The sequence below is a fragment of the Triticum dicoccoides genome, chromosome 1B (assembly GCF_002162155.2).
Source record: "Triticum dicoccoides isolate Atlit2015 ecotype Zavitan chromosome 1B, WEW_v2.0, whole genome shotgun sequence".
NCBI lineage: Eukaryota > Viridiplantae > Streptophyta > Magnoliopsida > Poales > Poaceae > Triticum > Triticum dicoccoides.
Genome location: NC_041381.1, coordinates 129,187,095 through 129,259,183, shown reverse-complemented (window position 1 = coordinate 129,259,183; position 72,089 = coordinate 129,187,095). Strand labels below are relative to the sequence as shown.

Sequence of the window (72,089 nt, the reverse complement as noted above, 5' to 3'; positions counted from 1 at the left end):
CGGGCCTCTTGGCGTCGATCTTCGGCTGGTTCGTCTCCCACTCCGGTGCCGTCCTCGTCGGTGGCTAGCCGCGCCGGCGACTTCGCTGCGCCCGTCGCTCGCTCCTCCCCCTTCCGGCCCTTCATCGCGGCCTTTGGTTCGTCCTCGCTCCGAGTCCAGATGATGCAGCCCCTCAGCCGGCCCTGGATGGCCCTGTCAAGCGGCTACGTGCCGGCGGCGGCGGCGACTGCTCGTGGAGGGGAAACCCTCTGGGTGGTTACCCCGCTCCGCCCCCTGGGCCTTGCCGCGTTGAGTCGTGGCCTGCTGGGCCGATGCCCGTCCCAATGGTCCCTGGCTCTAGCTGGGCCTCCCCTAGTTGGTTGGGCCGGCCTAGCCTAGTTGGGCTCCCCCCTACCCTAGGCCCACCCTACACGCCCTAGGGATTTGGCTCCCCTGTGGACTCCCGCACGCTTCGATCCCCCATCCAGCCGCCACCAGCTCACAGGCTCCTTCTCCCCCAATCTCCCCGCCCGTCTTGACGTCCCAGCCGCCTGCCTCACCGTCCTGCGTCCCGGTCCATCCCCCTCCTCCCCCGCCTCTCTTAGTGCGTCCGTCCATGCCCCGCGAGTGGGATGATGGTGAAGCTCGACGCAAGAGGCGCTTCGACGACCGGCACAACCTCCCCCGGCCATCCCCGGATGCAATCCGCTGCGAGGAGGAGCTCCAGCGGGAGCTTCGCGAGCTCCGGGATGGCCATCGGGACGACTGCCGCTCCCCTGGTCGATCTGACCGGCGCGGCCGCTCCTGCTCACTCCCGGGTGCTGCGGGTGATTGGTGTGCCCGGCGCCGCTCACCCTCCCCTGCACCATGTCGCGGCCAAAGCCCATCGCCGACTCGTGCACCCCGCTCCCCCGTCCCCTTGTCCCCAAGATCTGCCACCTCCCGCCGTGGCCAGGAAGTATGTGCCTGTGCACGCTGCTGCCGCGCCTACTCCGGCCTCTGGAGGCGCTCCGTCTCGCGACCGCCAAGGATCGAGCAAGAAGAAGAAGCGCCGCGGCCAAGGCCGCGACATCCCGGCTGCTCCCGCCCCGCCCGACCTGGACTCCTCGACTGCCCTGGGGCTGGTGTACGGTCTCCCCCGTCCACCTTGCTTCAATTGCAGTGTGGCGGGCCACTCTCAAGCAAACTGCGTTAATCCCAAGTGTTGCTACATCTGCAAGGATCTGGGACACCCCGCCCTTCTGTGCCCGGATAGACCGGTACCGGTTGAGCTCATGATGTATGGCCATGGCATCGAGGGGTTGGGGTTCTTCCATGTCAAGGTCCCCAACATCCCTCCACCCACCCCCCTCGCTACAGGCGATTGTCTTGGTGGTGGATGGGGTGGCCTCCCTGGAGATGATCAAGGCCGAGCTCAACCACCTCTACCGACGCCAGTGGGACTAGGTGGTCACACCTACCGCCGGCAACATCTTCACCGTGATCTTCCATGCCATCAGCTACAGCTATGCCACTTGCAGTGGTCAGATCACCCTCGTCCTCAACCAGCTCGTCGTCACCATCACTGAGTCGATCCTCGACCCGAAGGCGGTGGCCGTCCTAGACACGGCCTGGATCCTTGTGGCCGGCCTCCCAGACATTGCATGGTCTGAGGTCGTCATCTGCCAGATGTCCCGGATCCTAGGCAAGGTGGTGGTGGTGGTGGACGAGCTCTCCCTCCGCAAAGAGGAGGAGGTCCGGGTCAAGGTCAAGTGCCTGGACTCCTCCAAGCTTCATGCCACCATCCGGGTGTTCTTCAATGACTAGGGCTTTGACTCCCGGATCGCCCTTGGGCCCCCCAACCACGTGGGCCGCCCGGTGGCAACCTCGGGACTGACGGAGACTACCACGGCCGCCACCACCACCGCTCCCACCGCTCTGATGATGATTTGGGCTCCGACGACTCGCGCTCCCGTTCTCCCTCGCCCCCGCCTCCACCGTCTATTGCTGGGGGCCATGGCTGCCAGGCCGCGCTGGCTCCCCACCCCGCATCACCGCTGCCCTGGACGGCTCTACGGGCCCGGGCGGCGAGGCCTTGGAGGGGAGAGACGCGTCGAGTGTTGGCCTGGTGGTCTTCTCGGCATCCTCGCCACGCTCCCCACCATCCTTTCCTCTGACCTGCCGGTCATGGGGGAGGCACTGACCCCTCCCGTGGACGCCCTGGGTCCCCTCGTTGACGACCTCACTCCGGGGGTGCTCGGCCCCGTGCGCAGCACCGTGGACCAGGTGGATGACCCAGTAGCTGTTGGTCCCCTCCTCCTCGGCCTCCTCACCACCACCAAGATGGGCCCAATGGTACCCCTAACGACCCTCCCGCGTCTCCGGGGCCGTCTGCGCCTGCTCCTCTCCGCTAGCCCCTCTCCCGCGACACCACCTCTGACTCCTACTCCGCGCTGGCTCTACGGCCCTCATCCCCGCCGACTACGTCGGAGGCGGTGGAGGGGCTGGTGACCACTCCGCTGGTTCCCCACCCCTTCCTCCGCGCACGACTGCCTACTTGCGGCGGAGCCGGTCGGCCTTGTCTCTGGTCTCGTCCTCCCGAAGCAGCGCTCGGCTGGACGCGGCATGTCCGGATGGTAGCCCGACCCTACACATCTCCGAGCGGGGCGGAGCGCCGGGCAGCTGCCCGAATCCTCGAGACAGCTTTGGCGGCCGCTTAGCCGTGTTGGGGAACGTAGCAGAAATTCAAAATTTTCCTATGAGTCACCAAGATCTATCTATGGAGAGACTAGCAATGAGAGAGAGGGGAGTGCATCTACATACCCTTGTAGATCGCGAGCGGAAGCGTTCAAGAGAACGGGGTTGATGGAGTCGTAGTCGTCGTGATCCTAATCACCGATGATCCTAGCGCCGAACAGACGGCACCTCCGCGTTCAACACATGTACAGTTGGGAAGATGTCTCCTCCTTCTTGATCCAGCAAGGGGAAGGAGAGGTTGATGGAGATCCAGCAGCACGACAGCGTGGTGGTGGAAGCAGCGGCGATCTCTGTAGGGCTTCGCCAAGCTCTGCGAGAGGGAGAGGGAGGCGCCAGGGGCTAGGGTGCGGCTGCCCTCCCTCTCCCCCACTATATATAGGGCCCCTAGGGGGCACCGGCCCTAGGAGATCCCATCTCCAAGGGGGGCGGCGGCCAAGGGGGGAAACTTGCCCCCCAAGCCAAGTGGGGCGCCCCCCACCCCTAGGGTTTCCAACCCTAGGCGCAGGGGGAGGCCCAAGAGGGCGCACCAGCCCACCAGGGGCTGGTTCCCTTCCCTCTCAGCCCATGTGGCCCTCCGGAATAGGTGGCCCTAACCGGTGGGCCCCCGGGACCCTTCCGGTGGTCCCGGTACAATACCGGTGCCCCCGAAACTTTCCCGATGGCCGAAATTGGACTTCCTATATACAAATCTTTACCTCTGGACCATTCCGGAACACCTCGTGACGTCCGGGATCTCATCTGGGACTCCAAATAACTTTCGGGTTACCGCATACTAATATCTCTACAATCCTAGCGTCACCGAACCTTAAGTGTGTAGACCCTACGGGTTCGGGAGACATGCAGACATGACCGAGACGACTCTCTGGTCAATAACCAACAGCGGGATCTGGATACCCATGTTGGCTCCCACATGTTCCACGATTATCTCATCAGATGAACCACGATGTCGAGGATTCAATCAATCACGTATTCAATTCCCTTTGTCTACCGGTATAGTACTTGCCCGAGATTCGATCGTCGGTATCTCGATACCTTGTTCAATCTCGTTACCGGCAAGTCTCTTTACTCGTTCCGTAACACATCATCCCGTGATCAACTCCTTGGTCACATTGTGCACATTATGATGATGTGCTACCGAGTGGGCCCAGAGATACCTCTCCGTCACATAGAGTGACAAATCCCAGTCTCAATTCGTGCCAACCCAACAGACACTTTCGGAGATACCCGTAGTGCACCTTTATAGCCACCCAGTTACGTTGTGACATTTGGCACACCCAAAGCATTCCTACGGTATCTGGGAGTTGCACAATCTCATGGTCTAAGGAAATGATACTTGACATTAGAAAAGCTTTAGCATATGAACTACACGATCTTGTGCTAGGTTTAGGATTGGGTCTTGTCCATCGCATCATTCTCCTAACGATGTGATCCTGTTATCAATGACATCCAATGTCCATGGTCAGGAAACTATGACCATCTGTTGATCAACGAGCTAGTCAACTAGAGGCTCACTAGGGACATGTTGTGATCTATGTATTCACACATGTATTGCGGTTTCCAATCAATACAATTATAGCATGAATAATAGACAATTATCATGAACAAGGAAATATAATAATAACCATTTTATTATTGCCTCTAGGGCATATTTCCAACAGTCACTACTAGGGAAAAGGCTAGCAGCAGCGCGGGTTTTAGGTGTATCAGTAGCGCGGGGAGGGGCGCTACTAATAAGGCGCTACATCTAACATGTAGCATTAGCGCGTGGTCACCGGCGCTACTGCTACACAAGTGTAGCAGCAGCGCGGTTATTGGGAGCTCGCTACTGCTAGTAGCTCTAGCGCCCTTTGCAACGACGCGCTACTGCTATCGCAGTGCTGCTGCTAACTTTTATACACTCGCTACTACTAATTTAACAGGTTTTTTTTGTTTTTTTGGGCATATTTGTTTTGTATTTGAACAAGCTTTATAGAAGAGTCTTTAGCACATAGAAATGTCATCATGATACACATACAAATGCCTGCGAGACCACGAATGTAATCATGGCATATACATACAAATAGTCTCATCATAATCATCATCCAACACAAAGTGGTCTCTCGTCATCATCTCGAAAATAGCAATACAAGTCCTTGATTACTTGCAAATACATCGTCATCCATCTAAACAATGGTATACGCGAGAAGATCTATCACTTTGAGTACATGAGTTCGTATCCCTCTCTCGCATTAGCGTGAACCTAAACTAACTACTGCCTATCGCTCGGAAACCGGAAACCGGCAACACCTGAGCCTGACACTCCGGCCACTCATCGTATATATACTCCTGGCGTAGCACTTCTTCACCATCGATGATCTATGCACCTGCATCGTCACATGAGTCGATGATATGCAACATATATAGTTGAGCAACAGAAATAGACAGACTTGACAAAAATAGAAACAACATATCATAAGCATAAATAACAAAGTTCATCGTACCCAAAATTCCCTAACTAGAGTGATCTTCGCTAGTCGAGGAGGAGGACGGTTTAATTACATCACAAATAAAGTTTCACTGTGCATAACTTAAAGTTTTGTCATACAGAAAGTATGGACTAAACAGACACGTTGTCATATATCGACAATCACTCCAACATGTCGTGCCATCCATCGAGGTCAGGGAGATAGTCCCCGAGCTTAGTGAAAGGCTTCATGTCGAGACGCTGAGAGGCTATCCATGTGTGGACGTCTTCCTGCGACATTTGTCCTTCTCCATAGAACATCGCTGTTTTTCCGACGACCTCTTTCATGATGATTTGGGCAAGTTCGCGCTGGATGTTATAGAACTCAGCTCGAAGTCGATGATCCTCGATATCTCCTATGTCCTTTGCCCATTGCAGAATATGGGCATCGCCAGATCTAGGTGACATGTGAAGGTTCTGGTGATCTCGTCTGTACTCCAGCATGTGGTGTAGGACATAGAATCCATCATTAAGAGAATCGTTCGGTTGCTGGATGCAGCAGAAGTCGGTCTTATGGCTGAAGGCGGCCCTGCCGCCCCTTCTCTTCTTGTCCCTAACCTCTCTGCCCCTTCGTCATGAAGTCTCCTTAGATCACCGAATCTGGCCCATAGCGTTGTTGCAGGTAGGATTGGTTGATCAGAGATATGCCATTTATCCGCATCGGGGATATCTATACGGTCCTGAAGCCGAGGCTGCTGGATCATAGAATCAGCTTTTTTGCCTTTCCTTGCTCTCTTCCTAGACTTCTTTACTACCGGAAGGTCGTCAATAATACGTTGGGACAGTAATTCAGGCACCGACTCATGACGCTCAAACCCTGAGGAGGCGCCAGTATAGACATACTGTTCAGCGCCATCGTCATCCTCATCCTCATCCATGGCGACGTCATCAGCGACTAATGGAGCCTCCTCCTTACCCCGTCCGCTATCACCCAACCCGACACCCGAAGCTAATTAGGTAGGTGGGGTGTTGATGTTCATACCTTGCTGAGGCTGCGTGCTCGTGGGTGTGCTCCCGGCCGCCTCCAGACGAAGCAGACTCTTTGGCCACAATAGGACCCACCCATTGCAACAATCACCAAGCCGCCGTGGGGTCTCGTCGTCATCCCCACTAGTATTAGAGGAGGCAAATTCTCGTGGCCCAGTTTGACACTGGCCATGGAAACCTTGAAGACGTTCGGGGGGATCGGCCGGCTGTGGAACAATGGTTCCTTCGGCTCCATTATCGTCGCCTTCCCCACGTCCACCTTCTGTTCGCCGATGGTGTACAATATGGTGAACGGGGTTTCGTCGGCCTGCAAAGAAAAGTCTGCAATGTGAGACATCCGAAAGGCAATGAAAACAGGAGATTATACATTTATATTGAAGGGGGCCGGTGTGACAGATACCGTGAGGGCATCGAGCTCAGCCAAAGAGGAGGCACCACCGAGCACGTCCGGTGCGGGAGCCGGTGCGGGAGGAGGTGCGGGAGCCGGTGCGGGAGCCAGTGCGGGAGCAGGTACGGGAGCAGGTGCGGGAGCAGGTGCTACCAAGAAGTCAGCAAGGGGAAAGCCCTCTGCATTTTTTCTGGATTTTGCCTTGTCCAAGTGAAAACGCCTGTCACCAAGGAAGTAGACAGATCTGCAATCACCTGTTTTGCAACAGCTACCGCTGTTGCGACTGCCTGAGATGATTTCTTCTCAACCGCAATCACAACCTTCTTGTCGATGTTTTCTTCAGTTAACCTCCGTTTTCCTTTCACTCCTCCGTGGTCTCACGGTAGTACTTCTTCCACGTGGTGCCGTCTCCGACACCGTGCACGCGTCCATGCGATGGTCGAGTATCCACCGGTTGTCGTTTCAATATGTTCAACGCCCGGTCGAATGGAGTGTCCCACTTGGGCCTCGCCAATGCCTCAGACGGCGAGTCGCTTTCGGCCGCAATCCGGTGCTGCTCTCTCTGCAAAAGGCACAAGGATCATTTACAAATATGACTAACGTGTGCAGTCGAATTGATTAGAAACTAAAATTACCAGCAGTCTCATGAACTCCATAATGACCGGTGTTGTCTCGTAAACCTTCTTCACTGGGTCCCAAAGGTGCCGGGCCCTCAGGACGTCACGCTCCCGCGGGACAGTGAAATCCGCCAAGGGGTCTGGGATGCCCAGACCGCGGCTTCCGCGTCCTCCTTGGCCCATTTGGACCTCTTTCCGCCGTAACCACGGCTTCCGAGATGGTGGCTCCCAATGTTCCTCTTTTGAAGCCCCTTCATGTACTTAGACTTTTTTTGGCAGCTTCGGCCTCGCAAGCCTCCTTGAATATTTGAAACTGCTCTTCCGTGATTGTCGGATTATCCTTTACAATCTCGGAGTAGGGTTCCCCGTCGTTGATCTTTGCTTTCACTTGATTTTTCCAGGTGGCCAACGCGTCGCTAAACTTGGTCATGGCGTGTTTGTTTATCTTCTTCATTGCCGGGTCCTCGTCTGGATCTTCATAATCCTTCTCATTCCGGCCCGGGAACAAGAATATCTGGTGAAACTTCTTTAGGAGGGAGCTCCTCATATTTTCAATCTTCTGTAGTTTCTCATCGTTGATGGTGGCGGTTGTCCGTACGATGCAACCTATTTGATTGTCGTAGCACGCGTGCGCTTCCTCGGGCGCCTTTGGCTCAAAATTGCCGTTGTCCACCTCCGTGACCACCAGTCTAGTAGTCCTGAGTTTTTTAGGAACCCCTTGCCTCTTTGCTTTTGGTTTACAACGGCTCCGCTCCCCGAGGCAGCACCGGTCTCAGCGCCGGTCTCGATGCCGGTCTGAATCTCAGCGCCGGTCTCAGTCTCAGCACCGGTCTGCGCGTTGGTCTCAGTCCCCGATGCCACCGGTGGGCCCAGCAACAACATCGGTTGATCGTCGGTAAGGCTAAAATATTCGTCTGCCGCCTGGTACACGTCGTCGCAATCACCAGAACCCTGTCCTTCATCCTTGCTTGCCATGTTTCCTATGATTAAATCTAGTCAATTAATTCTAGACCTAATAAAATGAATAATGACATAAAAAAGGACTATTGTTTTGCAGGAATGTTGACTCCTTCCTGGTGCAGCAAATCCCGGGCACTCGATATGTCCTAGTTTGTAGCACAAGTCATGCCGAAATTCATGGAAAATTTCGGCATGACCTTTGCTAAAAAGTGGACAAATCGAGAACCTGAAATTTGCCGGAATAGAAATGAATAAACATTCCGGCAAAACGTAGGCCACTCAGCATCATTCCCTGGAAACAACAAAGCCACTTGGGCACAATCAAACAACTTCAATGAAAAGATATAACATGAGAAAACACTATTGAGGAATTTGCATATAACATGGCCACTTCAATGAAAAGATATAATCAACAATAATGGAATATGCAGATGAACATCAATGACATATATCTAAATGCCATAGCTACTGTTCTGTTTGACCAAGTTTTTGAAAAGAAAAACAATTCTGTTTTTTGTTTATAGCTAAATGACATAGCTACTGTTTTTTATTTATAGCTAAATACTTTTGTTTTTTGTCTAAAGCTAAAAGTCTAGGAACTACATTTTCTCTAACCCTTTTGACTTCACCAGAATTTCCACAGCAAGACCTTAGTACCTACACCCAATTTCTTCAAAAATATTCAGGTCCATAGTCCAAATAATTCAAATTTCATTTGAATGAAATTTGGAACAAATTCAGGTTCGTAGTCAAAATATTTTTTATAGCTAAGTGTTTTTTGTTTATACCCTCTGTTAATTTAAATCTAAATGCTACTATTATTTATATACCCTCTATTAGTTTAAAGCTAAATGGAAATACTGTTTAGGAATTTTCATAAAAATTGCCGTAGCTAATTTCCTAAAAAAATTGCCAATCATTTTTCCTAAATGCTATAAAATGCCTACTGCCCTACAAAAATCTAGGGTTCATATGAACACCTAGGGTTCATATGAACATCAACACAGTATCAACATATATATAATTGCCCTACCAGAGAGAAATAGGAGGGTAGGGACAGGAGAGGCATAGCCTTACGGTCGGAGGCGAGGGCAGGCTCTGGCTCGGGCAGCGGCGGTGAGGTCGAGGGCGGCGGCGGCGAGCTCGAGGGAGGCGACAGTGAGGTCGACGACGGCCTCGCGCGGCGGCTTTGAGGTCGAGGGGGCGGCCTCGGGCGGCGGCGGTGTGGTCGAAGGCGGCCTCGGGCGGTGGCGGTGTGGTCGAAGGCGGTAGGGCAACGGCGGCGATGGAGCAGTTGGGGGACAGGGGGGAGTAGAGAGGGGGGGAAAGGACTTAGCGAAATTTTGAGCCCGGGCTGCCGGGATTTGAGTCAAACTAGCAGTAGCGCGTTTTGCCGAAACGCGCTATAGCTAAGATAGCTACAACATATTCCAGAGAAACGCGCTACAGCTAACCCTTTCTGTTTTCTTTTTCTTTTTCTTTTGTTTTCTTTACATTTTCTTTTTTTCATTTCTCCTTTTTCTATTTCTTTCATTTTCATTTACTTTTCTACTTATTTTTCTATTTATTTTCTTTTACATAGCAGTAGCGCTCTACAGCAGAAACGCGCTGCTACAATGTTTTTAGCAGTAGCGTGCTTCTGGGAGAACCGCTGCTACTATTCCTAGCCTACCGGCACTAGTGAGGGAATTTTAGTAGTAGCGCTTTTCTGTGAAGACGCGCTACTGCTAAAATAATGGTTGTAGCGTGGTTTTGCAACAAGCGCTACTACTAAGTAGCGCTAGCGCCAAATTTTGACCAACGCTACTGCTATACCTCTGTGTATGGCATTTTTCCTAGTAGTGAGTCTCCCACTTGCACTAGAGTCAATAATCTAGTTCACATCACTATGTGATTGTAATGAATCGACACCCATGGGGTTTGATCATATCTCGCTTGTGAGAAAGGTTATTAGTCAACGGATCTGAACCTTTCAGATCTGTGTGTGCTTTGCAAATCTCTATGTCATCTCCTAGATGCAGCTACCACGCTCTATTTGGAACTATTCCAAATAACTATTCTACTATACGAATCCGGTTTACTACTCAGAATAATCCGGATTAGTGTCAAAGTTCGCATCGGCGTAACCATTTACGACAAACTCTTTTACCACCTCCATAATCGAGAAAATTCCTTAGTCTACTAGTTACTAAGGATAAGTTTGACCGATGTCCTGTGATCCATTTCTGGATCACTCTTGTACCCCTTGACTGACTCATGGCAAGGCACACTTTCAGTGCGGTACACAGCATAGCATACTGTAGAGCCTACGTCTGAAGCATAGGGGACGACCTTCGTCCTTTCTCTCTCTTCTGCCGTGGTCATGTCTTGAGTCTTACTCAATACTCACACCATATAACACAGCCAAGAACTCCTTCTTTGCTAATCTATTTTGAACTCCTTCAAAATCTTGTCATGGTATGTATTCATTTGAAAGTACTATTAAGTGTTTTGATCTATCCTTATAGATCTTGATGCTCAATGTTCAAGTAGCTTAATCCAGGTTTTCCATTGAAAAACACTTTTCAAATAACCCTTTATGCTTTCCAGAAATTCTACATCATTTCCGATCAACAATATATCAACAACATATACTCATCAGAAATGCTATAGTGCTCCCACACATTTCTTCGGAAATACAAGTTTCTCATAAACTTTGTATAAACCCAAAATCTCTGATCATCTCATCAAAGCGTATATTCCAACTCCGAGATGCTTACTCTAGTCCCTAGAAGGATTGCTGGAGCTTTGCACACTTGTTAGCATCTTTCAGGATTGACAAAACCTTCTGGTTGTATCACATCAACCTTTCCTCAAGAATATCATCAAGGAAACAATGTTTTGACATCCTATCTGCAAGATTTCATAAATCATATAGTAATTGCTAATATAATTCCAACAGACCCTTAGCATCGCTACGAATGAGAAAGTCTCATCGCACTCAACTCCTTGAACTTGTCGGAAAACATCTTAACGACAAGTCGAGCTTTCCTAATGGTGATACTTACCATCATTGTCCATCTTTCTTTTAAAATCCATTTGTACCCAATAGCCTTACGACCGTCAAGTAATTCTTCCAAAGTCTATACTTTGTTTTCATACATGGACCCTCTCTCGGATTTTATGGCCTCGAGCCATTCGTCGGAATCCGGGCCCACCATCGCTTCTCCATAGCTCGTACGTTCATTGTTGTCTAGCAACATGACCTCCAAGACAGGATCACCGTACCACTCCGAAGCAGTACGCGTCCTTGTCGACCTACGAGGTTCGGTAGTGACTTGATCAGAAGTTTCATGATCACTATCAGCAGTTTCCACTTCAATTGGTGTAGGTGCCACAGGAACAACTTCCTGTGCCCTGCTACACACTAGTTGAAGTGATGGTTCAATAACCTATCCACCATCCTCCCACTCAATTCTTTCGAGAGAAACTTTTCCTCGAGAAAGGACCAGATTCTAGAAACAATCCCTTTTGCTTCCCGATCCGAGACAGGAAGTATACCCAACTGTTTTTGGGTGTCCTGTGAAGATGTACTTATCCGCTTTGGGTTCGAGCTTATCAGGATGAAACTTTTTCACATAATTGTCGCAGCCCCAAACTTTCAAGAAACGACAGCTTAGGTTTCTCTAAACCATAGTTCATATGGTGTCATCTCAACGGAATTATGTGGTGCCCTATTAAAGTGAATGTGGTTGTCTCTAATGCCTAACCCATGAACGATAGTGGTAATTCGATAAGAGACATCTTGGTATGCCCCATATCCAATAGGGTGCATCTATGATGTTCGGACACACCATCACACTATGGTGTTCCAGGCGGTGTTAGTTGTGAAACAATTTCCACAATGTCTCAATTGTGTACCAAACTCGCAACTCAGATATCCATCTCCATGATCATATCACAGACATTTTATCCTCTTGTCACGAAGATCTTCAACTTCACTCTGAAATTAGTTGAACCTTTCAATAATTCAAACTTTTGTTTCATCAAGTAAATATACTCAACATCTACTCAAATCATCTGCGAAGTAAGAACATAACGATATTCACTGCACGCCTCAGCACTCATTGGAGTGCACACATCAAAATGTGTTACTTCCAACAAGTTGCTATCTTGTTCCATCTTACTGAAAACGAGGCTTTTCAGTCATCTTGCCCATGTGGTATGATTTGCATATCTCAAGTGATTCAAAATCAAGTGAGTCCAAACAATCCATCTGCATGGAGGTTCTTCACGCGTATACACCAATAGACATGGTTCGCATGTCTCAAACTTTTCAAAAACGAGTGAGTCCAAAGATCCATCAACATGGAGCTTCTTCACGCGTTTAATACCAATATGACTTACATGGCAGTGCCACAAGTAAGTGGTACTATCATTACTATCTTATATCTTTTGGCATGAAAATCTGTATCACTATGATCGAGATTCAATAAACCATTCTTTTAGGTGCAAGACCATTGAAGGTATTATTCAAATAAATAGAGTAACCATTATTCTCCTTAAATGAATAACTGTATTGCGATAGACATAATCCAATCATGTCTATGTTCAACGCAAACACCAAATAACAATTATTTAGGTTTAACACCAATCTCGATGGTAGACGGAGCAGGCGATGCTTGATCACATCAACCTTGGAAACACTTCCAACACATATCGTCATCTCACCTTTAGCTAGTCTCTGTTTATTCCGTAGCTCTTTTATTTCGAGTTACTAATACTTAGCAACCGAACCGGTATCTTAATACCCTACTGCTACTAGGAGTACTAGTAAAGTACACATTTAATTCAATGTATATCCAATATACTTCTGTCAACCTTGCCAGCCTTCTCATCTACCAAGTATCTAGGGTAGTTCTGCTTCGGTGACCGTTCCCTCATTACAGAAGCACTTAGTCTCAGGTTTGGGTTCAACCCTGGGTTTCTTCACTGGAGCAGCAACTAATTTGCCGTTTCATCAAGTACCCCTTCTTTCCCTTGCCCTTCTTGAAACTAGTGGTTTCACTAACCATCACCAATTGATGCTCCTTCTTGATTTCTACTTTTGTGGTGTCAAACATCGTGAATATTTCAAGGATCATCATATCTATCCCTGATATGTTATAGTTCATCACGAAGCTCTAGTAGCTTGGTGGCAATGTCTTTGGAGAAACATCACTATTTCATCTGGAAGATTAACTCCCACTCGATTCAAGTGATTGTTGTACTCAGACAATCCGAGCACAAGCTCAACGATTGAGCTTTTCTCCCTTAGTTTGTAGGCTAAGAAACTCGTCAGAGGTCTTATACCTCTTGACGTGGGCACGAGCCTGAAATCCCAATTTCAGCTCTTGGAACATCTCATATGTTCTGCGACATTTCAAAAATGTCTTAGGTGCCTCAGTTCTAAACCATTTAACATTACCGAACTATCACATAGTCATCAAAACGTGTATGTCAGATGTTCACAACATCCACAGATGACGTTCGAGGTTTAGCACACCGAGCGGTGCATTAAGGACATAACCCTTCTACGCAGCAATGAGGACAATCCTCAGTTTACGGACCCAGTCCGCATAATTGCTACTATCAACTTTCAACTAAATTTTCTCTAGGAACATATCTAAAACAGTAGAACTAAAGTGCGAGATACGACATAATTTGCAAAAACCTTTTGACTATGTTCAGGATAATTAAGTTCATCTAATGAACTCCCACTCAGATAGACATCCCTCTACTCATCTTAAGTGATACATGATCCGAGTCAACTAGGCCATGTCCGATCATCATGTGAGACGGACTAGTCATCATCGGTGAACATCTTCATGTTGATCGTATCCACTATACGACTCATGTTCGACCTTTCGATCTCTTGTGTTCCGAGGCCATGTCTGTACATGCTAGGCTCGTCAAGTCAACCTAAGTGTTTCGCGTGTGTACATCTGGCTTACACCCGTTGTATGTGAACGTTACAATCTATCACACCTAATCATCACGTGGTGCTTCGAAACAACGAACTTTCGCAATGGTGCACAGTTAGGGGGAACACTTTCTTGAAATTATTATGAGGGATCATCTTATTTACTACCGTCGTTCTAAGCAAATAAGATGCATAAACATGATAAACATCACATGCAATCAAATAGTGACATGATATGGCCAATATCATTTTGCTCCTTTTGATCTCCATCTTCGGGGCTCCATGATCATCATCGTCACCGGCATGACACCATGATCTCCATCATCATGTCTCCATGAAGTTGTCTCGCCAACTTATTACTTCTACTACTATGGCTAACGGTTTAGCAAAGAAGTAAAGTAATTACATGGCGTTATTCTGTGATGCGCAGGTCATACAATAAATAAAGACAACTCCTATGGCTCCTGCCGGTTTTCATACTCATCGACATGCAAGTCATGATTCCTATTACAAGAACATGATCAATCTCATACATCACATATCATTCATCACATTCTTTTTAGCCATATCACATCACATAGCATACCCTGCAAAAACAAGTTAGACGTCCTCTAATTGTTGTTTGCATGTTTTACGTGGCTGCTATGGGTTTCTAGCAAGAATGTTTCTTACCTACGCAAAAGCCACAACGTGATATGACAATTGATGTTTACCCTTCATAAGGACCCTTTTCATCGAATCCGATCCGACTAAAGTGGGAGAGACTGGCACCCGCTAGCCACCTTATGCAACAAGTGCATGTCATTTGGTGGAACCTGTCTCACGTAAGAGTACGTGTAAGGTCGGTCCGGGCCGCTTCATCCCACAATGTCGCCGAATCAAGATAAGACTAGTAACGGTAAGCAAATTGAACAAATCATCGCCCACAACTACTTTGTGTTCTACTCGTGCATAGAATCTACGCATAGACGTAGCTCATGAGGCCACTGTTGGGGAACGTAGCAGAAATTCAAAATTTTCCTATGAGTCACCAAGATCTATCTATGGAGAGACTAGCAACGAGAGAGAGGGGAGTGCATCTACATACCCTTGTAGATCGCGAGTGGAAGCGTTCAAGAGAACGGGGTTGATGGAGTCGTACTCGTCGTGATCCTAATCACCGATGATCCTATCGCCGAACAGACGGCACCTCCTCATTCAACACACGTATGGTTGGGAAGACGTCTCCTCCTTCTTGGTCCAGCAAGGGGAAGGAGAGGTTGATGGAGATCCAGCAGCACGACGGCATGGTGGTGGAAGCAGCGGCGATCTCGACAGGGCTTTGCCAAGCTCTGCGAGAGGGAGAGGTGTCACGGGAGGGAGAGGGAGGTGCCAGGGGCTAGGGTGCGGCTGCCCTCCCTCTCCCCCACTATATATAGGGCCCCTAGGGGGTGTAAGTGCACCTAATGTCACCCCTAGTTGGTTTTGGAGTATTGACGACAAAGTTGGTTGAGGGACTAATGCGTTTGTGAGAATTGCAGGATAACGCAGGTAGTGTCCCTCATTGATTCGGTTTACCTACCGGAGATGACCCCTAAAAATGTATGAAGACATTGAAGACATTGGTGGTATGTGAAGATATTCACATTGAAGACTATGACATGAGAAGACATTGAGCGAAGACTATGGAGCGCGAAGACTATGTTGTTTCGTTGCTTCCTTTTCTTCTTTGTTGAGTCATAGGAACCACCGTACTGTTAAGTGGGGTCCAGGTGAACAAAGTCAGAGTGACTGAAGTGATGCTCAACCCAAATTCTATGTCTTCGAGCAAAGACAATGAGAGCAAATCTTATCCAGAGCTAGATGAGTCAGCTTTGCTTGTAGCCCAAGTAAAGTTGTCGTGTGTGTTTGAAATCTGACCGTTGGAACACGTGTCAGTTCCTTAGTGACCCAGGGTCATTTCGGACATATTAGGTCGGGTTGCCTTGTGGCTATAAATAGCCCACCCCCTACACCATAAATTGGTGGCTGCTCAGAGTTAGTTTACGGCTTTTGTCGTTTTGAGAGCAACCCACCTCGAAGCCTTTGAGAGAGAAATCCTTGCGAGGACAAAGCCCAAACACCCAGAGCCAAAGAGTGTTAGGCATCATTGAAGTCTTTCTGTCTGTGTGACCTGAAGACTTATTACACTTGAGGACTATGTATCCTCTAGCCGGTTAGGCGTCGCATTCTGAGCATCCAAGAGTCATTGTGGATCGCCGGTGAACAAAGTCTGTGAAGGTTCGGAAGTCTACCTTGAAGACTTACCAGAGTGATTGGGCAAGGACTGTGTGTCCTTAGCTCAAGGGGAATAAGGTGAAGACGCGGTCTTCTGAGTTGAATCTCAGCCTCCCTTACCAGACGAACAGTTGTCACAGCAACTGGAACTGGTCCAACAAATCCTGTGTCTTTAACAAGTGACTGGTTCTATCCCTTCCCTCCCTTTACTTTGAGTTTGTCTTCGTGAAGTCATTGCTTATTTGTCTTATCTGTTTGACTTCATTGCTTGACTACTATCGTTGATTGGCTTCACACTATCTTCCATCCTGATCCTTTCTACCTAGCTGCTATTAGTCTTTGTACGTTCACATTATTGCATACTTGACTATGGCTTGCTTGTTGTAGTTTATCTTCCGCTGCATATCAATTAGGTCATTTCTATTGTTTGTCTTCGAAACTCCCACGTTTTGAAGACTTTGATAAAAATCGCCTATTCACCCCCTGTCGGTGTCAAAACCGGCGGATCTCGGGTAGGGGGTCCCGAACAGTGCATCTAGGCGGATGGTAATAGGAGACAAGGGACACGATGTTTACCCAGGTTCGGGCCCTCTTGTTGGAGGTAAAACCCTACGTCCTTCTTGATTTATATTGATGATGTGTGTTACAAGAGTGGATCTACCACGAGATCAAGGAGGCTAAACCCTAGAAGCTAGCCTATGGTATGATTGTTGTTCGTCCTATGGATTAAAGCTATCCGGTTTATATAGACACCGGAGAGGGCTAGGGTTACACAGAGTCGGTTACAATGGTAGGAAACCTACATATCCGTATCGCCAAGCTTGCCTTCCACGCCAAGGAAAGTCCCATCCGGACACGGGACGAAGTCTTCAATCTTGTATCTTCATAGTCTTGGAGTCCGGCCGACGATGATAGTTCGGCTATCCGGACACCCCCTAATCCGGAACTCCCTCAGTAGCCCCCGAACCGGGCTTCAGCGATGACGAGTCCGGCGCGTATATTGTCTTCGGCGTTGCAAGGCGGGTTCTCCTTCAAACTTCATGTTCCTGTCGAATAGTGTTTGGCTTCCTTATAAATGTTGTGCTCCTTGGCTTCTACGCCCAATAATGGCCTTCTTCCACGTGTCGAATGAATGCGAAAAGCTAGGGTATTTTTACATTTTACCCCCTAGCCGCGCGAACGAGCCGCCTATAAGAGAGGCGAGGATCTAGATCCAGCTCACACCATCCTCCATTTGCAAGTTCTCATCGAAACGCTTCTGACAAAAATCCATTCCATCATGGATATTCGACGCAGCTCCTCCTCTCGCACTCCCAGCCCTAAGCCAGGAGATTGGGGGAGATGCTCAGTTCCACACAGCGAGCTAGTGGCGCTCCAAACCGAGGGATATCTTCCCCCAGCTTTCATGGTTCCGGTTCGAGCTGGACTGGCCACCTTCAAGGGTGGAAAGCAGGCGGAGAGCGTCCCCAACCCTTCCAAAGGAGAGCGGGTATGCTTCATCCCTTATCTAATAAGGGGGCTCGGATTTCCCATACATCCGTTTCTCCGGGGGCTCCTGGAGTTCTACGGACCCCAGCTTCACCACCTCACACCTGCCTCCTTTTTGCACATTGCGGGCTTTGTAGCTCTTTGCGAGCTGTTCCTAGGCGTTGAGCCCCATTTTGCGCTGTGGAAGAGATTGTTTTGCCTTGTACCCCATTCTCATGAGGGGTCGATATATCAAGTGAGCGGAGCCGAAATATGGCGCATCGCCGGGACCGGATATCTATCCGGCACCCTGATGAAGGCGTCCGAAGACTGGCCTTCTGAATGGTTCTACATGGAGGACGCCCCTCTGCCGGATCCAGTTCGGATCGGCCTCTCAGAGTTCAGCAATGCTCCCTTGAAGAAACGCCTGAGTTGGCGCCCGCGGAGCCTTCAACGGGAGGATGATAGGAGCATCCATTATCTGATGGGCCGGATCAGGTTACTAGCCCACTCCGGATTGACCATGATTGGAATCATGGCCACGTGCATTATGCGAGGGGTGCAGCCACTCCAATATAGGGGCCACCCTATGTGGGATTTCAACGGGGAAGACGACGCCACCCGTCACGGCCGCAGAGGGCCGAGCTCGGCAGTCTATCTGGCAAAGATCCTGTCCGGCTTGTACAAGGGGGAGGAGGAGGACTTTCTCTGCACGAATCCATTGAATGGGTTCTCCATGAACAACCCTCGGAGCTGGGTAAGCGGACGTTTATCTACCCGATCCATACTTCCAAAGTCAAGTATTTTACTTCGTGATTTCGGCGCAGGAGCTGCGCCGGGACGTGGAGGGCATACGAAGCCTAACTCCACAGCCCGAGGATCCGGAACGATCCCTTGATCCAACCTCCAAAGAAGATCCGGACATAAAGGTGGAGCTGATTGACGGGGTGTTCCACCAACTTAGCATGGACAATGCCCTAGTCGCCATTACGGCTGACTACCCCGGTTTGATTCCGGCCTCCCAGGTGACTATGACCGAGGTCTTAACACCATCATTTGATCCGTGCTCAATTCTGACCATCCTATACTGATGGTGCATCGCAGGAGGTGCCTTTAAGGCGGGAAACCGAACCTGCGACGGCTGACCAGCAAGGGTCAGCTCGGCCCAGTAGGCGGAAGAGGAGTGCGACGCAAATCGAAACGTCGCCGCAACGGTACGGCACACCATTGTTTTTAAGGGAAGGATCCCTACGAGGTATATTAACGCTCATAACTTTTTCCAGGAGAAAGAGCGCCTGCCGGACAGTGTCCGGAGAGGTTACCAATCAATCCTCCGCCAGCCATGCTCCATCGTGTGGTCCGGAAGTGGAGGCGAACACAGGGAAAGAGCCAGATGCTCCTCCGACGGAGGATGCCGATAGGCTGTCCACCACCCGGTCTGAGGTGGAGAGCGCCATGAATCACAGGCATCGCCGGACAGTTCTTCATGACACGTGCTTCTCCCCGGAGGCGTTGAATGCCTTTGATGCGGGAAACGCGCACCTCCGTGCTGCTCAAGATGGTTTAACCAGAGCCACAGAGCAGTATGTGAAGGACATACGGGTAAGTAATTTTAATAGTTATATATGCTAGTAGCCCCCGAGACTTAAAATAGTTAAAATAACTGATTTAAGGATCATTTATTATGCAGGATCTTACGGAGAAGAATACCCACCTGTCCCAGGAGCTCCAAGAGTGCAAGGCCCAACTTGAGGCCGCACTAGCCACCACAGGGGGAGCAACAGAGACCCCCGCTGGTAATACGTACTTCGAAAAGATAAGTAGTTAACAAAGTGCGGCGTGTGCATAAATCTGACAATAATATTGCAGAGGGCGCCGGACTAGATCCGGACAAGCAACAGCTACTGCGTCAGCTAAAGGCCGGCGAGAGGGTGCTTATGAAGGTGCAGCAGGAGAGAAACAAGCTCCAAGATGCCCACACCCAGCTAGGAGAAGAGCTGAAAGGTGTTCGGGCCCAGCTGTCTGGCTCCGTGAAGGAGAATCAGCGGCTTTGTCGCGGCATTTATAGTAAGTGCTTGAGCAAATTTCTTTGAACAGAAGAATTCGGCGAGGAAGTCGATTGACAGAAATGTGTCTTTAGGTGTGCTCACAGGTCGCCCTGCGGAGGAAATGCCTAGTTCAATGGGTGACCAACTTCCCGAGCTCGTTCAACTGCTCGAACGTGTTCGGCAGGCGATGAGTGGCGTCGTTCAGGCTTTATGGCCTTCCGTATCCCTACCCGAGGGCCTTGGGGAGCTTGCTGAGAAGCTTCAGGGAGCACGGCGACGCCTCCGTCTGTGGAAAATATCGGTCTGCCGTCAAGGCACCAGGGAGGCCTGGGCCATGGTGAAGACGCGGTATCCGAAGGCTGACCCAAACCACATGGCCGAGGTCAGACCTGCGGGGCCTGATGGGAAGGAGATCCCTGTGAGCTTGATGTACGGCCAAGTAGAACTGGCCGCGAAATATTCCCAACAGGACTGTAAATTAGACAGCCTGTTAGATGGGATTGAAGAGGAGTACAATCAGTCAGTTTGACGATGTAATTTGAAATGACATGTAAAATGCCTTCTAGCCGGATTGTAGATCATTTGTCTTTGCGGACCTTTTCTCTTCAACCTTCAGACCCAACAGTCCGGAGTGTGTCCGAATACCCTTACGGTTATAGAAGAACCAGGGCATGCGTGGAGACAAGGCGTCGGGGTCATAATTGCTTTATCAGACAAGTGCCCAACTAGCTATGTTATATTACATGGTTAGCAAGAAACATCTTCCAGGGAGAATAGTTCCGTTAAGGGTTCCTTTCCCTGGGAGGCATGCCCTAAAGTGCATGTCCGGACTGCGAAAATAGCAAAAAAAGCATCTGGGGGCAAACAAATAAGTAAGTAATAAATCATCTTTAAAGTCACCGACCGAATATTCTCTTAAGAACGCTAGCTTTCGGCTTCACCCAGTCTGAGGTACACATCCGGCTGACCCGGCAGTAACAATCGCAGAGGTGCTCCCTTTACCTCCTAGCCGAACAATCGGGAACGTAGGGGTAAGCACAGGAGCCAGGCAACCCAGCTTGGCCAAAACTTAAGTCATATCGATGCATATAATGGTGAATAAAAGGTACATGCGGAAGTATGACACATGTGTTGGGCATGAAGCCCGTATGAATAAGCTTCTGTTAAAGAAGCCCCCAGGTATAACGAGTGCTAGGAGCACATCGAGTGTGTGCGAACAATGCGCAAATCAGCCTATCAAAGGTATTGAAAAAAAAGTGGGAAGAATGAGGGGACAAGAGATAGTGAAAATGTAAAAAGGTGGACGAAGGAGTGAGACGAACTCTGAGTCTGGCGTTAGGCGTAGAATCTTCGGAGACGGGCTGCGTTCCATGGGTTTGGCTCGAGTCGGTTGTCAGATGCGTTACGTAGACGGTATGCTCCGCCGGTCAGGACTTGATCGATGATGAAGGGACCTTCCCACTTGGGCTTAAGTTTGTCCTTTTTCTTGTCCGGCAAGCGTAGAACAAGTTCGCCAACATTGTAAGCTTTGGCCCGTACTTCTCTGCTTTGATATCTTCGAGCCTGCTATTGATAAAATGCGGAACGAGCTTTTGCCACGTCCCGCTCTTCCTCTAAGGCATCCAAACTGTCCCGCCGATCCAGCTCGGCTTCTCTTTCTTCGTACATGCACACGTGAGGTGAGTCATGAATTATATCGCAGGGCAGAACTGCCTCTGTGCCGTACACCATAAAAAATGGTGTGAATCCGGTAGTTCGGTTTGGCGTGGTCCGCAGTCCCCAGAGTACGGAGTCGAGCTCCTCTACCCAGTGCGTGTTAGTTTCCTTGAGGGACCGCAGTAGTCTGGGTTTGATGCCGCTCATGATTAGACCATTTGCTCGCTCGACTTGACCGTTAGTTTGAGGGTGAAAGACTGAAGCGTAGTCGAGCTTGATGCCCATGTTTTTGCACCAAAGTTTAACCTCGTCGGCCGTGAAATTCGTGCCGTTATCAGTGATGATGCTGTGGAGGACGCCAAAACGGTGTACTACCCCGGATATGAAGTCTATCACAGGTCCGGATTCTGCCGTTTTAACCGGCTTGGCTTCAATCCATTTGGTGAATTTGTCCACCATGACCAATAAGTATTTGTGCTTGTGGGTTCCCCCTTTAAGGGGTCCAACCATGTCAAGCCCCCAGACCACGAACGGCCAGGTGATGGGTATAGTTTTGAGGGCGGTGGGTGGCATGTGGCTCTGATTAGCAAAGAGCTAGCAACCGACGCATCGTTGGACTAAGTCCTGAGCATCTGCCCGGGCTGTTGGCCAGTAAAATCCTGTACGGAAGGCCTTGCCTACAAGGGCCCGGGCTGCGGCGTGGTGCCCGCCGAGTCCAGCGTGAATTTCAGCCAGGAGATTTCGCCCCTCCTCTTCGGAGATACACCTTTGAAGGACTCCGGTTGTGCTTTTCTTATAAAGTTCTCCATCATGGACCTTGTAGGCTTTAGATCGCCGAACTATGCAGCGGGCCTCGTTTTGGTCTTTGGGAAGTTCCTGCCTAATTAAGTAGGCTAGGAATGGTTCCATCCATGGGGCAATTACTGCCATTATTTCGTGGGCTGAAGGTGTTACTTCATTGGCTGAGCCGCCGATCGTGTCAGAATTGTCTGAGTTAGGTGATGCAGCTGGCTCCGGATTGTTATTTCCGGACTCCTCTTCCCATAATACGGATGGCTTAAAGAGCCGTTCCAGGAAGATGTTTGGAGAGACGGCGTCACGTTTTGCGCCGATGCGTGCTAACACGTCTGCTGCCTGGTTATTATCCCGGGCTACATGATGGAATTCGAGTCCTTCGAACCGAGCTGACATTTTTAGGACGGCGTTGCATTAAGCTGCCATTTTCGGATCTTTGGCGTCAAAGTCTCCATTTACTTGGGATATTGCGAGGTTTGAATCCCCGCGCACCTCTAGGCGTTGAATGCCCATGGAGATTGCCATCCGGAGGCCGTGTAGAAGGGCCTCATATTCGGCTGCGTTGTTGGAGTCCATGTACATTATTTTAAGTACGTATTGGACTGTGTCTCCAGTTGGGGACGTCAAGACGATGCCAGCCCCCAAGCCAGCCAACATTTTGGATCCGTCGAAATGCATGATCCAATTGGAGTACGCACCGTACTCTTTAGGGAGTTCGGCTTCGGTCCATTCGGCGACGAAGTCAGCCAGGACTTGCGACTTTATAGCTCGCCGTGGTTTGTAGGTTATGTCAAATGGTAAGAGCTCAATGGCCCATTTTGCAATCCTGCCCGTTGCGTCGCGATTGTTTATAATATCGTTGAGAGGTACTTCTGAGGCCACCATTATGGAACACTCTTGAAAGTAGTGTCGCAGCTTCCGGGATGCCATGAACACCGCATACGCTATCTTTTGGTAATGTGGGTACTGGGACTTGCATGGAGTTAAGACAGTGGATACGTAGTACACTGGTTTTTGAAGAGGGAATCTGCGTCCTTCAGTTTCTCGTTCGACGACGAGTACCGCGCTGACAACTTGATGTGTTGCTGCAATATATAATAACATAGGTTCGCCCAGGTTGGGCGCGGCCAGGACCGGATTTGTTGCCAGTATGGCCTTGATTTCTTCAAGTCCGGCCGCGGCGGCATCCGTCCATTCGAAGTGTTCGGTGAGCCGGAGGAGGCGATAGAGGGGCAGAGCCTTTTCTCCCAAACGGGAGATGAAGCGTCTTAGAGCCGCTACACACCCAGTTAGTTTTTGTATTTGCTTGAGGTCTTTTGGGATATCCAATTGTGACAGAGCTCGGATCTTGGCTAGGTTTGCTTCAATTCCTCTACCGGATACAATGAAGCCCAAAAGCTTTCCGGCTGGTACTCCGAAGACACACTTTTCCGGGTTGAGCTTAATGTCATATGCTCGGAGGTTGTCAAATGTCACCCTCAAGTCGTCTACTAGAGTTTCGATGTGTTTGGTCTTGACGACCACATCGTCTACGTATGCCTCTACTGTTTTGCCTATCTGGGTAGCCAGACATGTCTGAATCATGCGCTGATATGTTGCGCCAGCGTTTTTGAGTCCGAAGGGCATTGTGTTGAAGCAGAATGGCCCATATGGAGTAATGAATGCCGTTGCGGCCTGGTCTTTTTCTGCCATCTTGATTTGATGGTATCCGGAGTATGCATCGAGGAAGCACAATGAATCGTGCCCTGCGGTAGCATCGATGATTTGGTCGATGCGAGGGAGAGGGAAAGGGTCCTTTGGACAGGCCTTGTTAAGGTCTTTGAAATCGACTCAGAGGCGCCAGGATTTGTCCTTTTTTGGTACCATTACCAGGTTGGCTAGCCAGTCCGGATGTTTGATATCTCTGATGAATCCGGCTTCTAAGAGTTTGGCTAGCTCCTCTCCCATTGCCTGTCTTTTGGGTTCAGAAAATCGCCGAAGAGCTTGTTTGACTGGCTTGAATCCTTTTAGGATATTTAGGTTGTGCTCTGCCAGCCTGCGTGGGATACCTGGCATGTCTGAAGGGTGCCAGGCAAAAATGTCCTAATTTTCCCGAAGGAAGTCTCGTAGTGCGGCTTCTACATCAGGATTTAATTATGCCCCAATGGATGCCGTCTTTGTGGGGTCCGTTGGATGGACCTGAAATTTGACTATTTCGTCTGCTGGTTTAAAAGAGGTGGACTTGGACCTCTTATTGAGTATCACATCGTCCCTATCCACCGTGGAGCGCAGCGCAGTTAATTCCTCTACCGCTAGGGCTTCGGATAATGCCTCTAGGGCCAGTGCGGCTGTCTTAATTTTAGCGCGGAGTGCTGTATCTGGATCACTGGCGAGAGTGATTATTCCATTGGGTCCGGGCATTTTGAGCTTCATGTACCCATAATGGGGTATAGCTTGGAAGATTGTGAATGCCTCTCGCCCTAACAAAGCGTGATATCCGCTGCCGAATGGGGCCACTTGGAACGTGACCTCTTCGGACCTATAATTGTCCGGCGAGCCGAACACTACATCTAATGTGATTTTTCCTGTGCAGCGTACTTCTCGACTAGGGATTATTCCCCTGAAGGTTGTGCTGCTTCGCTCAATGCGGCTCCAGTCAATTTCCATTTTTTGAAGGGTTTCCTCATAGATGAGGTTTAATCCGCTGCCGCCATCCATGAGTACCTTGGTAAAACGAAAGCCGTCCACTATCGGACTAAGGACCAATGCGGCTGGTGCTCTAGCTATTCGGAATTTAGGTTCGTCGCTGGCATTGAAGGTGATAGCCGTGTCGCTCCATGGATTTGTTGTTGCTACTTGGTAGACTTCGGCAAGACTGCGGATTGTTCGTTTCCGCATATTATTTGATGCGAAAGTCTCGAAGACTGTTAATACCGTACTGGTGCTGCTGGGCTGGTTGCCCGGGGCTAAAAAGCCTTCGCCACTTTTGGCCACCTGCCATAATATCCAACATGCTCGAAGGCTATGTGTTGGAGTGGCGCCCTCCGTACTGTGGATTTTGCAGGGTCCATTGAGCCATCCCTCCAGTACGGTTCCGTACCCTTTATGGGGTTTTTGCTTTTTGGTTTTTAACCCAGGTGCTTAAGTATGACGCACCCTTTTATTTCGGACTGGGGTTGTATTCAGGGCCGGATTGTCCCAAAACCTAGTTTCGGTTTTCCAGGCACTTTCCATCGCGTAGTATTTTTGTACAATGGTCGCTAGGTCGGCGAAGCGTGTAACTTCGCAACGACTGATGGCGTTTATGATTCCCTTGTCCGTGCAATTGTTGCAGAAGATTGAAATCGCGCTTTCTTCACGACAGTCCTTTATCCTGTCCATAACTAGGAGGAATCTGGCCCAGTAACGATGTACTGTTTCATCGGGCTCTTGCCGTATTTGAGATAGATCGCTTATGTTTGGGTGGGTGGGTGGAATCAAGTTCGGAACCCCGCCCAATCTGAGGCTCAAAGGCCAAGAAGCTTCTGGATTTGGAAGCTTGGTTTGCTGGACGCTTTCCAACGAATCTGGTCCGATGCCTGACTTTAGGTTCAGTATTTGATTAACGTCCGTCCCTCCGCGGGAATCCGGCATGGAGGGATCGGGAATCCGGACATAGTTGGTTTTTAGCATAGAAGAAGAGTCGCCGCATTGTTCCTCTACCACGACAACGTGGTGGGTAACCTGGGGAGAGTTAATTTCTCTTAGATCGGTTTTAAGCCCAATCTGATCGTAGTCGGTAGCGACTCCCAGGGCGGCGATGCGATCCAAGAGCTCGTTTACGGAGGAGAGCTCAATCGGATCTAGCTGCTCGGCGGATTCCGAGCTGACGTGAAGATCACTTTTAATGACCTGAGAGGTCATTGTCGGAGCGGTGGCCGAACAGGCGGTCATAAGATAACCGCCTAGCCGGATAGTCTGGCCGGCAGCCAAAGCTCCCTTGACGATGGTGCCGTCTTTGAAGACGGGAAAAGGCATCCTTCCTGATTGTGACGGCACAGAGGAACTCTCAATGAAAGCACCAATGTCGGTGTCAAAACCGGCGGATCTCGGGTAGGGGGTCCCAAACTGTGCGTCTAGGCGGATGGTAATAGGAGACAAGGGACACGATGTTTACCCAGGTTCGGGCCCTCTTGATGGAGGTAAAACCCTACGTCCTGCTTGATTGATATTGATGATGTGTGTTACAAGAGTGGATCTACCACGAGATCAAGGAGGCTAAACCCTAGAAGCTAGCCTATGGTATGATTGTTGTTCGTCCTATGGACTAAAGCCATCTGGTTATATAGACACCGGAGAGGGCTAGGGTTACACAGAGTCGGTTACAATGGTAGGAAACCTACATATCCGTATCGCCAAGCTTGCCTTCCACGCCAAGGAAAGTCCCATCCGGACACGGGACGAAGTCTTCAATCTTGTATCTTCATAGTCTTGGAATCCGGCCGATGATGATAGTTCGGCTATCCGGACACCCCCTAATCCGGAACTCCCTCACCCCCCCCTCTAGTCGATAACTAGCACTTTCAATTGGTATCAGAGCAAGGTACTCCCTTGTTCTGTGTGATTCGGTTTAACCACCGGGAGTTTAGCTATGTCGACTGCAGGATTGAGGAATGTATCTTGCCCCACCTTTGACGGTCATGAGTATCCTCGGTGGAAAGCCATGATGAAGAAGCCATCATGACCATGGCGAGCTAATCACAGTAAGATGGCCCGTTCTGGTCCTTCCGCCTAATGTCTCTGGTCCTCAGTTTGATTATCACATTGAGCATAGTCCTCAGGTCCAGAAACCAAAGCCAAGACTGCCAAGGTTTCCAGGTACTGCCACATCTGTCGGGTCCTTCAATGCAAATGGCTTCAAAAGCCACAACACCTTCTTTGACAGCTCAAAGAACCCTTACTCAAGGCCAAGAATATCATCTGATCGTTTCTGGAGTCATCAACAACAAAGCTATTACTCCTGCATTCTGTATGATCAAGGGCGCATTTTCCCTCATATGTGCCTCGACACTGAAGCCATTGCAGGACTGCCATGCTTAGAAGAAGCACTTGACTGCTTTCGTGATGCAGGTCTGCTCAGCTTTGTGACAGACAAAGAACATTGGAATGAAGAACTTCGGCTTCAATTCTATGCTACCCTCCACATTCACGGCTACAACAGGGATACAAAAACATGGATTCTCGAGTGGATGACCGGAAATGTTCATCATGAAGCCAAAGCTCTTGACATCATTGAGCTTACAGGCCTATCCACTCCCGAAGAGCTGTACGAACCTGGTTGTCAAAACCACCGCAATACTTTGGAGAGCATCTTCCATAAGCCAGAACCCAACATGAGCCAGATGTTGAGCATGATGAAGACATTGCCACATGACGCTGAATACCCAAAGGAGTTCTTTGTTGATGACCTTGAGTATCTGTCGCGCACCATATATCACATCATCAGGCGGACTCTATGGCCTATCAAAGGACATTCATCAGCTGCAAAACTTGAAGGAGCCATGAAGACATTGGCCTTTTACACCCTCAATGGCATCAGCTTCAACGCACAAGATTTCTTCCTCAGGCAACTGGCTGCATCTGGATCTGACCTTTTTGGCCTGAAATTCTATGCTCCATGGGTCATGCGCCTCATCAAGCTACATTCTGCTATCAACTATCAGCCTTCTGCTCGCAATCATGTGATCTTTCTACTAGAGGTTGATATGTCAGTTGAAGCCATATACCCTGAGCCTGCCAAGAAGCCTCTTTGTCTTCAAAATGCTGAACACCAAAGATTCACTCAGCCTATGGAAGGAGTCCAAGTTGTAACTCATGTCTATCCGATGGCTGGAAACACTTGTCTGCCTCATCGTGCGCCAACTGAAGCCACTGAGAGCACAATTGCTCAAAGGCCAAAGAAGCGCTCTCGGGTCCTAAATGACCGAGAACTTCTTGTGGCACTGCATCAGAAACAAGACAACCATCACTTTTGGCTCAAGCGTCAGATGCAAAGTCTCTTGGTGGATGTAAATCACATTCGGAATCTTGCCACCAAGAACGCATTTGTCACTCACGAAACCTGTTGGCGATCATGGAAGAGTTTGACCCTGCTCAGTGCTGAAGCAGATCTTCAAGACGATGGCTTCACTGAACGATTCAAGTTTGACTCCACTCCTCCATGGAATGCTGTCCTACGACGAACTCCATCCCTTGAAGACTCTGACTATTCTTCCTCCGCGGCAACCGTGAATGCAAATGTGATCGATGATGAAGACGATGCTACTTCACCACCCCCTACTTCTGCACGCATCGACACTGCACCAAGTTCGTCTGCACCGCCAAACAACAACGACAACCCTGCTGCTTCAACTACTCCTCATGAGGACGAGTAGATGCTCTATGTCTTCAAACTTGTTTGGTCATTATTGACAAAAGAGGGACAAGCGTATGAGTTTGGTAGTCTTCAAGCGGGTCCATATGGGCGGTTGCTTTATAATTTGCCTAGTGGTTACAACTCTTGCTTTTGATACATTTCGTTCATTGAGTTGTAGCACTTAAACTCGATGGTCGTCTGCTACTTATTTGCTCTTTCATGTGCGATGATAACTTCCGCACTTAGATCATTCCGCACTTAGATCATTCTGCAGACGTCCATTTTCCATTATGCATGTCATTCTTTAAGTGTTATCATTTCATGCATGATGAATTATCTTCATAAGTTGAAGAGGATCTCCACAAGTACAACCTGCCATGTGCATTTGCATTCCAAAAGCAAATTACTTATATGCACATCTTCAGGGGGAGCCCTTGCCACTTATGAAGACAATACCCTATCCATTACAATTTCACATACTTTATTCCCGTTGAAAACTTCAACCAGTTTGTCATCAATCACCAAAAAGGGGGAGATTGTAAGTGCATCTAGTGCCACCCCTAGTTGGTTTTGGAGTATTGATGACAAAGTTGGTTGAGGGACTAATGCGTTTGTGAGAATTGCAGGATAACGCAGGTAGTGTCCCTCATTGATTCGGTTTACCTACCGGAGATGACCCCTAAAAATTTATGAAGATATTGAAGACAATGGTGGTATGTGAAGATATTCACATTGAAGACTATGACATGAGAAGACATTGAGCGAAGATTATGGAGCGCGAAGACTGTGTTGTTTCGTTGTTTCCTTTTCTTCTTTGTTGAGTCATAGGAACCACCATACTGTTAAGTGGGGTCCAAGTGAACAAAGTCAGAGTGACTGAAGTAATGCTCAACCCAAATCCTATGTCTTCGAGCGAAGACAATGAGAGCAAATCTTATCCAGAGCTGGATGAGTCATCTTTGCTTGTAGCCCAAGTAAAGTTGCCGTGTGTGTTTGAAATCTGACCGTTGGAACACGTGTCAATTCCTTAGTGACCCAGGGTCATTTCGGACATATCAGGTCGGGTTGCCTTGTGGCTATAAATAGCCCACCCCCTACACCATAAATTGGTGGCTGCTCAGAGTTAGTTTACGGCTTTTGTCGTTTTGAGATCAACCCACCTCGAAGCCTTTGAGAGAGAAATCCTTGCGAGGACAAAGCCCAAACACCCAGAGCCAAAGAGTGTTAGGCATCACTGAAGTCTTTCTGTCTGTGTGACCTGAAGACTTATTACACTTGAGGACTGTGTATCCTCCAGCCGGTTAGGCGTCGCGTTATGAGCATCCAAGAGTCATCGTGGATCGCCGGTGAATGAAGTCTGTGAAGGTTCGAAAGTCTACCTTGAAGACTTACCAGAGTGATTGGGCGAGGACTGTGTGTCCTTAGCTCAAGGGGAATAAGGTGAAGACGCGGTCTTCTGAGTTCAATCTCAGCCTCCCTAACCAGACGTACAGTTGTCACAGCAACTGGAACTGGTCCAACAAATCTTGTGTCTTCAACAAGTGACTGGTTCTATCCCTTCCCTCCTTTTACTTTGAGTTTGTCTTCGTGAAGTCATTGCTTATTTGTCTTATCTGTTTGACTTCACTGTTTGACTACTATCGTTGATTGGCTTCACACTATCTTCCATCCTGATCTTTACTACCTAGCTGCTATTAGTCTTTGTACGTTCACATTATTGCATACTTGACTATGGCTTGCTTGTTGTAGTTTATCTTCCGCTGCATATCAATTAGGTCATTTCTATTGTTTGTCTTCGAAACTCCCACGTTTTGAAGACTTTGATAAAAATCGCCTATTCACCCCCCTCTAGTCAATAACTAGCACTTTCAGGGGGCGCCGACCCTAGGAGATCCCATCTCCAAGAGGGCGGCGGCCAAGGGGGGAAACCTGCCCCCCAAGCCAAGTGGGGCGCCCCCCACCCCTAGGGTTTCCAACCCTAGGCGCAGGGGGAGGCCCAAGGGGGGCGCACCAGCCCACCAGGGGCTGGTTTCCTTCCCTCTTCAACCCATGTGGCCCTCTGGGATAGGTGGCCCTACTCGGTGGACCCCCGGGACCCTTCCGGTGGTCCCGGTACAATACCGGTGACCCCGAAACTTTCCCGATGGCCGAAACAGGACTTCCTATATACAAATCTTTACCTCCGGACCATTCCGGAACACCTCGTGACGTCCGGGATCTCATCCGAGACTCCGAACAACTTTCGGGTTACCGCATACTAATATCTACAACCCTAGCGTCACAGAACCTTAAGTGTGTAGACCCTACGGGTTCGGGAGACATGCAGACATGACCGAGACGACTCTCCGGTCAATAACCAATAGCGGGATCTGGATACCCATGTTGGCTCCCACATGTTCCACGATGATCTCATCGGATGAACCATGATGTCGAGGATTCAATCAATCCCGTATTCAATTCCCTTTGTCTACCGGTATAGTACTTGCCCGAGATTCGATCGTCGGTATCTCGATATCTTGTTCAATCTCGTTACCGGCAAGTCTTTTTACTCGTTTCGTAACACATCATCCCGTGATCAACTCCTTGGTCACATTATGCACATTATGATGATGTCCTACCGAGTGGGCCCAGAGATACCTCTCCTTCACACGGAGTGACAAATCCCAGTCTCGATTCATGCCAACCCAACAGACACTTTCGAAGATACCCGTAGTGCACCTTTATAGCCACCCAGTTACGTTGTGACGTTTGGCACACCCAAAGCATTCCTACGGTATCCGGGAGTTGCACAATCTCATGGTCTAAGGAAATGATACTTGACATTAGAAAAGCTTTAGCATATGAACTACACGATCTTGTGCTAGGCTTAGGATTGGGTCTTGTCCATCACATCATTCTCCTAAATGATGTGACCCCGTTATCAATGACATCCAATGTCCATGGTCAGGAAACTATGACCATCTGTTGATCAACGAGCTAGTCAACTAGAGGCTCACTAGGGACATGTTGTGATCTATGTATTCACACATGTATTGCGGTTTCCGATCAATACAATTATAGCATGAATAATAGACAATTATCATGAACAAGGAAATATAATGATAACCATTTTATTATTGCCTCTAGGGCATATTTCCAACAAGCCGTCCCCAGGATCTCGACGCCGTCAACAACATCATCGCTTCCCTCAGTGCATTGGCCATCCGCTTGACGCCGCCGCTCCCTCCGCCACCTCCTGAGCCGGATTAGATCTTGTAGTTTTTGGCCTGCCTATGGCTTGGCCTTGTTTTTTATGCTTTGGGCTTGTTGAGTTGTGCCCTCGGCAGAACCTAGTACTTCTCGTCCCTCTCTCTCTCTATCTGTGTGTGCGCGTGTACTTTGTTGTACTCGTTGGCTGTGGTGGTTGCTTTATTTATAAAGCGGGGCAAAAGCCTTCTTCGGTAATCTTTATTTTCAGGAATGATGCACAATATAGCTTAGTAGAACCGTTTAAAATTCTTTAAATAGTTTGCAATTTATCTCATACATTCAGGATTTCTCTTGCTTGAATACGCCTTTGCCATGCCTTAGCGTGCGCTGCTTCACTTTGCGTTTATGTATCAGCCGATTTTTTTGTAAAATTTACTAGAAAACCCCGCAGCAATGCGCGGGGTCTTCTTCTAGTTATATATACACCACCAACCCTAGACGCCGCCACCAATCATCCACACGCAATCTCCATCACCATCATTATCTCCTTTGCTGCTCCAAGACCACCTCCATAGAAGAAGGGACAAGATCAAGAGGAAGGAAGATGAGGCTCCGCCACCGCGTTGCACCAGCCTTCGACCCAGTGTCGTCTTCGCCATCTCCACCAACACCGGTGCCACCTCCATCATTGCCATTGCCACCGACGTCGTCTCCATCACCACCATCTTCACTAGGGCCGTCGTACTCCTCTTCTTCATCGACTCCGTGTCAGTGTGTAGCAAGTCTATGCCTTCTATGTTTACCCTTAATATGTTTGAGTAGTTGTACTAGTTCTTGAGGATTTGGATAAACTCTTGCATGATTAGAACTTAATGCCTATGAGCAATTCAATCATTTTCTCTATATGTGTTGTGTTGATTTTCTCATGGTGTTGTGAAGAGCGCTCACTCAACATTAGCCTCTTGTGGACTTGAGGGAATTGCTATAAGTGTGATGGTGGGTTTGCAGAGGTCGGTTGTGACAGTGCTTATCTTATTTCTTCCCTGAGCGTTGCAACATGTAGTAATGGAGAACCATATAGCTTTATTTTGTGTTTATGATAAAACCCTTAATTATCGTTGTGAAAACTGGAGTGGGGAAACAGTGGTAGTGATACATCGCCACCAACTCCGTGTAGGCACATATTTTTTGGCTCCACCCATACATAATCATATTCAAGTAGATTACGATACGAACCTATACGCTTTCGTATATGTTGATTGGGTCATACTTGTGGTGATAACCCCGGAACCCTCGAGAATGATTTACTACTCGAACACCGCTCCATTTAGTTTAGTTCTTTTTATTTACTGTTTTTTTACCTTCTTGTTTGTAGTTTAGTCAAACCGTCGTTTTATTCGTCTTCCTTAGCAACCGACTAAAGTAGACTATCTCTTAACTCCAGTTTGGGTGCGTTCCGAACTGCATAATTGACGAGTTAGTAGTGCCTTCCTATTCACTCCATGTAGGATCGATAAACCTTATTTACCACAAAATTACTACAAAACCTTGTGCACTTGTAGGACATCAGCGTCTTGCGTCGTAGGAGGGCGTGTGGAGCTGTGTTTTCGACGGATCTCACGTAATTCGGTCGGTGTTTGTTTTTGATGGATACGCGTAGATCCGGTATCCTTTCGTTTGCATTCATGTATTTACAGGGTGGATCCTTCTGATATACGCTTCTCTTCATCTACTTACAGGTTTACATTCATCTATTTACATGAACAGCGCTGATTTCATTATTTTTTCTCTGACCGCCCCCTTCAACATCCTAATTTGACTAATCCTGCTTTCGCCACTGCTCATGCGCCGTAGCCTGCCTATCCAGGAAGCATTTTTAGGGGTTTATCAAGGAGGGTTCAGGTAGACGATTGACGCCACGGCGATGGAACAGGAGAAGGCAAGTCGCAGCAACGCAAACAAAATGCATCTCATTCTAAGAAGACGGTTCATTACAGCGTCTCCACCCGCAGCAGAGGCGGCACAAAAGCAGGGAACCTGGCCACTCTAAGCTGTAGCAACAACAACAGCTGATCCAATGGCTAAACCAGCACAGAGACTTGAAAGTTCTACTGACAATGGAAACAGAGCTGCTCTCACACACCACCAGCCGAGACCAGCTCAAGCTGCTTCAACGCCATGGAGTCATTGGCATGCTGATATGAGCTCAAATTATTCTTGGTCTTGTCTTGTCAACGTGTACGTTATATATGACGTTAACGTACTTGTCAGCACCAGGGCACAAAAAACCAGAACTATGACTCTGAGTCTGCTCCAACTGTCTCGAAATTTGCTGCTCATATTGCGTTCATAAAATGTACCAGTCCCGGAGGCATAAAAGGTGAGCATGCATAGGAACATGATACATAGCGCTGAACATATAATTGCTTCACGATCTGAAATATTTCCTGGTTCGGGATTAACCCATTGACCTAGCATCGTCATATATGCAGACAGAGACTCCATGTAGCCTGGTTCAGTGCACAGGTTAGCAATCAGAATAGCTGATGTGCTGAAGCAAAAAAGTGCAGAGAAATCGAGGAGCTGAACGGGCATCTTCGCGCTAGCAGTGCTGCCCGGCCACTGATGGATCATCCACACGCTAAAGTAGGATAGAACCCCCGATAAGGTACCGCAGCGCAAGATCCTTGTGTACCAGTACTCAGCAGGTATCTCACTCTCGTTCAAAAACTTGGAACTATGGTATGCTACCAGAGTCACAGCACCACCGAGAGCGATGACACTTGATTTAACTGATGTTGTCATGTTGACGGACACGGTACATCCGCCGTGATCAAAATTAGCAGTGAACCACACAAGCGCCGCAATAAGCTCCGGCATGCAAATCAGTACCATGTCTTCGCCTGTCCATTCTGTAGCCACGGTGTGCACAGATATCATAAGAACCACAGTGAAGGTCCTGTGAAGCGCTTGCTGCGCCTGGGCTACACCTGGGCTGGATCCGATCGGCAGTGTGGCCATCATCAATGCCAGAGCGCCAAGCGCAGAACTGAAGAAGAGGAGAAAGTGAGAGACAACAAAATTGCCATTTTGTTGTCCATTAGTCAGATCAGCAAGACGTGCCAAGGCGAGCTGCATTAGCTGCAGACAGTACGATAGTAGTACCATTAGTAGCAGACCCTGAGATTTCCCGCTGCCACTTGCCAAGTTAGCCATTCCATTGGTGCTATGCCGCAACCTTCCCTTGACGCAGAATTTGCGCCACAAGGCGCCAATGAAAACTAGTATGATAGCCGGGATCACAGCTATTTTGATGTACCTTGTACTGATCCTAAGCAACAGCGCATAAGCTGCCATTACTGCAAAACTAGTTCTGATGTAGATCTCAAGACCTTGTTTTGGGGGCAACAGCTGTAAACCAGACAAATTTAGAGCAAAATGAAAACGTGGGTCATGGTAATAGTGGTGACTACTTGGACTTCTAGCTGGATTAGTACTTTATTAACTGTGAAATTGCTCGAGGAAATAAACACAAGTGCCAATCACTACCATCAGAATTGGCTGGTTGTTGTGCAACATACTCCACGCATCAACAGCACAAACACGATCCATTATATGAAGTAAAAAAAAACACTAATACAGTTCCTTGTTAGGTTGCTGATCTGTTACATTGAGCTTCATCGATAGAGGGTAGTTAACAGGTTTTTTCCTGGAAAAAAAGGTATTTAACAAGTTGGAATGCAAGGAGGAAAACTCACTATCCATCTTATTTCATTCATGTTTTTCAACCACGTTAACTGTTGTTTCCATTTGTGCACAGGTCTGTTGGACTAGCGATCAAGCAGAAGAACTAGAATGGATCAACAAGTTGTCAGTTGTCACCCACTACTCATCCCTACTGACTGGTAATCCAAGTTACAACCAAGGCAGGCTGTTTATGCCTAATCCTCAGGACTCTCAACCCATGGTATGAAGTTCATGAATCAGTCCTCCCCAACAAAACTGAACACCAGAAATTATTGTGTTTAACAAAGAAGGATAAGTTTGAACCTAGTACTATTGTGCTTGGTCCGACATGGACCTTGAACAATGAAGTGGGGTTTTGTTTTGTTATTTCGGGCCTTTCAAAAATTTGTGAAACAAAACGTGGATATAAGGAATGATATGAAACGATAACTCACAAAATCTCTTTACAACTATGACTATATATGTCCTATGCAAAGACGACAACACAAATTTATTATCTTTTGTGTTTTTTCTCCATGGAACACAGATGATCATACTGGCTGGTGATTCACTTTATAGCATTCTCCTTGCCGTACTCAACTGTTCTTGATTATGAGAGAACCTCTGAAGGCGAAATCATCCTCTAAAGCTTAACTTGGTTATTTAGGGTAGTTTTGCAAGTCCTTCTTTTTCTGGAAAAAAAGAATATGAATAGGTATTCCATTTCGTCATGTAGAAAAGGGCAAGTAGAATCTATATGTATTTATTGCCATGTTTACAGCTAGCAATTTTCGATTTTGTGTCTTATTGTTTCATAGCATTCCCTACATTCATGATAGTTTCTGAATTTTTTTGAACACATATAATAAAAAGGACCACTTTTCAAAACCAGTTCACGGCTTATTTTATAAGAAGATAGTTTGGGATGAACTTCTATCTACAAAAGAAGATAGGTGTATAAGTTACTTAATTTGATTATTGTACACGTTCAAGATGGGATCTAGTTGGGCACTACCTAGAATGAAAATTCACAAGTCCTCACAGATGCAACTGTGCATTCTTATATTCTTAAATAAAACGTTGTAGCGGCTTCCCCTACCGCGTCATTTAAAAAAAAGTTGGAAATATTATCCATAGAGTGTTCTAGCATCTTCTAAATTTCAAGTTTTTCTTTTTTGTTTAGAACGGAGGCGACCCCGACTCTCCCGTCCCTGTGCGGCCGCCGCCAGACCGCACCGGGCGGCCACCACCGGGCTTCCCCTCGACCTCCTGTGCCTCCCCTCCCTCCGCCGCCGCCGGCAACGTTGCCGGGCAAAGGCCTTGTGGCACGGCGGCGGCGGACCACCTCCTCTACGTCTCAGATCTGAGGTGGCGGCGACCCGATCTTGGTCCCATGCGGCGGTGATGGCGGGCAGCAGTGGCCGGGCCGAGTCGGTGGCATGCTGCAGTCGGCGGGGATGGCAGGAGGCGGCGGCGTGGGCTCGATCTACAGTGCTGACGATGGTCCATCGTCCGAACCTGACAAAGGCGGGCTACTGCCGTCGCTTCAAACTGCCGCCTCTCATCGGCTGCGGCTACGGTTCTCGGTGGTTCTCCGATTCTGCCACACATCACGAGGTTTATGGCGGTGGTGATCTCCTCCTCCGCCGGAGGTGGTCGGCCGGTTGTGGCTGGTTTGGCGGATCTCGCGATCTATCATCTAGTCCCGGTTGTGGTCCTCGTGCTCTTCTTGCATCAAGGCAATGTCCTGCTTGATCGGTCCTCCTCAATCTGGCCATTGACATGTTCCGGAATGGCCGCCGGAGAATTTGCTAAGGATATCTGGATCGGTTAGTTACCGGTCGCACATCCATATCAGCCTACGAGGTTCCGAGGGCGTGGCGCGAAGCTCTGTTGACTGATGACACCTTGGGACATGTCGGCTTCTCGATTTCCATGGTGGAGACAGCAGTGGAGAAGATCATGGTGGCCAAGATCGGAGGATCAGTTACACGGAGGTAGTCTTGGAGGCGATGGAGTCAGACAGGTGTTAGATGACTCTTAGGAGCAGCAGTGATAAGTGGGGCGGCAACACTGGTGGTTCCCCTCGGGTGCCGAGTCGTGACTTTCAAGGTGAAAGCTTATGTCTGGCCTTCATTCTTGTGCCTGGCGATTGCCTTGCTGAAGGAATTGTTTTGAGAGCGCGCACTTTCTCCAGGGTGAAAACCTAAGATCTTGGATCAGGCAACGACGCGCTTGTGCACTGTTCTCTTCATGGAGGCGTTGCTTTCGGAGACCTTTTATGTTTCCGGGGTGTTGTATTTGGTGGTGGTATGAGTGCTGCTGTTGAGAGGAGTTGATTGCTGCGGCGGGACTTTTGTTTTCTTTCTTTTTATTTTCTCTTTTGGTTGTGTGCATCCTAGATGTCTCGACGACATCTTGTAGGTGCAGAGGTTGGGTGTAATTGGTATCATCGCGATATTAATATATTCCCCTTTTAAGAAAAAATACAGAGGCGACTGAGGCCCTTAGCATTCAAGTACAACATCAAGTTCAAGTTGGAATCCAGAAAAACGGAAAGCAAGCAAATAAGTTCAATGCATGGCTAATCAGGGCTAAAGTGTGTAGTCTTTTTCAGTAGCGCCAGAGCTTTGAAATCTAAGTTCCAGGACTTTTTTTTTCTGTTGCTTTTCTCTCAAACAAAACTAATCTGCTATAAGTACTTAATTTGATTACTGTAAACGTTTAATATGGGATATAGTTGGTACTAACCTACAATGAAAATTCAAAGTCCTCACAGATGCGACTGTGGGTTCTTACTGTTTACAAAAACGTTGTAGAGGCTTCCCCTACCGCGTTCATTAAAAAAACAGAACTTGGAAATATTATCCATGGACTGTTCAGCATCTTCTAGATTTAAAGTTTTTTTTTTAGAAAGAGGCGCTTGCCAAGCCTTAAACTGAGGCCCTTGACGTTTAAGTACTAGAACAAGTTCAGGTTCGAATCCAGAAAAACGGAAAGCAGGCAAATAAGAAGTTCAAATGTTCAATAAATGGCTAATAAGGCCTAAAGGTAGTCTTCTTCAGTAGTGCCAAAGCTTTTGAAATCTAAATTGCAGGACTTATTTTGTTTTTTCTGTTGCTTTTCTCTCAGACAAAACCAATCTGCTACTCTTAAATGTAAGAACACAATTGGCAGAGTTTCCGTGAGTTACCGTATCGGATATCACAGCCCGCTGTTGGCCATCGCTGCTGGAAATTGATGCAATATCCTGCGCCGCTGTAGCTTCAGCTGCCGAGGCCATGGTGTCATGCAGATTGGGCGAGGGAGGTGAAGCTATGAGCGGAACAGAGTTTTGATCTTGATTCCTCAAGATGGTGATCACGGATTTAGGGCTAAAGCTTAACCCAACCTCGCTTGCCTTCTGATTTCTGGTGTGGATCGGACGAGTTTATCGCACCAACAGGTTGTTGACTTCGGAAGGACATGAGCTCGGTGTTAACGGGTTAACAGGTTGCCCGTGTGTTAACGGTTTCTAGTAGAATACACATGGATAAACTTTTCAAATCTTTCCCTTGACCTATTTGGGCAGTACTAGGCGCCAGCGCGCCGGCCCAAAGTTTCGGCCGGTGGACGCGTAGCCCTTGGATTATGTCCGTAACAGCATGAGGCAGAAGAAAAGTCCATGCGAACAAAAAAAAAAAACATTCCCTTCCGCTTCCGCGCGTACGAAAAGATTCTCTGCATCTCGTCCCTCCTTTTTGTCTCGCTGGCTGCACATGCACTCCGGTCGCCGCCCTCGCCGGCCATTCTGGTCGCCAGTAGTCTCCCTTGCCGACCGACCTTGTCTCCGGTTGCAGCATCAAATGAGCGATGACGTCGCTCGCAGCCAAAAAGCGGTGGTAGCAAAAACTTGTGCCTGTCCCAGCCATATAAACACACGGTGGAAGCAAAAAGATGAGACAACTGTTCCAACAAAAAAACAACATGGTGGAAGCAAAATGAGACGCCGGTTCCAGCAAAAGCAAGATGGTGGTAGCAAAATCGGGCTGGTTCCAGCAAAATACGAACACGGTAGTAGCAAAAACTGAGACTGGTTGCAGCAAAAAAAACTAGTTCCAGTGTTGCCGGTGCAGCACCTCCGTCGGGGGCGTTGTCACCACCGCCATTGAATGGCCCCCGCTGGTTGCAGCTATGCCATCGCCGGCGCACAGTAACAGCTAGTCCCAGCACCGTGCGGTGCTAGTTGTAGCTCCCCACTTTGCCGGTTGAAGCAAAAACAGGGCAAAGCTTCCACACGGCGGTCGTCAGCCATGGCGAGGCCGAGACTCCGGTTCCGGCGTGACTCGATGCCGGTGGTAGCAAAAATCCTCATCGCTTGTAGCAGACTGCCATGCCGATTGAAGCACCGTCGGTGAGGATGTGCTCAACCGACCGCTCCCATGAATGCTACTGGCGCAACAGCCGCAGTGCTCACGGCCATCATCAGCATCTTGTCTGCCTCCGCAGGTTGGTCCCCGCAGCAGTGCCCTGGTGGCAGCTGGGCTTGGGCAACAGAAATTTCAAGGGGTCGCGGCATCTGGCCGGAGAGGTTGAGATGGAAGCCAACATCTGGCCAGAGTGGAGAGGGGAGATGGAAGCGCGGTTAGGCGTGAGCCGGCTGGAGATGAGAAACGGGGAGGAAGAGATAGGGAATTGGTGGTTGTGGTACTCCGCGTGACGATAAGGAAGAAAATGGGCGTTGAGTGGGCCCTGCTGAGTTGTGTGGCTTGCACTGAGTCATGCATGTGTGTTTGACGCGAGTATGTAAGGAGCGAGCCAGCGCAACCAGCCCAGCGTTCGGCCGGCGCGCCGATGTAAAACGTTTTTCTTTTTGAAATCCCCTCTTTTCTCAACCCTAGCCACCCTCAAGGTATCCTCCATGTCACCATCTCAATCCCTTTTCCCCATTCCGTCCAATGGCCTCGTCGGTAGCCAGCCGAGGAGCGGGACTATCCATTTAATTTTTTTAGTTCCGGTAGGTCTTTATCTTCCATATGTTTTGTTCTCTCGCGGCATTGATGGTGGCGGCGGCGATAACATGTTAAAATAAGATATTTTTTTGGGTCTCTTCCTACCTCGACGACATTTGATTCGACACCGAGTAAGGGTCAGTGAGGGTTGGTGTTGTCAGATCTAGTGATTCTGCTCGGATCTTGACAGTTGGTCAGTCAATCAAGGGAAACATGGCCCACTTTCTACAACACTTTTAGATGGGTAGTGAATTCTTGCAAGCCTGTGATGCATGGGGTGGCCCAACCGACGCTCTTTCAACATTTACTTAATCTTGTTTCTATCGGCAAGTGGCTATTGCAGTCTACAAAGTCTAGTACGGTTAAGACGTTTTATGATGTAACTTTCCTTCACTATCGGTTCTGTGCAATTATCAAGCTTCAGCGGATGATGTACAACCGAAGGCAGTGGACGAGCAATACGTTTTCTGATGTATTTTAATATTTTGCTGATTGTTTTGTGGCTTTTTGTCCTTTTCAGGAGACTACATTTTCTCTTGATAATATCAGATAGAAAATGTCCATTACATATTTTTTATTCATTTTCTTTGTGAGGGACGTAGTATAGGCAACATGTCATTAACACAGTGGTAGTTTGTCAAATTTGAAGAGCATAAGAAAAAACTAGATAACCACACATGTGTTGAAATAGGGTGCATAAATATTTGGTATGCAATGGTCATTGATGGTGTAGAAAACCGTCAGATCCCTCAATAGGGTAGCAAGCGAAGCTGCAAGTACCAGAGACAAGTTCGCAAGGGGGGAGGGGGGGTACCTTGGTTCAGGCCCTCGTCGTGAGATAATACCCTATGTCATACTTTGTTTTGTATTGATGTGGCAGCACCTCGTGCGAGGGGGTTACAAGGGGATGGTGAATATGACTACCAAGAGTCCTATCTACGGAGTAGATATATCTAAGCTACCCCTAGCCCTGCCTTATAAAGGACGAGAACTAGGGTTTACAGTGATCCTAACTGACCTCTTGTGTGAGGGCTCCATGGTTTGCATGCCAAGACGAAGTTCTTGCTCCGAGCCTGGCCCTGGACGGCCTCCTAGAGCTGTGATGCCACCAAGCCCCTTGGGCCTTGAGCCTGGCCCAATACTGGGGCTTTTCGGGCTGATGGGACACCCCCAGTATATTGGACGATGCAACGAAGCGGGGGTGACCCATCAGCCTAGAAGCTCGGTGTTGGGCCAGCCTTGGGACCCAGGAGGCCTGACGGCATCACGTTCTAGGAGATAGCCTGGGGGCCAACTCAGAGTCAGGAGATCATCTTGGCGTACGTACAAACCAAGATGCCATCAACACAAAGTCGATTAGGAACCCTATAAACCCTAGCTCTTGCCCCGTATGTAAGTCGAGGCTAGGGGTAGACATTCCCATCTATTCCATATACCACACTCTCTGTAGTTATATCTATCACCATCTTGTAACCCCCTTGCATAAGGCGCTCCCACATCAACAAAACAGGACATAATGTGTTACCTCTCCATGAGGGCGAAAACCTGGGTAACCCCTTGTGTGAACTCCCTTCTGGTACTTATGGCATGTCCTACCGGCCGTCCCATCTCCTTACTTCAAGGGTAACCTTGGTCATTTATTAAGAACCCCTAGGCTATATAAAGCTCCCAATGGGCCTCTAATTTACTCACTCTCACTTGAATAAGTTCGCAGATACGGTCAGTTGTGGTACTCGCAGAGACGGAGCCAGGAAGTTCATATGAGGGGGGCCAATGATACATATATGATCATTGGAGGGGGCATACACATAAAAGATTTATGCTTTAACTCTGCAAATCCACATATTATCTAGGGATAGTTTGAAGAACTTTTTCTAGTATGGGGGAGCCATGGCCCCAGTTCGCCTCCTGCCGGCTCCATCTCTGGTTATTCATTGCTAATTGGTCAGGAGGCTCGTTTATGATGATCAAACCATCACGGCCTGGAAGCACTAACGGGCCGCATGCGCGTCAGTGATGATATGTTTTAGTTGCGCAATGCTAAGTGGCTTTGTAGTGTGTATGTTTTAAGCTTCGGTTGGCGATGCATAAGCGAAGGAAGAAAGATGGCTGGTATATAGTTTTTGTGTGGTTTTTTAGAGGTTTCATGTACTTTTTTCCTTGATAAATGCTCCCTCCGTTTTTAAATACAAGTCTTTTTAGAGATTTCAGTGCAGACTACATACAGATGTATATATATGTATTTTGAAGTGTAGATTCATTCATTTTGCTCCGTATATAGTCCGTAGTGGAGTCTGTAGAAAGACTTATATTTAGAAACAGAGAGAGTATGATGCTCAAAAAGGAAAGAAAAATGCAGCCATCACCATTTTTTAGAAGCCTCTATCACATCACATGTGTTTTACTCTTTCTCTCGAAATAGGCTTTCACCCCGTTTTATAAATAAAGCAACGGTCCATACAATCCAAGTTCAACAACACTCGACAAACTACGGCTGGGGTCACAGCACAATCAAGCCCAAGAAAGCATAAAAGAAATAGAAAAAAAAGCCACCTAGTGGCGGCCGCGAAGCGGCACTACGCGGATGATAGTCGACGCGCCGAAGCCAGGAGCGCATCCATCATCAAGCCAAGATGGTTGCGATCACGCTGCCTCGAGAGCGGGTGCCAATGCTGCAGGAAAGCAAGGAATTCAAAGAAGGAGTCAGACGCCTTCCTTGGAAAAACCTTCTCTATCACCATCTTATTCCTAGTCGTCCAAAGATTCCATGCCATCATCGCAAAAATAAGCCAAAATAGGCGGCGGTAACGTGACGGCTGTAAAGCTCTCTGTTGGAGAAACTCCGCGAGATTTAGGGCCTCCCATTCAGGCCCCAACGCCTCGCGGACGTACGTCCAAAGTACCCTCACCGCGGTACATGAGAAGAGGATATGTGTCCCGGTCTCAGGTACCGCACAGAGAGGGCATAAATCATCACCAGGTCTGTGCCGCTTAAGAACCTCTGTCCCTGAGGGGAGACGATCCTGTAGTAATTGCCAAACAAAAATCTTAATCTTTAAAGGGACGGAGGCTTTCCATAATGGGGACAGCCAAGAAGTGGCCTGTGATGGGTAAAGGGCATGGTATGTCATGCTCACAGAAAACTCCGCCATCGGCGCAAGCCGCCAGGATACCGTGTCCGGATAGTCCAAGAGCACGAGCGGGAGAGCAACCCGCAGCCTAGTCCAGTTGTTATTCTCTGCTTGTCCAAAGGTGCGACGAAACCCGATGTTCCACTGTCCAGCTTGGAAGGCCGTAGCCACTAGGACAGACGGATCCGCACATATCGAGAATAAGCCAGGGAAGGAAACGCGTAGGGGTTCCGCATCCAGCCAGGGATCCAACCAGAATTGGATCCCTTTCCCGTTCCCTAAGGAGAAGGAGATCCCTAGGCAGATGTCATCCTTTATCCTTTGGATGGCTCGCCAGAATTGTGAGGCTTCCGTCTGGTTGCATGCTAAGAGCGGGTCTCCCTTCAGGTATTTCGCTTGAATGAGCTGTAGCCATAATCCTCCCTCGCCTCGTAAGATGCGCCAAACCCATCTTAACATGAGCGCCACATTCATATGACGGGAGGCAATGATGCCCAGTCCACCTCGGTCCTTGGGCATGCAAATATCCGCCCATTTAACCATGTGGTACTTTTGGCGGCCATTGGCTGCCTGCCAAAAGAACCTCGCGAGATCCCTATCGAAGGCACTATGAATGCCCTCTGGAAGGATATACATCCCCATCATGAACATGGGGAGGCTCGCAAGGTTGGAGCTAATAAGGATCGATTTGCTCCCTTTGGAGGTAAACTGTCCTCGCCAGGGTTCAGCCCGGCCTGTCACTCAATCCACTAGAGGATCAAACGCACTAGATAAGATCTTGGAGTCAGCCAACGGCATCCCCAAATAGGTCATCGGGAATGAGGATAGTCTACAGTTTAGATTATTCGTGATCCTTTGTTGCTCCTCAGCGGGATATCCTAAAACGACAACCTCGCTCTTGTCAAAGTTAATCTTGAGTCCCGACATCGCCTCAAAGCAAAGGAGTAGGAACTTAGGATTAACTATGTCAAGTGTGGATTCCTCCACCATAATCATGGTGTCATCGGCGTATTGGAGATGGGTGACCCCTCCTCCCGGAATGAGGTGACCAACAACACCCGAGAGGTGGCCGGCCCTCCTAGCTTTGTCTAGGATGCCTGCCAGAGCGTCCACGGCGATATTGAAGAGAAGGGGGGGATATCGGATCCCCTTGCTTCACTCCCGCAGAGGACGAGAAGAACGGCCCCACATCGCCGTTAATGTTAATCGCAGTCTTACCAGACCGTACCAACTGCATAATCCAGTTGCACCATCTGTCCTCGAAGCCTCTACGCTGCATAACTAGCCGCAGGAAGTCCCAGTCTAGCCAATCATAGGCTTTCTGGAAGTCCAGCTTGAGAAAGACACCCTTCTGGCCACGCGATCGCACCTCGTGCACAATCTCGTGAAGGGACAAAATCCCATCATGGATTCGTCTCCCTTTCAAGAAAGCTGTCTGAAGAGGGTGATTCATCCTCTCAACTACTGGCGCGAGTCTAATCACGCAAACTTTAGAGAAGATGCGCTCTAGAACGTTGATAACTGTGATAGGTCTGAATTGGTGAATGTCCATCGCCCCAAATACTTTGGGGATCAAGGTGATAACACCAAAATTTATTCGCGCCATGTCAAATGTTCTGATGTAGAATTCATGGAACATTGGCATGATCACAAGTTTTAGGGCATTCCAGAACTTCTGGAAGAAGGCAACCGGCAGGCCGTCCGGCCCCGGTGTCGACCCCGCCTTCATAGAGGCGATCGCCATCCCCACCTCTTCCGGCGAGAACGGGATAGTTAGCTCCGCGTTCTCATTGTCAGATACTTTGTCCGCTAGGGGCCAGAAATCATCCGCCAAAGAAACCCTACCCCGGGGTTCCGCCGAGAAAAGCCCCTTAAAAAAGGAGTAAATATGGGCCCTAATCTCATCCGGGTGCTCCAGAAGGGTGTCCCCTTCCCAGAGGCACGGGATGGAGCACTTCCTACGCCGTCCATTAGCGATTGCTTGGAAGTAAGCGGTATTAGAATCGCCTTGAAGGAGCCACTTTTGCTGCCCCCCCCCCCCTCGGCGGAACCTTGTCATCACTGTGTTTTACTCTTCCACCTATGCTATGAGCGAATCTTATCATCCCTGTCGAGTGGTATCGTATCACCGTCTTTGTCCTGAAAAACATCTGCAGAGCTAAGCCAGTGTAGACTTTGACACTACTTATATTCGCTACACACTCAGTTTTTTAGAAAAAGGAAGTATTACACTCAGTTGGGGTAGGAATGCCTAAGGTGGGGGCGGGGGGAGTTTATGCTGAACTTGAGAGATTCTGAGGTAGATTTTTGTAGGAAGGTTGTGGTGCTGATTCGAAATATCATGTTACAAATCTGAGCTACAATAAAAACTATATACAGATGTATATAGACATATTTTATAGTGTTTATTCGCTCATTTTGTTTCGTATGTAGTCCGTGTTGAAATCACTTGTATTTAGGAACCGAGGGAGTAAAACCTAACCCTATTATGGTTTTCTTTGTTGCCGGCCGGCCGGCTGGATTTTTTATCACACAAGGGACACAGGAAACATAAACAAGCATTTCCCAGGATATCATAGACTACAGGATCCGTTTCCCCACATCAACGTTGACTTGACCGAGAGTTCCTCGTCTTCACCAGCAATTTCCGAGAACGCGGCTGCACAAGCATTCCAATCTCAGTTCAATCGATTGCGAGCTAACAGTTCTAGATGTTGCCAGCTATATATACACAGGCAGCAGCACTGAAGCACCAAAAAAACAAGCATTAAAGGTTCAACCAGCGTAACGTCATCCTACGCGTTTTTGGATTGCTCCGTCTCCCTTCGACCATTGCTCTTTCTTCCATGTTTCATTCGGCTGTGATTTCTCCCCCTTGCAGATAGAGTACGTACTACGGTGGAGTTTTAAGTCTGCCATCATATCCTCCGGGAAGCTTGAGATGGTAAGTCTCCATCTTTGAAGCAACTGAATCGTCACTGTTGTCAGTTTTTCCCCATTTTGATGGAAGAAACTAATGCACTAAGCTATCATTTCATCGTTTTGTTTCCAAAATCCGTTCTGCGATTATAGTGTTCAATCTGCTTCATGTAACAGGCAAAAAATATACAGTATGCGTCGCATCAAAATCACAGTTTGTCCTCCTCCCTCTAGTATTGTCCCAACTCCAAAGCGAAACTTTTATCAACTGATGATGCATCACTAGCACCGGATATCAGCTACAGTTTACTTTGCAGAAAGTATCAGATTTACTAAAGCAAGGCAAAGTGCAAAACGAGCATTCATGTACCTTCTCATCAAAAGCCCCTAGCTCAAACAGCAAAGGAATGCCCGGTTAATTATCATTTGGCAGCGGGGCAAGGAGATATGTATCTATGATCAGAGAACTAAGATATGCATGCCTCGGTGCGAAGAAAAGAAAAAAATCCAAGATATGCCATTTATTTTCTCGTTTGCTGCTCTGTTGTGCCATAACCATATGATGCAAAGACTGGAAGGAAGATCTTTTCCATTATCTAAATATGTGTATATCTGTGCTAGAAATAATCATATTTGTTCTGTCTCAAACAAAAATGTTCTTCTGTGTTTCGCACATTGCCCAAATTAATGATCTCATTGCTGTTCTCTCTGTTCATCAGGATGCCCTGAAGAACCGCGCCAGAGCTTTCGCAGAGGGCATCTTGATCATGGTGTGCCCGGTTCTGCTCGCCATAGCATTCGGCCAGGTTAACCTGAAGACCGAGGGAAACAGATTTGTTCGGGGCAGCATTTCCCCACTCGCAGCGGTCACACTGGAGGCCGGTATTTTCCCGTTCCTCTGTCTCTGTGGATCAAAGAACTTGGTCGACTTGTACCCAAAACTTTCAAGGTGCTTATTTGGTGCCTCGAAGCTTCTCATCCACCTCTGCGCTCTGCTCCAAATGGCGCTTGCCTGCGGCGTTCTACTTCTCATCAGCATGAAGAATCTTCTGTACCTCTTATTCCTGATCCCCTTCGTGGCTCTGACCCTGTGGCGGTGCTACTGGTCGGTGAAAAACGGCCCGATGATCGATGAGACCAGGTACCAAGGCTGCGAGGACGCACTCGAAAGATCTTTGGACTTCTCGGCTGCGGTCACTGCTATCCTGTTCCTGGGTTTGGAAGGCCTGGCACTGGAGGGGCATAGCAGCAGCGCCGAGGGGCTGGATCGCCTGCTTGTTGTCTCGCTTGGGGTGAGCTTCATCACCTGCGTCGTGGGCGTCTTCATCATGCTCCTGGGGGCAGTCCCCCCGCTGATCGCTGACAATGGCGAGAGCACCAACATGTGCCGCGCCGTCGAGATACTGAACGTCGTTCTGGCCATCGCCATCGCCATGACCGTGTTCTTGATCGCGTCAGCGGCGCTGAAAGAGCTAGCGTGGCTAGTGTTCATTCCGCCGCTTGTTTCATTCATGGTGTGGCTGTTCCTAATTCTCGACGGGGACGGGGGAAACGGACGGGGACAGGTCAAGCCGGCGTCCATGGAGCTCACCAAGGTCACGTTCACAGGCTTCTTGGCGGTCTCGGTGCCAACCTTTAGTAACAGCTCGCTCAACAACTACAGCCATGCGTTCATTGCCCTTACCGCGGCAGCTGTAATCACCGGCCTCGGATGGAGGCTCTTGACGCACACGGCGGCACCGTCGCGTGCCATGGAGAAGGCTGCTAGTGTTGCTTCTTTCTGTGCCCATCTCTGCGTCGCTGCTGCTGTTATCCCGTTCGCGACCATGGCTGTCAACGCTCTGAAATAATACCTGCCGAATCATTTGTTGCCTACTGAACTGTGCGTAAAAGAGTCAACATTGTCAATCAGCTCGATTGTTTTCTCCAAAAATTAGGATGAAACCCTAGGTCTCTGCATCACTATGATGCGCACATGTATCTTTACTAAAGTTTGATGCAAGGCAACCATGCCAAAATCTGTTGGTCTATTTGACATATCTACTATATCTAAATAGCTAGCCCTTAATTTGACAAGGAATTCTCTCGCTTCTCCTTGAGCCACATCATCCAAAATAATTTAGCCCTTGAATATAGTAGATCAATTAACAATATCCGTCTGATCTACACAATGAGAGCCGCTGCACCTGTCATATTTAGTAAATAACGCATACATGCTGTAACTGCCGCCTATGTGTGTTTTAATCAAGAAAAAAACTGACGCATGCATGCAGCTCATAGCATAATACCCCGGGTGCTCTATACATGAAAGAAAAGTGAGTCTTGCATGCATTTTTTGGGTCCAACTTTAAACTTATAGATAGAGATATGTTTTCTTTAGTTATTTATTTGTAAAATATTGATAAACAACTTATCTTACTACAAGAGAAATTGTAAAGACATCAGCTAGATGATTAGTTCAGCGCAATGTTTATTTCATACAAAATCCCGTCACAACACACGGGGCATCGTCTAGTTTCTATTATTTTTACAGCCTAATTTGCTGGTAGCTTATTGTTTTATTGCCTTTTTGTTAAGAAGAACCAAGCAAGTAATTCCTCTCTAGTCAAGCTTTCCTTTCATACCGCTTTATAAATATAAAACAACCACCACATCTATAGAGAAACTACAAGTTCCGCTCCAGAATTAAACACACCAAAAAGTAAGGACTATGATAACTGTCAACTGTGTGGCAGATTGCAAAACTACCACACGAGCCCCCTCGTCCCGAACGAATCGCTCCCTTCGATCCTACCTCCTCTCACGGGCTCCTTCTGATTCTAGGTTGCCAGCCTACGATCCCACATCCTTTTGAACGAACCAACTCTGAGGTTGTGGGGTCCATTCGATTTTTTGGGCGGACAGCTGTTTAAAAATAGGCACTTGAGAGGAGGTTGTGGGGTCCACTCTGAAATGACCGAGTTTATGACAACCGAAACAGGAGGACCGGCTCAGCCTCGGGAGATGGTACCTCCTCATGGGAACATGGCGCCGCCTCGTTACGTACCGATACCGCCGGGTAACTTTTCCAACCCCATGGAGAACTTAATCGCAGCATCAGCGCGTCTGGCGGCTCTCCCAGTGGACGGTGATGATCCAACAACGGTGGAGACCCAGAGGATCAGGGAACTTGTCCAGACGGCCCTGGCTCAGCAAGAGACTTATTCTTATAGTCGGGACAGGATTCACTCAACTCCTCCGCCTTGGTTAGCAACACCTCGTCAAAACTAGAGTCCAAGTTACAGCAGGCACATGGAGTCAGAAGCTTTGTCGAGCAATGCCCAGAGCCGGAACCAGCCCGGTGGCTATAACCCGGTACAAGATCGGGTATGTCAGGAGAACGAGCGGGCGTCTCAGCTAGTGGCTCAACAGACGGCTCATCAAGATTTCCCAGAGTATCCGATAGCTTCCGTTGAGAAGGGAGTGGCCACTAGAACCGGCGGTGTTCCTTGTTTGGTGCCGGCTCTGCGTAATGTACGCCTTCCCAAGGACTTCAAGGGACCTCGAAAGGTGCCAAATTACACGACCGACTTACAGCCTGGAGCGTGGATCGAGAGCTATGAGATGGCCTTGGAGCTGTTGGAGGTCAGCGATGCAGCAATGGCTAAGTACTTCACAATGATGTTAGATGGAACGGCCCGGTCCTGGTTAAAGGGCTTGCCCCCCAATTCCATTGATTCGTGGGCAGAGCTAAAAGCCCGTTTCATCCAGAACTTCAAGGACACTTACAAGCAATCCATGTCGATTGTGGATTTGACAAATTGTAAGCATGAGGAGGGTGAGTCCACGACTCACTGGGTACGCCGGGTTAAGGAGATAATACATTCATCTGACAAGATGGATGCTGGCTCTGCAGTCCTTATGTTGGAAAATAATTGTCGCTTTGAGCTGCTGAGACAGAAGCTGGGGCGCCTTAAGCGTGATTGCAATGATATGGGTATGCTGATGGCCGCTTTAGTCAAATACGCTGACTCTGATAGTACCAAGGACCCCGCGTCTGATGAGGAAAAGACAGGGGAGGGAAAGAAGAACAGCAAGGGGAAGGGACAACAGCATAACCCAATGAATGAAGGGGGCAACAAGCGTAAGGCCGAGGGTAACCCGGAGTTTGTAGCCAATGCCAATGCGCAGGATAACAATAAGAGACGTAAGGGCAAGCCGCCCCGATATGGCGGGTCAGGCCCATCTCTTGAGCAGCTACTCAATGAGCCGTGCCCGAAACACGGCACCCGGGAATGACCCGCCACCCACTTATGGAAAGATTGTGCGATTATGAAGGCTTTTAAGAATTCTAACACATTTGATGGCAATCATGGGTCGGGCGGCGGCTCAGGAGCTGGCGGTTTTCATGGCCCGGGTGGCGGTTCAAGTTCCGGCTTTTAGGGACATCAGGGCGGTCATAATCAGCAGCAATCTGGTCAAGGGGAACAACAGCAGCAGCAGTCGGGTTATCAAAGCCATCCGAAGTAGCTAAATAGTGGGCAGTATCACGTGTTTACCACTAGCTTGTGCAAACGTGACCAGAAGGTTCATAAGAGGGCTGTAAATTCTATTGACTCAGCGGTTCCCCGTTATTTGAGGTGGTCAGAACAACCCATTGTGTGGTGCAGGGAAGATCACCCCATCCGGGTTGATAATCCGGGTCAGTTAGCCTTGGTGGTAGCACCTCAGGTTGGTGGCTATAAATTCACTAAGGTACTCATGGACGGGGGGTAGCAGCATCAATATCCTCTATTATGAGACCTTTCAATGTATGGGGTTAACTGATAAGAATTTGAAGATGTCCAACACTGTTTTTCATGGAGAGGTCCCTGGCAAGTCGGCATACCCAGTTGGCAAGATTGAACTAGAAGTGGCTTTTGGAGATGAGTATGACTCCAGAGCTGAAAAACTAACCTTTGAGGTGGTCAAAATCAAGAGTCCATATCATGCTCTGTTTGGACGGCAGGCTTATGCCAAGTTCATGGCACGGCCGTGCTATGTTTACCTGCAGCTTAAGATGCCGGGTCACAAAGGTACCATCACCATGCATGGAAGTCGGAAGGTAGCCCTGAAATGTGAGGAGGGCGACATGGCTTATGCTGAGTCTGTTTGTGCAGCGAAGAAACTGAAGTTTTATCAAAACAATGTTGACCAGGCAGATATGACCTCTCTAAAAAAGCCAACCACCGAGCATGACCCGACGATGAAGTTTAAGTCGGCTGCTGAAACCAAGCTTGTGGATTTTAGTCCGGGTGATTCAGCTAAGCAGTTCAGCATCAGTGCCAATTTGGATTCTAAATAGGAAAGCGCGCTCATCGAGTTCATCCATGAGAACCGGAACATCTTTGCATGGAAACCTTCTTACATGCCAGGTGTACCGAGAGAACTCGCTGAGCATACTCTCAATATTGATCCAAAGTATAAGACGGTCAGGCAGTTTCTTTGACGATTCAACTAAGAGAGGCGGCAAGCTATTGGAGAGGAAGTCTCTTGGCTCTTAGCCGCTGGATTTATTGTTGAAGTTTTTCACCCTGAGTGGTTGGCTAACCCGGTGCTCATGCTCAAGAAGAACGACACCTAGCGGATGTGTGTGGATTACACGGACTTAAATAAGGCTTGTCCGGCTGATCCCTTTGCTCTCCCCCGTATTGATCAAACCATTGATGCTATGGTGGGTTGTGAGCATTTAAGCTTTTTGGATGCTTACTCTAGTTATCATCAGATCAAGATGGCAGTTAAGGACCAGGAGAAGACAGCTTTCATCACTCCGTTTGGAGCCTTCTGTTATGTATCTATGCCATTTGGGCTCAAGAGTGCTCAGGCGACTTATCAGCAATGTGTACAGAACTATCTCCACGATCAAATTGGGCGCAATGTTCATGCTTATGTGGATGATATCGTGGTGAAGTCCAGAGAGAAGGAAACCTTGATATCTGACCTGAAGGAGACCTTCGATAATCTCCGGGTTTATAAAACGATGCTTAACCCGGAAAAGTGTGTATTTGGTGTACCTGCAGGCAAGCTCTTGGGTTTCTTGGTTTCAAACAGAGGTATTGAAGCTAATCTGGAGAAGATCAAGGCAATTACCTCTTTGGCTAAACCGGCGTGCATCAATGATGTTCAGCGACTGGCGGGTCGTGTTGCTGCTTTAAGCCAGTTCATAAGCCAGTTAGGTGAGAAGGCCCTACCGCTGTATCAGATGATGAAGAAAATAGACACCTTTGTCTCGTGTGATGCTGCTAACACTGCCTTTGAAGATTTAAAGAGACAGTTGTCTGAGCCACTGGTCCTTGCGGCTCCCATTGATAAAGAGCCACTGCTGTTATATGTGGCTGCTAACTCACGAGCCGTTAGTGTCGCCATTGTGGTGGAGCGTAAGGAGGCAGGCAAGGAGCATTCGGTTCAACGGCCGGTTTACTACGTCAGCGAGGTGCTCATTGAGTCTAAACAAAGATATCCACATTGGCAGAAACTTGTTTACGATGTGTTCATGGCAAACCGGAAGCTGAAGCAGTACTTCCAAAGTCATCCTATAACGGTGGTAAGTTCCGCCCTTTTGGGAGACATCATTCAGAACAGGGAGGCCACAGGACGAATCGCTAAGTGGGCTATTGAGCTTGGGCCCTATGGTTTGAAGTATATGTCCCGTGCTGCTATTAAATCTCGAACCTTGGTGGACTTTATCAATGATTGGACAGAGTTGCAGGCACCTGAGGAGAAGCCAGATAATACATATTGGACTATTCACTTTGATGGGTCCAGGCAGTTAGAAGGCTCAGGGGCTGGAGTAGTTTTAACTTCCCCTCGAGGTAACAAATTTCGTTATGTGCTCCGGCTCATGTTTCCCTGTACTAACAATGCAGCTGAGTACGAGGCCTTGCTCCATGGTCTCCGGATGGCCAAAGAGATGAATTTGAGCTGGGTAAGGTGCTTGGACGACTCAGATCTCGTGGCTCAACAGGTGTCAGGCAAGTGGGACTCTAAGGATTCCCTTATGGCGGCTTACCATCGTGAAGTAGATGCTGTGGCTGGGCACTTCAAAGGGTATCAAGTGGAGCACATTGATCGAAGGAAGAATGAGGCGGCTGATGCGTTAAGCCGGTTGGGATCTCAGCGTAAGCCGGTGCCGCCTAACACCTTTCTTGATGTTTTGCATAATCCTTCTGTCAAGGTACCTACAGAGGAAGAACTAGCAGTGCCAGACCCGGAGGCACAGTTGGTGGCCACGCTTCACGTCATCCTGGATTGGACATTGCCATATTTGGCCTATATGACCCTGGGAGAGTTGCCTGAGGATGAGACCTTGGCGAGACAAATCATCAGGCGGTCCAAATCCATGACAATTGTTAATGGTGAGTTACATCACCTCAATGTCATAGGGGCATTCTAGCGTTGTGTGTCGCCTGCGGAGGGTCAAGAGATACTTCGAGAGATCCATGAAGGAGATTGTGGTCATCATGCCGGCTCAAAGTCTCTTGTGGCCAAGGCTTTCCGTCATGGTTTTTATTGGTTGACGGCTCAATGCTCATGCTGATGCAGAGGATCTTGTCAGCAAATGTGACGGATGTCAAAAATTCTCACGACGAGCTCACGTGCCGGCTCAAGAGTTGAGGATGATTCCAATTAATTGGCCGTTTGCAGTCTGGGGGCTTGACATGGTGGGACCTTTCAAGAGGTCTAAGGATAAAAAGACACACCTCCTGGTGGCAGTGGATAAATTCACAAAATGGGTTGAGGCAGAGCCGGTCAGTAAGTGTGATGCAGCCACAGCGGTTCAGTTCATCAAAAAGGTGATCTTTCATTTTGGTTTTCCACACAGCATCATAACTGATAATGGCACTAATCTCTCCAAGGGTGCCATGGAAGAGTTCTGTCAACGAGAAAATATCCGGCTTGAAGTTTCGGCTGTTGCTCATCCTCAATCCAATGGTCAAGCAGAAAGAGCTAATCAGGAGATCCTAAGGGGTATCATGTTGGGGAACGTTGCAGAAAATTAAAAATTTTCCTACGGTTTCACCAAGATCCATCTATGAGTTCATCTAAGCAACGAGTCAAGGGAGTGAGTTTGCATCTACATACCACTTGTAGATCGAGTGCGGAAGCTTTCAAGGGGATGGTGATGAGGGAGTCGTACTCGTCATGATTCGGATCACCGATGACCAAGTGCTAAAAGGACAGCACCTCCGCGTTCAACACACGTACGGGACGGACGACGTCTCCTCCGCCTTGATCCAGCAAGGAGGAAGGAGAGGTTGAGGAAGGCAGCTCCAACGGCAGCACGACGGCGTGGTGTAGTTGGTGCAGAAGTTCTCCGACAGGGATTCGCCAAGCACGTACTGAGGAGGAGAGGTGTTGGGGAGGGGAGGGGCTGCGCCTTGGCTTGTGTTATGCAGCCCTCCCCTCACCCCTCTATATATAGGAGGAGAGGGGCAAGGGGGCCGGCCCTCTAGGGGAAACCCTAGACGGGGGCGGCGGCCAAAGGGAGAGGGGAAAGAGGGGTGGCTTGCCCCCCAAGCTAGGGGGGCGCCCCCTTTAGGGTTTCCCCTCCCCTTGCCCTAGCCGCATAGGCCTAGGTGGGGAGGCGCGCCCAGCCCACTAGGGGCTGGCTCCCTCTCCCACACAGCCCATGTGGCCCCCCCGGGAGGGGTGGCCCCACCCGGTGGACCCCCGGAACCCTTCTGGTGGCCCCGGTACAATACCGGTATGCCACCGAAACTTTCCGGTGTCCGTTTAACCACTTTCCTTATATAAATCTTTACCTCCGGACCATTCCGGAACTCCTCGTGACGTCCGGGATCTCATCCGGGACTCCGAACAACATTCGGTAATCACATACTTGTCTTCCTGATAACCCTAGCGTCACCGAACCTTAAGTGTGTAGACCCTACGGGTTCAGGAGACATGCAGACATGACCGAGACGACCTCAGGTCAATAACCAACAGCGGGATCTGGATACCCATGTTGGCTCCCACATGCTCCTCGATGTTGTCATCGGATGAACCACGATGTCGAGGATTCGATCAAACCCCGTATGCAATTCCCTTTGTCAATCGGTACGTTACATGCCCGAGACTCGATCGTCGGTATCCCAATACCTCGCTCAGTCTCGTTACCGGCAAGTCACTTTACTCGTACCGCAATGCATGATCCTGTGATCAAACACTTGATCACCTTGAGCTCATTATGATGATGCATTACCGAGTGGGCCCAGAGATACCTCTCCGTCATACGGAGTGACAAATCCCAGTCTCGATCCGTGTCAACCCAACAGACACTTTCGGAGATACCTGTAATGCACCTTTATAGTCACCCAGTTACGTTGTGATGTTTGGTACACCCAAAGCACTCCTACGGTATCCGGGATTTACACGATCTCATGGTCTAAGGAAGAGATACTTGACATTGGAAAAGCTCTAGCAAACGAACTAACCGACCTTTGTGCTATGCTTAGGATTGGGTCTTGTCTATCACATCATTCTCCTAATGATGTGATCCCGTTATCAACGACATCCAATGTCCATAGCCAGGAAACCATGACTATATGTTGATCACAACGAGCTAGTCAACTAGAGGCTCACTAGGGACATATTGTGGTCTATGTATTCACACGTGTATTACGATTTCCGGATAATACAGTTATAGCATGAATAAAAGACTATTATCATGAACAAAGAAATATAATAATAACACTTTTATTATTGCCTCTAGGGCATATTTCCAACAGTCTCCCACTTGCACTACAGTCAATAATCTAGTTACATTGTGATGAATCGAACACCCATAGAGTTCTGGTGTTGATCATGTTTCGCTCGCGAGAGAGGTTTAGTCAACGGATCTGCGACATTCAGATCCGTATGTACTTTGCAAATTTCTATGTCTCCATCTTGAACATTCTCACGGATGAAGTTGAATCGACGCTTGATGTGCCTGGTCTTCTTGTGAAATCTGGGCTCCTTCGCAAGGGCAATAGCTCCAGTATTGTCACAGAAAAGTTTGATCGGCCCCGACGCATTGGGTATGACTCCTAGGTTGGTGATGAACTCCTTCACCCAAATAGCTTCATGCGCTGCCTCCGAGGCTGCCATGTACTCCACTTCACATGTAGATCCCGCCACCACGCTCTGCTTGCAGCTGCACTAGCTTACTGCTCCACCATTCAGCATATACACGTATCCGGTTTGTGACTTAGAGTCATCCAGATCTGTGTCGAAGCTAGCGTCGACGTATCCCTTTACGACGAGCTCTTCGTCACCTCCATAAACGAGAAACATGTCCTTTGTCCTTTTCAGGTACTTCAGGATATTCTTGACCGCTGTCCAGTGTTCCTTGCCGGGATTACTTTGATACCTTCCTACCAAACTTACGGCAAGGTTTACATCAGGTCTGGTACACAGCATGGCATACATAATAGATCCTATGGCTGAAGCATAGGGGATGACACTCATCTCTTCTTTATCTTTTGCCGTGGTCGGTGACTGAGCCGAGCTCAATCTCACACCTTGTAACATAGGCAAGAACCCCTTCTTGGACTGATCCATTTTGAACCTCTTCAAAATCTTATCAAGGTATGTGCTTTGTGAAAGACCTATGAGGCGTCTCGATCTATCTCTATAGATCTTGATGCCTAATATGTAAGCAGCTTCTCCAAGGTCCTTCATTGAAAAACACTTATTCAAGTAGGCCTTAATGCTGTCCAGAAATTCTATATTATTTCCCATTAAGAGTATGTCATCTACATATAATATGAGAAATGCTACAGAGCTCCCACTCACTTTCTTGTAAACGCAGGCTTCTCCATAAGTCTGCATAAACCCAAACGCTTTGATCATCTCATCAAAGCGAATATTCCAACTCCGAGATGCTTGCACCAGCCCATAAATGGATCGCTGGAGCTTGCATACTTTGTTAGCGTTCTTAGGATCGACAAAACCTTCCGGCTGCATCATATACAGTTCTTCCTTAAGATAACCGTTAAGGAATGCCGTTTTGACGTCCATCTGCCATATCTCATAATCATAGTATGCGGCAATTGCTAACATGATTCGGACGGACTTAAGCTTCGCTACGGGAGAGAAAGTCTCATCGTAGTCAATCCCTTGAACTTGCCGATAACCCTTAGCGACAAGTCGAGCTTTATAGATGGTAACATTACCATCTGCGTCCGTCTTCTTCTTAAAGATCCATTTGTTTTCTATCGCTCGCCGATCATCGGGCAAGTCAGTCAAAGTCCATACTTTGTTTTCATACATGGATTCTATCTCGGATTTCATGGCTTCTAGCCATTTGTTGGAATCTGGGCCCGCCATCGCTTCTTCATAGTTCGAAGGTTCACCGTTGTCTAACAACATGATTTCCAGGACAGGGTTGCCGTACCACTCTGGTGCGGAACGTGTCCTTGTGGACCTACGAAGTTCAGTAGCAACTTGATCCGAAGTACTTTGATCATCATCATTATTTTCCTCTTCAGTTGGTGTAGGCATCACAGGAACATTTTCTTGAGCTGCACTACTTTCCCGTTCGAGAGGTAGTACTTCATCGAGTTCTACTTTCCTCCCACTTACTTCTTTCGAGAGAAACTCTTTTTCCAGAAAGGATCCATTCTTGGCAACAAAGATCTTGCCCTTAGATCTTAAGTAGAAGGTATACCCAATGGTTTCCTTAGGGTATCCTATGAAGACGCATTTTTCCGACTTGGGTTCGAGCTTTTCAGGTTGAAGTTTCTTGACATAAGCATCGCATCCCCAAACTTTTAGAAACGACAGCTTAGGTTTCTTCCCAAACCATAATTCATACGGTGTCGTCTCAACCGATTTAGACGGTGCCCTATTTAAAGTGAATGTAGCTGTCTCTAGAGCGTATCCCCAAAATGATAGTGGTAAATCGGTAAGAGACATCATAGACCGCACCATATCTAATAGAGTGCGATTACGACGTTCGGACACACCGTTACACTGAGGTGTTCCAGGCGGCGTGAGTTGTGAAACGATTCCACATTTCTTTAAGTGTGTACCAAATTCGTGACTTAAGTATTCTCCTCCACAATCTGATCGTAGGAATTTTATCTTTCGGTCACGTTGATTCTCTACCTCATTCTGAAATTCCTTGAACTTTTCAAAGGTCTCAGACTTGTGTTTCATCAAGTAGACATACCCATATCTACTCATGTCATCAGTGAGAGTGAGAACATAACGATATCCTCCACGAGCCTCAACACTCATTGGACCGCACACATCGGTATGTATGATTTCCAACAAGTTGGTTGCTCGCTCCATTGTTCCGGAGAACGGAGTCTTGGTCATCTTGCCCATGAGGCATGGTTCGCATGTGTCAAATGATTCATAATCGAGAGACTCTAAAAGTCCATCAGCATGGAGCTTCTTCATGCGCTTGACACCAATGTGACCAAGGCGGCAGTGCCACAAGTATGTGGGACTATCATTATCAACTTTACATCTTTTGGTATTCATGCTATGAATATGTGTAGTATTACGCTCGAGATTCATTAAGAATAAACAATTGACCATCGGAGCATGAACATAAAACATATCTCTCATATAAATCGAACAACCATTATTCTCAGACTTAAATGAGTAGCCATCTCGTATTAAACGAGATCCAGATACAATGTTCATGCTCAAACTTGGCACTAAATAACAATTATTAAGGTTCAAAACTAATCCCGTGGGTAAATGTAGAGGTAGCGTGCCGACGGCGATCACATCGACTCTGGAACCATTCCCGACGCGCATCGTCACCTCGTCCTTCGCCAGTCTCCGCTTATTCCGCAGCCCCTGCTGTGAGTTACAAATATGAGCAACGGCACCGGTATCAAATACCCAGGAGTTACTACGAGTACTAGTAAGGTACACATCAATTACATGTATATCAAATATACCTTTAGTGTTGCCGGCCTTCTTATCCGCTAAGTATTTGGGGCAGTTCCGCTTCCAGTGACCCTTCCCTTTGCAATAAAAGCACTCAGTCTCAGGCTTGGGTCCATTCTTTGACTTCTTCCCGGCAACTGGCTTACCGGGCGCGGCAACTTCCTTGCCGTCCTTCTTGAAGTTCTTCTTACCCTTGCCCTTCTTGAACTTAGTGGTCTTATTGACCATCAACACTTGATGTTCTTTCTTGATTTCAACCTCTGCTGACTTCAGCATACAAAATACTTCAGGAATGGTCTTTACCATCCCCTGCATATTGTAGTTCATCACAAAGCTCTTGTAGCTTGGTGGGAGCGACTGAAGGATTCTGTCAATGACTGCCACATCAGGGAGGTTAATATTCAGCTGGGTCATACGGTTGTGCAACCCAGACATCTTGAGTATGTGCTCACTGACAGAACTATTTTCCTCCATCTTACAACTATAGAACTTGTCGGAGATATCATATCTCTCGACCCGGGCGTGAGCTTGGAAAACTAGTTTCAGCTCTTCGAACATCTCATATGCTCCGTGATGCTCAAAACACTTTTGGAGCCCCGGTTCTAAGCTGTAAAGCATGCCGCACTGAACGAGGGAGTAATCATCAGCACGAGACTGCCAAGCATTCATAATGTCTTGGTTCTCTTGGACGGGAGCGTCACCTAGCGGTCCTTCTAGGACATATTGTTTCCTGGCAGCTATGAGGATGATCCTCAGGTTCCGGACCCAGTCCGTATAGTTGCTGCCATCATCTTTCAGCTTGGTTTTCTCTAGGAACGCGTTGAAGTTCAAGTTGACATGAGCGTTGGCCATTTGATCTACCAGACATATTTGCAAAAGGTTTTAGACCAAGTTCATGATAATTAAGTTCATCTAATCAAATTATTGAATGAACTCCCACTCAGATTAGACATGCCTCTAGTCATCTAAGTGTTACACGATCCGAGTCGACTAGGCCGTGTCCGATCATCACGTGAGACGGACTAGTCATCGTCGGTGAACATTCTCATGTTGATCGTATCTTCCATACGACTCGTGTTCGACCTTTCGGTCTCCGTGTTCCGAGGCCATGTCTGTACATGCTAGGCTTGTCAAGTTAACCCTAAGTGTTTTTGCATGTGTAAAACTGTCTTACACCCGTTGTATGTGAACGTAAGGATCTATCACACCCGATCATCACGAGGTGCTTCGAAACGACGAACTTTAGCAACGGTGCACAGTTAGGGGGAACACTTTCTTGAAATTGTTATAAGGGATCATCTTATTTACTACCGTCGATCTAAGTAAACAAGATGCATAAACATAATAAACATCACATGCAATTATATAAAGTAGTGACATGATATGGCCAATATCATATAGCTCCTTTGATCTTCATCTTTGGGGCTCCATGATCATCTTGTCACCGGCATGACACCATGATCTCCATCATCATGATCTCCATCATCGTGTCTTCATGAAGTTGTCACGCCAACGACTACTTCTACTTCTATGACTAACGCGTTTAGCAATAAAGTAAAGTAGTTTACATGGCGTTCTTCAATGACACGCATGTCATACAAAAAATAAAGACAACTCCTATGGCTCCTGCCGGTTGTCATACTCATCGACATGCAAGTCGTGATTCCTATTACAAGAACATGATCTCATACATCACAATATATCATTCATCATTCATCACAACTTCTGGCCATATCACATCACATGACAATTGTTGCAAAAACAAGTTAGACGTCCTCTAATTGTTGTTGCATCTTTTACGTGGCTACAATTGGGTTCTAGCAAGAACGTTTTCTTACCTACGAATAACCATAACGTGATCTTGTCAACTTCTATTTACCCTTCATAAGGACCCTTTTCATCGAATCCGCTCCAACTAAAGTGGGAGAGACAGACACCCGCCAGCCACCTTATGCAACTAGTGCATGTCAGTCGGTGGAACCGGTCTCACGTAAGCGTACATGTAAGGTTGGTCCGGGCCGCTTCATCCCACAATACCGCTGAAGCAAGATAAGACTAGTAGCGGCAAGCAAGTTGAAAAGATCCACGCCCACAACAAAATTGTGTTCTACTCGTGCAATAGAGAACTACGCATAGACCTAGCTCTGATACCACTGTTGGGGAATGTTGCAGGAAATTAAAATTTTTCCTACTGTTTCACCAAGATCCATCTATGAGTTCATCTAAGCAACGAGTCAAGGGAGTGAGTTTGCATCTACATACCACTTGTAGATCGAGTGCGGAAGCTTTCAAGGGGATGGTGATGAGGGAGTCGTACTCGTCGTGATTCGGATCACCGATGACCAAGTGCTGAACGGACAGCACCTCCACGTTCAACACACGTACGGGACGGACGAAGTCTCCTCCGTCTTGATCCAGCAAGGAGGAAGGAGAGGTTGAGGAAGGCAGCTCCAACGGCAGCACGACGGCGTGGTGTAGTTGGTGCAGAAGTTCTCCGACAGGGCTTCGCCAAGCACGTACGGAGGAGGAGAGGTGTTGGGGAGGGGAGGGGCTGCGCCTTGGCTTGTGTTATGCAGCCCTCCCCTCACCCCTCTATATATAGGAGGAGAGGGGCAAGGGGGCCGGCCCTCTAGGGGAAACCCTAGAGGGGGGCGGCGGCCAAAGGGAGAGGGGAAAGAGGGGTGGCTTGCCCCCCAAGCTAGGGGGGCGCCCCCTTTAGGGTTTCCCCTTCCCTTGCCCTAGCCGCATGGGCCTAGGTGGGGAGGCGCGCCCAGCCCACTAGGGGCTGGCTCCCTCTCCCACACAGCCCATGTGGCCCCCCCGGGAGGGGTGGCCCCACCCGGTGGACCCCCGGAACCCTTCCGGTGGCCCCGGTACAATACCGGTATGCCATCGAAACTTTCCGGTGTCCGTTTAACCACTTTCCTTATATAAATCTTTACCTTCGGACCATTTCGAAACTCCTCGTGACGTCCGGGATCTCATCCGGGACTCCGAACAACATTCGGTAATCACATACTTGTCTTCCTGATAACCCTAGCGTCACCGAACCTTAAGTGTGTAGACCCTACGGGTTCGGGAGGCATGCAGACATGACCGAGACGACCTCAGGTCAATAACCAACAGCGGGATCTGGATACCCATGTTGGCTCCCACATGCTCCTCGATGTTGTCATCGGATGAACCACGATGTCGAGGATTCGATCAAACCCCGTATGCAATTCCCTTTGTCAATCGGTACGTTACATGCCCGAGACTCGATCGTCGGTATCCCAATACCTCGTTCAGTCTCGTTACCGGCAAGTCACTTTACTCGTACCGCAATGCATGATCCTGTGATCAAACACTTGGTCACCTTGAGCTCATTATGATGATGCATTACCGAGTGGGCCCAGAGATACCTCTCCGTCATACGAAGTGACAAATCCCAGTCTCGATCCGTGTCAACCCAACAGACACTTTCGGAGATACCTGTAATGCACCTTTATAGTCACCCAGTTACGTTGTGACGTTTGGTACACCCAAAGCACTCCTACGGTATCCGGGAGTTACACGATCTCATGGTCTAAGGAAGAGATACTTGACATTGGAAAAGCTCTAGCAAACGAACTAACCGACCTTTGTGCTATGCTTAGGATTGGGTCTTGTCCATCACATCATTCTCCTAATGATGTGATCCCGTTATCAACGATATCCAATGTCCATAGCCAGGAAACCATGACTATCTGTTGATCACAACGAGCTAGTCAACTAGAGGCTCACTAGGGACATATTGTGGTCTATGTATTCACACGTGTATTACGATTTCCGGATAATACAATTATAGAATGAATAAAAGACTATTATCATGAACAAAGAAATATAATAATAACTCTTTTATTATTGCCTCTAGGGCATATTTCCAACATATCAAACCACGGCTCTTGGTCCCCCTACAACGGACTCCGGGTTGTTGGGTGGAGGAGTTACCCTCTGTGCTGTGGAGCATCAACACTACGCCTATCAGATCCACGGGTTATACACCTTTCTTCAGTGTCTATGGAGCAGAGGCAGTCCTGCCATGTGACATCCGGCACGATTCACCCAGTGTGGCGGCTTACGTTGAGGTTGATAATGAAAAAGCTCGTCAAGAGGCACTTGACTTGTTGGATGAGGAGCGAGACTTGGCAATAGCCCGCTCAGTGTTTTACCAGCAAGACCTTCGTCGCTATCACAGCCGCCGGGTCAGAAGCAGAACCTTTCAGGAAGGCTACTTAGTGCTCCGGCTCATCTAGGATCAATCTGATATGCACAAGCTATCCCCTCCTTGGGAAGGACCCTTTGTGGTCAGCAAGAATCTGAACAACGGGTCATACTACCTCATTGATATTCGAGAGCACAAAGACTCACGTAAGTTGGAGGAGGAGACCCGCCGGCCTTGGAATATCGCCCATCTTCGGCCTTACTATACTTAAGCCACCGGCTCTCAAGATGTATATATTTTGACGATGTATATATTATATAAAGCAATAAAGCAGGACCTCTGTCCTTTTTTACCCTCAAAAGTCTATATGTCTTTTTTGTCAGATGGTGGAAACAACCAACAGGGATCAGATCATATCTGAATCCGGCTCTTCCTTTGGTCCGGCTTATGATCATATCTGAATCTAGCCATGATCACTTGGGGGCTTCCTGTTCAAACATAGGTCGTATTCGAACCAAAGAGAACATAGCTGTCGATACTCACTTGATTGGCATACTGCCAAACCCACTTGGGGGCTTCTTGATCATATTTGAATCATAGCTTAACCCCTTTGGGTCTGACGTGGATCGTATTCAAATCAGCGTCATTAAACAACTCTTATGGTCACTTGGGGGCTTCCTGTTCAAACATAGGTCGTATTCGAACCAAAGAGAACATAGCAGTCGATACCCACTTGATCGGCATCGCCAATGCCACTGGGGGCTATATGATCGTATCCGAATCTTAGCTTAACCCCTTTGGAACGGTTTACTGATCGTATTCGAATCAGAAGCCTTTATTTATTATCCATTATATTTTATATGCATAGTTTTTGACTATCTTGAGACCTCTTTGAAAGCACTATGAGATGATTTATTGGTTCTTTCGTCTTAATATTTATCACCATTGCTTGTTAAGTGCCAAGTGAACATCATATGTTCCAACCTTCAGGAGTTGAACTTATTCACATGGGGTAGGTCATATAAGCAGGTGAGATCATAAAGGATAGCAGGGTAAGACAAGTAAATATGATATCAAGGAGATAAAAGATCAATCTAAGCTGGAAGTATATAGTGATGGCGGCTTACGAAAGTATTAAGCGCCATAAACATGCACGAAGGCATGAAAAAATTGAGAGGTTTTTTCCACCCTATTACAAGAGTCCCCGAGTATGAATAATGAAGCATTGTTTTGCAAAAATCATAAACGCCATACGGTTCACTCTGTTCGTGGGCTTGGAGCTTCCGGGTTATCCTTCTCCGCTTCTCCGTCGGCTGCTTTGTCCTGGAAAGTTGACGAAGCCCAGTCAATGCCGCTCAAAGCTTCAAACTCAGCTTCATCATCTATTAAACCGGCTGGGTCCACTTCAGGGGCAAAGGTATGCTTACGAGTTGGAGGGATCAGGATGACTTCATCATAGGGAGGTATTGGGATTCTCCGGTTCTTGCTATCATAGCCCGACTGATACTTGGTAAGATCAGTATCGTTCCCAATAAGAGTGGCCACGGGGCATATATCTTTTACACAGGCGGTGAAGTCATGTCCATCAAATACGGTCCCATCTTCCTTCAGACTAGGGTATCCAAGAGCAAGGTCGGCCGGGTCTAGTTCTGGAATCCATGCTTTCGCCCGGCTCAATGCAGCTATGGCTCCGGCTCTAGCGGACGCCCGCCTTAGATCTTGGATCCGTTGAGGTAGTGACGCAAGCGTTTCAGCACATCTTGCAGGAGGTAAGGAACATCATCTGATAAAGCTACAACGGCCAGAGCACGTTGTGACCCGGTGTAGAGCTGCTCCACAAGAGTATAAACCGCCTTCAGCTTGATCAGCATGTTCTATTTGAGGTTTGTGCTCCTAGGGCCTGCATTATTAAACATAAGGTGAGCCGGAGCTGACAATTGAAGTAATCATTGCAAGGAGGTTTGCAAGGTTTAAAATTTATATGGGTAACTTACCAAAGATTGCTGAGACCATTTGAGATATCTGGCGTTTTAAGCCGGACATCTCCGTTGTTGTTTCTGCAAGTAATGCCTCTGCCGTCTCAGCCCGGGTCACCAGAGAAGCCTTTTCATCAGCCCAGATTTTCTTCTCTGCCTCAAAATTCTTCTTCAGCTTCTCTTGTTCAGAGACGCTGAATTCAAATTTGGAGTTGGCCTTCTGAATTTCAAGTTCTTAAGCAGCCAAGCAACTCTTCAGGTCAGCCATCTCCGACTCAAATTGACTTATGGTGGCCTGCATTAATACCGGGTTGTAATCAGAATCATGGTAAGATAGCATTAAGTCCCAAGCACTTTGCAAGCAAACATACTTGACACTTGGGGGCTAATGTGTGCTGAAGAATTTTAACTTACAATGCCGGCTCATGAAAATTAAGTCTCAAGCACTTTGCAAGCAAAGATGCTTGACACTTGGGGGCTAATGTGTATTGCAAGTTTTAAGTATCATGTCACAACCGGGTTAAATATCTTCTTTCAAATACTGGATAAATCAGTGCTAAGCAGTTTTCTAAGTATACAACATATTTATTCATAAGCAATAGACTTGGGGGCTGATACAGTAAGTATGATTTGGAAAAGTAGCATAAGTCATACCTCAGATTTTTGTTGTATTTGCTTCACCATACCAATCTCCAGGTCACGGCTGCTATGTACTTGATTGAGATAGCCAGAGACTATATCTCCTATACTCAAATGAGTATAGTTAGCAATATTTAGCTTGGTCTTTTGGCGTTCCAGAATTTCCTTCTTAGCAGAGCACTTGGCAAGGACAGTGGGTCGCCCTAGCTCAACAAAGTGAGTCTTCAGAATCTCAACGTCTGGATCAGTTGTCTTGGCCGGGCTAGGATCTTCCGGGTTATCAGAGCTGTTGAGAGTGTCTTCGGCGGGCGGATCAGAGGTTGGTGTTGGAATGTCATAGACTGGTTCAGGCGGCGGCTGATGGGTAGAACTATCAGGAGCAGTCGTGGCAAGCTCCGTTTCAGTCACGACCGGGTCTCGAGACGGCTTACTCTTTTTTGCCCTCTTACTGGGCTTCACTTGCATGCTGTGGACAAAGGCAGAAGGATGAGTACAAAAGCATGGGTAAGGTAAAGCATAAAGGTAAACAAAAATAAGTTACCCGGGGCAGTTTTGAAAGCCGGCATGTTAGATTGCATAGACTCGCCAGAGGAAGGAGAGGAATCCTGATAATTGGAGTCAAATGAATTGAGAGGTTGGCGAAAGCAACCCGCCAAGGGAAAAACAGAACGTAAATTGGAGATAACTTCAGTCTGACGCTTCCTGGTTATGTCAGGTAAGCCGGAGGAAAGCTCTACATCTTTGCTGTTCTGGGTCTGCCTCCGGCTTTCAAACTGTTGTTGCTTCAAAAGAAATTGAGGATCTTGATAAGCAAGAGGATGGGAAAATCTTACTTTCCGGGTCACCCTTCGGATTTTTTGCTTTGGCAAAGGCTCTGAGTCGGAGGAGATTATAGTTACCTCTTCGTCAATCGCTTGGCTGTTCCCCATATCCTCCTGAAAGGATAGAATGTCAATAAAATAATGACAAAAGAGTCAGGAGAGTTAAGGATTACCTCTTCTTCATCATCAGAAGTGTCATCCAATTTGAGTAAATCCGAAGCACTTGGTTTTTTCTTCCTTGAAGTTCCTATTTTGGCGGCTTTCCTTTCAGCTTTTTTTGCCGCTCTGGCTTGTTTGGCCGCCTCATGGTCATATTTGACCTTCCAGAAGTTGTCATCGGCCTGTGAAAAATGATAAGGGGTTATGAGTAAAAGCAATAGGTAATACCGTAAAGAGTATTTATTAAGGTTGGTGACTCACAGCAGGGGCCGGGTTCTCCTTGCAGAAGGGAAGTAAGCCAAAGGCATTACTAATCACCGTGCCCTCTTTCAACAACGATTGGATCATGGCCTCCACCACATATTCTGGTAAGTCATCGGGGCTATGACGCAGTGGGTCATCTTTCTCGCCGGAGTAAGTGCACATTAAGCCGGGGCGGCGGCTTAACGGAAGCACTCACCAAGTAATCCAGACTCGAACTAGGTCAATACCGTCTAAGCCATTTCCCAAAAGAGCTTTGATTTTTCTAATAGTGGGAGAAAGTGGCAGATGTTCAACAGTAGTCAGTTTATCCGGCAGTGGGTGGTTGCACTCAAGGCGTAGGGCACGGAAGCCGGGCAGAGGATTTTCTTCAGCCGGAGAAGTGTCTTGGCAGTAAAACCACGTCTGATTCCAATCCTTTGGGTGACTCGGCGGTTCAGCATAAGGAAAGAGGCAGTCTCTCCGCCGCTGAATCGAGATGCCACCAAGTTCAAGACTGGGCCCGTTGGCACGTTCATTCTGCCGGTTTAAATAGAACAGCTCTCTGAATAGAAGTATATTGGGCTCTTCTCCAAGGTACACCTCGCAAAAGACTTGGAAGTTGCAAATGTTTGACACGGAATTGGGCCCGATGTCTTGAGGTCTAAGGTCAAAGAAATGCAAAACATCCCTGAAATTTTTTGAACTGGGTGGAGCGAAGCCCTGGTTCATGTGATTAGTGAACACGATTACCTCCCCTTTTTTGGGTTGAGGCTTCTCCTCTGACGGGTTAGGAGCACGATAAGACATGACCTCCTTCGTCTTGGGAAGGTGGCCGGATTTCACAAAATCAGACAAGATGCTCTTTGTAACAGTGGATTTGACCCAGTTGCAGGTCACGGGAGCTTTAGGAGCCTTGGGAGCCATTACGTAAATTGAAGCTTATGACAAAATAAGAGGTTCCAGTTCAAATTTAACCCAGAGGAAAGCATGTTAAGTTTAAACAAGATGGCGGCTTAAGAAGGAGCCTAATGACATATGGCTGACTATATCTGGTTGCCTAAGCCGCTATGGGAATCAGTAACAACTAAAAGACATTTTAAGTTTCCAGGAGCTGGCAAGGCTGTCAACTAACGTTGTTTATTTTAAACCGGCAATGAGGGCCGCTAGAGTTAAATGGGCTTAACAGAAACAGGTTTCGCAGTTGGCGGATATTATTTTGGATCAAACAGGTGCACAGAAAGAAGAAATTCCTAGACCTAAAACTAGTACAGATAAGTTCATCAGTGCTAAACAAGGTTTCTCTACACAGAAAAGGATCTATTTGTAGTTGGAAACGGGTGCGAAATAACCACCGCAACTGTTCTACACCATCTGAAGATCAAAAGGGGCATTGGAGGTACAAAATATCGAGGGTTTGACTCAGGCTGTTACGAACGCCGACGAACTCGAAGAAGCCTCAATGCGGATCTGAGGAACAAGAAGGAGGAAACTTACAGATGCAGAGTTGCTGCGGAGATCCGTCGCGTTTTTTTGGTCAAGTCAGGTTGATGCAGCGGCCTGAGTTGGTGAGGACGAGGAGATCTGCGACGGTGGCGGCAGCGGAACTCGAGCGACAGAGAGACAATGAGAGGAAGAAGATGAGCGACTGAGGAAGAAAATGGAGATGACCTAGGTCGAGCCTATTTATAGAGAAGGACCGGCCGGAACGATGCGAGATACGAGGAGACTAAACATCATTATCCAGCGGCTCCGACGCCTCGGTTTTTGGAGCGGTCAGTAAAAGCAAAGATCCGTTGGAAGATATGGTGGAGTAAAAAATGAATTTAAGTAAAGATGACGTCACGACAGGCTAATGCGGATCCAGAAGATTACATCATGGCGGGTTAAAAACCTTTGCACAGGCAGAAGGCTGAAGGTTTATTTTTTAAGGTATTTTAAGATTGACATCAACTGGTTCAACTCAATTTGGGGCCTAATGTTGGGGATATAACTACTTGTGTAAGCCGCCCAGAAGGGACCGGGTTACGCAAGAAGACTCATGAGAAGAAGCCCAAGACCAAGAAAGAAGATGGCGGTTCAATAGAGGGTCTAAAGCCCACCGGTGACTTGAGGCCCGTCGTAGTAAACCGCCATAATGGCATGACTTGTGTTGTAAGGTAGATTTAACTAGTCACCGAGCCGGACACTCTTTATGAGCCGGCCGGGACTCTGTAGGCCGCAGGGCGTCCACCCGTGTATATAAGGGGACAACCCGCTGGCGGCTTGGGGTAAGAAATAACTCATCGAGAACCGGGCATAGCGTATCTCGCTCCCTGGTCACCGAAACATCAAGCAATACCAACCCAACTAGACGTAGGCCTTACCTTCATCGTAAGGGGCCGAACTAGTATAAACTTTCCGTGTCTCTTGTCCCAGTTAACCCCTTCAAGCTTCCTAGTGCGATGGCTCCGCGATTAAGTCCTTTTACTAGGGCATCTGACGTGACAATTCCACGACACTTCTCCTTGAGCCACATCATCCAAAATAATTTAGCCCTTGAATATAGTAGATCAATTAACAATATCCGCCTGATCTACACAATGAGAGCCGCTGCACCTACCATATTTAGTAAATAACACATGCATGTTGTAACTGCCGCCTATGTGTGTTTTAATCAAGAAAAAAACTGGCGCATGCATGCAGCTCATAGCATAATACCCCGAGTGCTCTATACATGAAAGAAAAGTGAGTCTTGCATGCATTTTTTGGGTCCAACTTTAAACTTATAGATAGAGATATGTTTTCTTTAGTTATTTATTTGTAAAATATTGATAAACAACTTATCTTACTACAAGAGAAATTGTAAAGACAGCAGCTAGATGATTAGTTCAGCGCAATGTTTATTTGATACAAAATCCCGTCACAACACACGGGGCATCGTCTAGTTTCTATTATTTTTACATCCTAATTTGCTGGTAGCTTATTGTTTTATTGCCTTTTTGTTAAGAAGAACCAAGCAAGTAATTCCTCTCTAGTCAAGCTTTCCTTTCATACCGCTTTATAAATATAAAACAACCACCACATCTATAGAGAAACTACAAGTTCCACTCTAGAATTAAACACACCAAAAAGTAAGGACTATGATAACTGTCAACTGTGTGGCAGATTGCAAAACTACCACACGAGCCCCCTCGTCTTGAACGAATCGCTCCCTTTGATCCTACCTCCTCTCACGGGCTCCTTCTGATTCTAGGTTGCCAGCCTACGATCCCACCTCCTCTTGAGTGAACCAACTCTGAGGTTGTGCGGTCCACTTGATTTTTTGGGCGGACAGCTGTTTAAAAATAGGCACAAAAAATGACACAGATAGGGATCGAACCCACACTGTCACATAGTAAATGTAATGGCATCCAGCTATGCTAGCCACCTTTATTGATTAGAATCAATCTACATGATAGTTGTATCTACTTGAGACGAGATTAAAAAAAAGACAACCAACAGTAATTGAAAATCCAAAACACTAGCCTCATTTGTTTGGGTTTTAGGACTATGCATTCTAGTTCCATCTTTTTTTCTGCATGTTTCACATCAGTTCACATGGTTCATGAACCCGGAAGTCCCCTTCCCTCCTTTTCATATGCAAATTACCACGGTGTTTGCACCCAAGTTATCAGAAATGAGGGTCATATATTACCGTACTATTTACATAGAAATTACCGGGGTATGTTTGTAGACAACGTTTTCCCTTTTTCAAATGTTACTGTGGTGATTGTACTTAAGTTATCGGGTATGAGCTTCTTCTATTATCATACTATTTATATAGAAGTTACCCGATGATATTTTTCAATACACCCCCCTCCCCCTAGTAAAAAATATTACCGTGGTGTTTGTACTTAAGTTATCAGGTATGAATTTTGTATATTATCATACTATTTACATAGAAGTTATTGGGGGCTATCTTTTCAATAATTTTTTCCCCTTGGTTAAATTTACCACAGTGTTTGTACTGAATTATCATACACGTGGTTCGTATATTACCGTGCTATTATCACATAAGTTACAGGGGTACGTTTTCCAATAACCTTTTCCCCTCTAGACAAAGTTACCGCGATGTTTGTACATAAATTATTCACTATGCGGTTCGTATATTACCATGTCATTTTCACATAAGTACCGGGGTATGGTTTTTCAACAAGTTTTTCTCTTTGGTCAAAGTTACCGCAGTGTCCTTACGTATACTATTGAGTTCATATATTACTGTGCCATTTTCACATAAGTATCGGGGTATGGTTTTTCAACAACCTTTTCCCTTTGGACAAAGTTATTGCTGTGTTTGTACGTAAATTATCGCTACGTATATTACTGTGCTATTTTGACATAAATTGTGGGAATATTTTTCAACAACTTTGTTTTTCATTGGTTAAAGTTACTGTGGTGTTTATATGTAAGTCATCGGGTATGCGGTGCTATTTATCACATAAGTTATTGGGGGGTGTTTGTTTTTCAACAACATTTTTCCCG

At 47.8% G+C, this 72,089-nt stretch overlaps 2 protein-coding genes across 3 annotated transcripts; one reads left to right on the top strand and one right to left on the bottom strand.

The window, feature by feature from the left end:
- Positions 1 to 33,572: 33,572 nt before the first annotated feature.
- LOC119323208 lies at positions 33,573 to 40,336 on the bottom strand. Of its 2 annotated transcripts, none has more exons than XM_037596807.1 (3): positions 39,740 to 40,336; positions 38,815 to 39,519; positions 33,573 to 35,306 (listed from the first exon to the last, which is right to left on the bottom strand). In XM_037596807.1, exons 2-3 carry the CDS (start codon positions 38,902 to 38,904, stop codon positions 34,107 to 34,109), a joined length of 1,290 nt encoding a protein of 429 aa, XP_037452704.1. In that variant the 5' UTR covers positions 38,905 to 39,519; positions 39,740 to 40,336; the 3' UTR covers positions 33,573 to 34,106. The 2 variants fall into 2 exon arrangements, with proteins under 2 accessions (XP_037452704.1, XP_037452710.1); XM_037596813.1 differs by having other exon boundaries at positions 33,573 to 34,944; positions 35,061 to 35,306; positions 38,815 to 40,332.
- Positions 40,337 to 46,434: 6,098 nt separating this feature from the next.
- On the top strand, positions 46,435 to 48,673 carry LOC119302598. Its single transcript, XM_037579636.1, has 2 exons — positions 46,435 to 46,687; positions 47,382 to 48,673. The coding sequence occupies exons 1-2, from the start codon at positions 46,685 to 46,687 to the stop codon at positions 48,510 to 48,512; spliced, it is 1,134 nt and encodes a 377-aa protein (XP_037435533.1). The 5' UTR covers positions 46,435 to 46,684; the 3' UTR covers positions 48,513 to 48,673.
- The last annotated feature ends 23,416 nt before the right edge of the window (positions 48,674 to 72,089 follow it).

What these genes read in the sequence shown, in the direction of transcription:
- LOC119323208 (XM_037596807.1), bottom strand. Translation starts at nt 38,904, where the DNA reads ATGGCCTCGGCAGCTGAAGCTACAGCGGCGCAGGATATTGCATCAATT. An exon ending in GGGCTGTGATATCCGATACG is followed by an intron (nt 35,307 to 38,814) that starts GTAACTCACGGA and finishes TCTGGTTTACAG; the next exon opens with CTGTTGCCCCCAAAACAAGG.